At 40.2% G+C, this 58,482-nt stretch overlaps 2 protein-coding genes and 1 long non-coding RNA gene across 6 annotated transcripts; 1 reads left to right on the top strand and 2 right to left on the bottom strand.

The window, feature by feature from the left end:
• Positions 1-4,389: 4,389 nt before the first annotated feature.
• LOC133732495 (serine carboxypeptidase-like 51) lies at positions 4,390-9,585 on the bottom strand. The gene is made up of 13 exons (XM_062160058.1): positions 9,185-9,585; positions 8,980-9,074; positions 8,735-8,842; positions 8,415-8,655; positions 8,274-8,317; positions 8,085-8,152; positions 7,882-7,987; positions 7,486-7,703; positions 7,328-7,397; positions 6,600-6,650; positions 6,340-6,392; positions 6,133-6,265; positions 4,390-4,842 (listed from the first exon to the last, which is right to left on the bottom strand). Exons 1-13 carry the CDS (start codon positions 9,297-9,299, stop codon positions 4,744-4,746), a joined length of 1,401 nt encoding a protein of 466 aa, XP_062016042.1. The 5' UTR covers positions 9,300-9,585; the 3' UTR covers positions 4,390-4,743.
• Positions 9,586-29,142: 19,557 nt separating this feature from the next.
• LOC133734093 (uncharacterized) lies at positions 29,143-31,373 on the bottom strand. 3 transcript variants are annotated; one of them, XR_009858057.1, is made up of 4 exons: positions 30,931-31,373; positions 30,753-30,835; positions 30,535-30,669; positions 29,143-29,381 (listed from the first exon to the last, which is right to left on the bottom strand). It is a non-coding gene; the product is annotated as an uncharacterized LOC133734093 (long non-coding RNA). The 3 variants fall into 3 exon arrangements; XR_009858056.1 differs by lacking the exon at positions 29,143-29,381 and adding an exon at positions 29,391-29,738 and having other exon boundaries at positions 30,931-31,372; XR_009858055.1 differs by lacking the exon at positions 29,143-29,381 and having other exon boundaries at positions 29,751-30,669; positions 30,931-31,367.
• Positions 31,374-43,220: 11,847 nt separating this feature from the next.
• LOC133732437 (protein RGF1 INDUCIBLE TRANSCRIPTION FACTOR 1) lies at positions 43,221-45,490 on the top strand. Of its 2 annotated transcripts, none has more exons than XM_062159986.1 (4): positions 43,221-43,598; positions 43,812-43,994; positions 44,086-44,304; positions 44,915-45,490. In XM_062159986.1, exons 1-4 carry the CDS (start codon positions 43,596-43,598, stop codon positions 45,170-45,172), a joined length of 663 nt encoding a protein of 220 aa, XP_062015970.1. In that variant the 5' UTR covers positions 43,221-43,595; the 3' UTR covers positions 45,173-45,490. The 2 variants fall into 2 exon arrangements, with proteins under 2 accessions (XP_062015970.1, XP_062015969.1); XM_062159985.1 differs by having other exon boundaries at positions 43,773-43,994.
• The last annotated feature ends 12,992 nt before the right edge of the window (positions 45,491-58,482 follow it).

Below are 58,482 nucleotides of genomic sequence, written 5' to 3'. Positions count from 1 at the left end.
AAAAATCGGAGTTCATATGAAGAAATTATGGCCATCAGAAAATATTTTCATTTTTGTATGAAGGCCAAAACTTCAGAAAAATTACAAAAGAGCTCAAGTTTCCAAAATTGGAAACCCGAGCTCTCTCTCTCTCTCTCTTTCTCTCTCGATCCAGAAATTGCCCTTTACCTTCATCCTGCGCTATCTCCGCCGTTCAGCCACCATTGGCCGAGCCATCGGTCCCAATCGCTTCGTCTCTCCTCCCAAATCCAAGTCAATAGTAGTCTTGTTGCATAGTTCGAGCTGTAGAAGACGCAGCAAGGCGGAAAAGCCTGTGGCGGCTCTACGTCAGGGCCTCGTCGGAACATATGATTTCGGCCACCTTAGGCGACGATTCTTGAGGGCTTTTGAAGCCCAGGAGACATAGATGCTTCCTTCCAAGCGGCTTGCAACTATTTGAAGTGTGGAGGTCGAATCAAGGATTTAAAATTCTAGGGTTTCACCGATTTCTTGAGCTTTCGAGGTAAATCCTAGCCAATTGGCTTACAATCTGACTTCAGTGTAGTTGTGAAAATTGTTGTACATGTTGTGAGGAAGATTTTGGCATAGGTATCATGACCCAATTTGGGGGTTGCCAGCGGCACGTGGAGCCCACCCTCAACCACTGCTGGCGGCGTGTCAGGACGGAATTTTGGGTTTTGTTTTCATGGTTGTCACGTGCTTGTCGATACGAGCTTGTCAATATATCATAAGGTCATGTTGTGATAAACTGAAGGATGCTAGATTTACGTAATTTCAGTTTCCTCGGTTTGCGATCCGTGAGGATCCGACCGTTGGATCATCTTATAATTTTAAGAAATTGATCCTAGAAATGTTCTGAAGACCTTGGGAGGTCTCGGAGGGAGTTTTATCTCGATTGACGAAATCTTTGATTTTGGGTTCAATTACTCAGTTCAAACTGTAACCGCTTTCGTTTAATCGTGTACTGAGTTGAGACCTTATTGTAAATAGGTGATTGACAGAGTATGTTTCTATACTTTATCTCGGCTGTAAAAGAAGATGCAGCGGGATTTACAGGTGAGTAAATCTCACGGGGTTCATTTATGAAAGGAATTACTTTATTATTTGAAATTATTTATTAAAATATGAAATCGTTTCGGAAGTAACTATTTGTTTTAAATTATATGAACTTGATCATCAATGGTTCATAGGTAAGTAAAATGAAGTTTTATTATAAAAATGATTTTTCACGGGTTTTGTATTTGTGAACTATAGTTGGTGTTAATGGCATCCCTGAGTGGATGACTACGTGTGTGTGTGTGTGTTTTTATATTTATGTGGAATATATATATATATATACAGATTTTATCCAGAGTGGAGTTCCGCTTTGAAATTAAAGTGTGAACTTCGAGGTTTAGGTCGCATATCCACATCTCGACCGTTCAGTTTTTAGGTACTAGTGTATAGATCATCTCTGCAAATTTTCAGCCAAATTGATGATCGTTAAGGCATTGATTACTGCCTTAAAGCTAGTACGGTTCAGGTTGACAGATTCAGTCCATCGATTGGTTTAAGCGAGTTAGATACCTTAACGATCATCAATTTGGCTGAAAATTTGCAGAGATGATCTATGCACTAGTACCTAAAAACTGAACGGTCGAGATGTGGATATGCGACTGAAAAGCGACCAAAAACTCGAAGTTCACACTTTAATTTCAAAGCGGACCTCCGCTCTGGATAGGATCTATATATATATATATATATATATATATATATATATATATATATATATATTGGTGGATTTGTGGCGATACAAGCAATATATGTGAGTGGATTCATTTATTGTTTTGGGGTATAACTTTCAAGAAATGTACAGTATAGTGGGGGAAACGATATTTTCTATTGTTTTGAAACGTGTTTGAAGATTTGGGAGTCACAGGGTGTGATTTCTCATTTGAGTTTTGGGTAACATTTTCAGGTTCGGTGCAACCATTTTGAATGTTTTAATCTGACGACCGGTGGTCTGAGGACTTGGGAGTCACAGGTTGTGATTTCTTCTTTTGAGATTTGGGTAATATTTTGGGTTCAGTTTATTGTTTTGATCTAAGGGTCAGGTTGGCCTAAGAATCCGGGGTTGCAGGTTGTGACCTCAGGCAATATATCGGATACCATAACCTTTGGCCGGGTGACGGGTTACGATTCAGTTAGAGCTGTAGTCTGTCTGCCATTGTATGTCATGAGGGGTAACACGTAAGTTACTTGCGACTCATGAGTACACGTTTTTAAAAGAGAGTTTCAAGTGGTTTCTTTCTTTTATTGTCCGAGGAGGGACTTGATTTTCATATTATGGTGTGAGTCGAAATAATATGATTTTATCACTTAGTGATGTATGTTACCTTTAAGAGGTAAGGATGTCTAGTTTTGAAAACGAGTCATTTTGTAAGATCGTTTATTTGGAGTTGAAGGGTGATTTCTTGGCTTTTGCGTGAGTTGTTTGATTTCTTCTTTATTTTCCCTTTTTTCATTTCTATTGATTGATTTTAATGTAATTTCCTGAACTAAACTATATGCAGAGATTACTATGATTTCTTTCGTTTGATTTTAATGTAATCTCCTGAACTAAACTATATGCAAAGATTACTATGACTTCTATTGTTTGATTTTAATGTAGGGTTTTTGTCCATTTACCCCATTTCTAGGGATTTTTTTCCCACTTACCCCATTAAGTTTTTTGTAATTCCCTCTTACCCAAAACACTCTAAGGAGATCTTCCCTAATACTCCATTAAGGTTTTTTTTTTTTTTTTTATAAATTTTTTTAATACCATTTTACCTTCACCCCTTTATTACTGAGAGAGAAGAGAGAGAGAGAGAGAGAGAGAGAGAGAGAGAGAGAGAGAGAGAGAGAGAGAGAGAGAGAGAGAGAGAGAGAGAGAGAGAGAGAGAGAGAGAGAGAGAGAGAGAGAGAAACGATAGGAGACTTCGCCGAAGCCGGTCATCGGCAGCCAGATTCTGGTCACCGGCCGCCGCCCACCGGATTTTTCTGAAAACCTTGCCGGAAATCCTCAAAGAAGTCGTCGGAGATTTCATAGGTCGCTGGAAAGGTTTATTGCCCCAATAGACATCTATTGCCCCCTAATAGACGTCTATTGCCCTCCAATAAAACTTTCGGTAGCCGGAATGGGAACTAATCTTCCTAAAATTAGACAAATAAAACTTTGATTAAAGAAAAAAACGAAGAGATTATATCAATTTAAAAACGTCTATTGCCCCCCAATAGACATTCAAATTTTTTTTTTCTTTCCTTCTGTCCTGTTACTTAAAAAAAAAAAAAAAAAAGATTTGGGCACCCAATTCAAGTCCTCTTCTCCCTTCTTTTAGTAAATGCCCAACAGTGAAACAAACCCTTCTCACAGGCTACACGTCATCTTCCTCGCAGTACCACCACCTGGAAAGCTACACAGCTACATACTGCTATTCGTTCCTATGTGGATTCTGGACGTAGCTTTTAATTCCTCGGGCTCCATCTTTTACCATGCTCATCATCTCTAGCTGGCTATGTACTTCGTTATCGATACGCTCGGATCTCTAAGACTCTCATCTCTTTTGTGCTTATTTACGTTTGCAGACCCAGGACTGAAAGTGTCTTCAGCAGCGTCTTGGTCCTCGTGAAGAGGCTCTCCCCTGTGGCAGCATCCCGGCGCCGAGACGGTTGCTCTGATGGCGGATCTGTGAGTGAGAGAGAGAGAGAGTTTCAGTCCGGCCTTGACCCGACCGGAATTTCGGTTACCAGTGAAGACAAGAAGGAGGACCACCGGCGTCTGGTTCTTCTCCTCAGCGGCGATCTACTTCTGATCTGAGTTTCCCGGTACGACGACGGAACGGAGCCTGAACTTTAGCCGGTTTCTAAGAATTTTTGGTGACCGGCAACAACAATCATCGTCGGGCACCGAGGCTCTGGGCTGGGAGCGTGAGGGAGGGAGGGAGGGAGAGAGAGAGAGAGAGAGAGAGAGAGAGGAGCATGGCATCGATGTCTTTTTCCAATTAGGCTGAGGGCAAAAATGTCAATTTAGTTTAAATCGGGTAAAGGGGAATAAAAATCTGTTGCTGGGGTAAGTGAGATAATTTTGTCTAATTTTGGTGCTTTGGGTGAAGGATCCTTTAATGTAATCTCCTTAACTAAACTATATGCAGGAATTACTATGGTTTTAATTTGGATTGTGTGCTTTTTGGTCATAATCTTCTGAACTAATTTTCTATGCAGGAATTACTGGTTCCGCCACTGAACTAATTTCTGAATCCGCCACTGTTATATACTTTTACGCTGTTATATGTACCCTACAATTTTCTTCACTTATTATTATTAGCCAAAAACAATGTTTAACTCATGTCAATGAAATAGAACACTACAGTCTCATAAAACCAAACAACTGATCGATGTTATTAGGAAAAAAGATCAAGCAAATTAATAATCATATACCAATATATTTGAAATTGATAACACCATACTCTCATCCCCAAAAACTAAAAATATGTCCTATCGCCTGCACTCTGCAGGTTAGCTTTACGTTTCCCCTTTTGTATCATTGCTCCTGTTGTGCGTGCGACACGTTGTTATTACTTTTGCTTGTTGACTCTGTACCTGTCCTCTGTACCTTCTTCTTCCTCTTTCTTTGTTTGTTTGCTTATTGCAGAACTGCTGCTACAGCACGTAGCCTCTGTTACGTTGTGTAATGTAGTGAAAAAAAAAATGCATGGTCTATCATCATGTGCTTCTAGCAGAAGCAGAAGCAGAAGCAGAAGCAGGTGACTGTGTAATATCAGCCACCATATTCAAAGCAATGCAGGGCTGATCCACAGGTACCTACATTTAAAAAAATATGAGAGCAGCCTTTGGTCAGTAAGACTCAGAATCTGTCTTCCAAAAACGAGTGGTCTGCTCATCACTTCTGACTTTTCTGATTGCCCTTTCCCTCTATGGCTCTCTCTGAGTATATATCGTACGAAACTGTCACTATTAAATAATGAACTATATGGTACTCAATAATTGTCACCGTCATGCTTTGCAAAGCAATACATTTACGTAGTTTTTTTTGGTCAATGCAAAAATCATATGGATTTATCCTATTTCACACGAACTTAAAATTCAAGAATAAAGTTAAAAATTCGGCAATGTGCTAATGTATTCGTAAAAAATAGTTACGTACAAAATAATGTGTGTATGCAAGACAGTTTCGTTAAAATTCTAATAAAGTAAAGTATAATTTTTTTTTTTATAAATGAAATAGTGTTAACATACAAAACAACGCGGATATATAGGATAGTCTCGTTAAAATCTTCACTAGGTAAAATCTAATTTTTTTTCTTTATGAATAAATGAAATACTAACATACAAAACAATGTGAGGATACAAGACAGTCTCGTTAAAATCTGACTAGGTAAAATCCTTTTTTTTTTTTTTTTTTCCTCAAATGAATGAAAAGATACTAAAAGAACCAACTTACATGAAAGAATTAAGTCAATTTACCATAATTATCTGCTTCAATTGAATCGGCCAACCATAGCATGAATTAGAATAATTAATATATGTTCATTGACCCCAAAAAGGGGAACACTAATATGTTTAGTACACATGGCCAACTCAAATGCTACACTCAAAATTTGCAAAAATTTGAACAAACAAAGGATCCTGAAGTAACATGATGATGAAGGTGACATCTTAACCATGGCCAATGCTTCATTATGCCAAATAATATTATATTGAAAAATTCTACTATGAACCATGATGCAGGTGGATCATAGACAAATTGGAAACCGTGCGTGACTGACATGGGTTGAATTTGAATTTGGTGCAGGTAAACCTCGGTCCACAGAAGACTTTTCGTATTATATTACCACTTTTGTTGATATATTTTTTATTCATCATCATAGGTCTATAACTATATTATCTTTTTACCTAAAAAGAAAAAATAAGTGACATTAGGTTTCATCATTTTCCCACATTTGGGCAAGTGTGAGTCTGACGTGGTTTTCATGGTCATAAAAGGTCAGATGTGACGAGAGATGATAATTGACAAGACATCTATAGTAAATTCAGATATAGAGGGGGTAAAAACATTTACTGTTATGAGTAGGTGAGTAAATTATAACTTACAAAGTGTCCTGCTCCAAGAATCCAATAGAAGTGAAGGTTTTTGTACGACCTGGTGAATCCTCTTGTACTTTTATCACTTCCACAGTAGAGAGGGGTTCTATTCTTGTTCAGAAATTGTTGGAGTCCATCCCACCTAAAAAGAAAAAAAATGAAAAAAAATTCGCAGTAATGAATATTTCTCGAAAATGGTGGACAGAGGGTTTTTACTTGAGCTTTTCAATCCATGCTTCTGTCCCCTTAGTTGCGCATATAAGATCAACCTACATTATTCACCGACCACATTATGTCATTAGCTAAAATCGAGTAGATGTTGTAAATATGGTTAGTGTTTAATCATTGTTAGGGTCGATTAGTGACTCATGAGCACTTATGTATAACGTGACGTTATTACCTAGCATGCACATTTTATTGGTTCGCTTTTAGATTTAATCATGAAACCCGAGTAAAGAAGATTTTAGGAGTCTTACTTGCCCATTGTATATTGTGACGTTGACCCCTTTGGCAAGGAGTTGATCAACCTGTTCAAGTCCAAAAGAGATAAATATGAGTGGAGTAATTATCAACCTGAAGACTTGCAAAAAGCCAAAAATAAAAGAAATAAATAAATAAAAAATTGACTCCAAAATAAGATTCTACTCTAAGACAAATGAGAAGTGCCGTAGAGTGGATGACAAGAAGAGGTAAACCTATATGATGAAGAAAAAACCATGCTGAAAGACAAATGTAGTAATAAGGACAGGTTTGATTGGGTTGTTACGTTGAAGAATACATATATAGAAGAAGAATCATTGATAGATCAAAAGGAACGTTCATTTCCAAACTTTGATTTCTCAATTGGATGATAAATACGATGAGAAGAAATTCAGAATCTTCTTGAATTTCAGTGCAATCAAATAAATAATAAAAAAGCTAGAGACTTGACCCACACAGAGTGGTGTAATTATTTTATTTCACATTTGAAGAGTTGTGTTTCATTTTACAAATTCATATTGGTGAGCAAGTCAGTATTTTTATATTTATGTATTATACTCTATTTTCTGTTATTAAATTAGATCCCAGACATGTGATCGCAAACTCCTAACTCACTTGGTGTTAGATTACCACCCTAAATCTTAGAGATGCAATAAAATTAGATGAAATTTTCTAGAATGCACAATAATTTTTGTTTGAGGTACCATATTAATCATATTATTACCTCATTAATTCTGGGTCTCATGAAGTCTCCGGTCATAGCTTCGAACACATTGCCGGACTGCATTCCCCAACTGCAGAAAAAAAAACTTTTAATGAGTAAATTTCAAATATGAAGTGAGATATTTTCTAGAGTGCAAATGGTAATACATATACACTCACGTCACATTGTTTGGGATAATCTTAAGCTTCCTTTTAATGACACCATTCAACAAAGTGTCAAGATCTCCATTACCACCTGGTGCTAATGAAGACTGCCTCAAGGAATTTAGATATCTTGTATATCTCTTAAGTGCAAAATTTTTTTGTGATAGTTCAGTGGTTGTCACAGACACCGACACTGGGTCCATTCCTGAATCCAATAGGAAATTATAGAAATCCTGGAAATTAAGATCACAATATATGAGTTATAATACTTGAAAATCAGTCATGAAAAAAAAATGATGAGCTACATGTAACCTGAAGGTTACAATATGCACGTGTTGAGAAAGAAAAATCATGTAACGTTTAGACCCATAAATCTCTCGATAAAAGATATTAAAAAAAAAAAATAATTACCACGTTGTTACTCCCGGCGCTAATGAGGTTCTCAAGGTGACTCCATGAATTGGTTGCATCTTCTAATTTCCCATCCTTAATCTGCTGCTTGATCAGCTGAGCCACACTGTTAACCAAAATGGGATTTATTAGAAATATCAAATCTGACCACTTCCCAAATCCATCATTTTCTAATACCAGACCAAATCAATTAATCAATGGACCTGTTTGATTTCTCCAAGCCATCATCATCAATCCTTGAAACGTCTTTGAGAAGAGGACCCCATGAAAGCTACATTGTGCACATATAAAAACCAAACTGTAAATATCACTTGGAAATCGAGTATAAATCTGTAAAAATCCAGTAAATTAATGAATTATTGGGTCAAACTAGTTGAATTTGGCAAAAGTACCACAAAATCTTCCGGGGAGATCCAACTGTCTCCCAATGCAACACCTAAAATACAGAAGGCAATGTCAAAAATCCGGTTTCATCATTTTAAGGATCTCGGTTTTCTCTAATTAGACCAAAAAAATAATTAGTTACTATTTACCTCCAAGTCTAAGCTTTAGTGTTCCTTCTTCAATGGCTTTTATAGCTGAAAGTCCAAGAGTCGCTGCAAATTTGCCTCCATAAGACTCTGCCACAATGAACAGAGGACTCTTCTGGAGGCTCTCATTTCTGTTGAATAGCTCTTTCAGTAATGTTGTCAAATCAGTGGCTGCCTCCACATCATTTTTCACAAACAGAGCGTTGTCCTCCACAAAACTGAATCCGGTTCCAACTGGGTTATCCTAAATTATGCCAAAAAACCAAAATTAATATATGAAAGATTCCAATGATCTCAAGAGTTGGTCTGTTTTGATGACTTACCACAAATAAAAGATCTGCCTTTTGCAACCACGTTGAATTCCTTGGCTTCAAATTGGTGTCCAATGGCCCAACCTCTTCAAAGTTCCCAATCCCAACTCCTGAAGCTCCCTATTTGTTTATGGAAACAGAATGAATTAGTGAAGAAAAAATGAAAAAAATTTCTGGGTTCTATTGAGTATGAATAACTTTCCTTTCTGGGTTTTCCACATTCACTCATTCCATATTATTATTGGTGAAGTACTTACAGGTCCACCTTGGAGCCAGAGAATAATTGGCCATGGCTTTGAGGGATCCTCAACTCTGTTAGGACTTCTATAAAGCCACCAGAACATGTGTGCTTCTGTGAAAAACAATCATAACAGAGCAAACAGTCATGAACACCAAATTCACTTGACATTTCTGAGGCAATACGAAAAGACACAGAAAGATGCGATAGAATGAATTGCTTACTGGGTCGGACTTCAACATAGCCCCAGTCCTCTGATCCATCTTGGGTTCTAGCAGCAGTTGCTGTTGGCACCAAAAGGAGAACAGAAACAAGAACAAGTATAGGGACCTTTTCCATTGGGAGATAAAGCAATAGGAGAAAGAGCTTTCAGGCTTTTACTAGTTGTGAAATCAAAATACAGTAAAAGGAGAATTATATATGCAGAGAAGAATTGTGGGATTGAAGGAAGAGTACTAGAGTAGAGTACTAGTTTGAATTTGTCTCTGTCTGTAACAGAAATAACGGAAGGAGGAAAACAATTAGTTGTAAAAGCTGACTCGTGTGTTGTTGATATCAAATCATTGTTACTTGGGAAATTCATAATTGATTTGATTTGAATGTGGAGAGCAGTGAAGTCAAATAAAAGTTTCATTTGAAAGTATTTTTTCATTATTTTTTCTTTTTCTCCATTTATATTCAATTGGATCATAAAGAGTGTTTCTATTGGGACCTCCAAATTTGCTCACTTGACCTCACTCTATTTTGAATTATTAAATGACATATATAACCTACTATAAAATGACTACTAAGGACAATAATTATACCAAAGAAATATTATATTAATTTTCTCTAGATTTTCCAATTCAATAACATTAGATTGTATTCTTTATTATTTTCCTTATCTATTTTCATTTTCCAATTTCACTACATACTCATTAAAGTATTCATATATATTTAAGGGTTCTTGACCAAAAGCACCAAAATGAGGCAAGTTATCCCACTTACCCCCCCTAGCAAGAGATTTTTATTTCCACTTACCCAATTTAAAGCGAAATGACAATTTTGCCCTTCGTATAATTAAGAAATTGCATCCATGCCACTCTACTCTCTCTCTCTCTCTCTCTCTCTCTCTCTCTCTCTCTCTCTCTCTCTCTCTCTCCCCCCACTCTCTCCACGCTGTTGGCCGACTCTCTCTCTCTCCCCGATCTGCAATCTCCACGCCTGAAGACGACGAAGAAACTCCGGTCGGAGCTACCTCTCTGGAGTCGAACTGCATCGAGAATACAGAACTCAAACGCCGGTCGAAGCTACCTCGCCGGAGTCCTCGACGCCGTCCGATTGATCGCCGATCCCGAGGGCCTTCTCCGCCTTTGGAAGCAGCCACGAACATCTCAGCCGGGGCTCACTCTCTCTTTCTCTCTGAGTTCGACGACGACGTCGGTGGCGTGCTCCAGGTTCCCTGCGACGTGATCTCTCTCTCCCCTCGTCTCCGACTTCAAACTTGGTGACAGATTTCAATCCAGAAAGGATTGGCGAAGGTGAGGACCATGGAGTTGGGGCCGGGGTCGTTGTTGGTGGCGCCGGAGACGAGTTCGCCGGTAGAAATGCGCCGGCGTTGTTGTTGCTTCTTGGGTGCCCTTTTTTTTTTTTTTTTTTTTTTTTTTTTTTTTTTTTTTAAAGTAATGGGGCTAAAGGAAAGGGGAAAAAAAATTTGAATGTCTATTGGGGGGCAATAGACGTCTATTGCCCTCCAATAGACGTTTTGAATTGATACAATCTCTTCATTTTTTTTCTTTAATCAAAGTTTTATTTGTCTAATTTTAGGAAGATTAATTCTCATTTCGGTAATTGAAACGTCTATTGGGGGGCACTAGACGTCTATTAGGGAGCAATAGACTATTGGGGCAATAGAGGTCCCTCTATTAGGGGGTAATAATAGAGGGGCAATAGATGTCTATTGGGGGCAAAAAAACTTTTCCGGTGAGATTTTCAGCAAATTCCGGTGGGCGGCGGCCGGTGACCGGAATCCGACGGCCGGTGACCGAGCTCCGGTGAAGTCTCCTATGGTTTCTCTCTCTTCCATTTTCTCTCTCTCTCTCTCTAAGTTTCAAAGGGGTGAGGGTAAAATGGTATTAAAAAAATTAAAAAAACAAAAAAAAAAATCTTAATGGGATATTAGGGAAGACCTCCTTAGAGTGTTTTGGGTAAGAGGGAATTAAAAAAACTGTAAGTGGGAAAAAAATCTCTAAAAATGGGGTAAATGGACAAAAACCCTATATATTTAATAAGAATTAAAACTATGAGTAAGATCATGTGACATAAAAATGTATGATATAAGTTTTTTTTTTTTTTTGAAAAATGAAAAGTTCATTGAATTAGCGATAGAAATCGCTCATGAGGGCATCCCAATAGGGAGCATACAAAGGCCATATCCGACATAACCCTAGAGCTAAGAAAGGACAAATCAGAAGGTGTACTACACCAACAAGTTGTCCTTGTACAATAAAACAAGGCTCTGAAACACTAACAAAGAAACTAGCAAAAACTGAAGGTAAATCCTCAGCCTTCTCAAGATAATTACCAACAATAGCATTGTCCCGACCTTGAGATTTGTAGACCATACCATCAGAATCTGCAATCAGGGTGTGCAAGAAATCGGCGAACCAATCAAAAATAAACTCGTCCCAGAATAAAACACACTGTTCGCCAAGGCACTCAATTGTGGTACTCACAGCATGATTGTACTGAGACTCTTTGTAAAATGTAGAAATAATCAATCTACCTGAAATTAAAAGCAGCACACCCAAAATAGAGATAATAGCAAACTTGAGCAAAATTACAATCAAGATATCTCCTGGGTCCCAAATCCAACCCCCTGGAGAACCCAAACCCAACAAAAAGAGCTGGATTTGGGTCCGAAAGCATCCCAAAAAACTGGTCAGATTAGATCTAGACACCCAACCACCGTTGGGCACCCAAGAAATACATCGCCCGACCTTCAGTGCCTCCAGCTTCGACAGCAACAGAGTTGTCTTGTCATTGCCAACCCAACGAGGCCAACACCCGATCAGCCACCAAACCAGTAGCCAATCGCCGCCTGACACCACCACAATCGACACCAACAGTAGCAGCCTCGCCCTAAAACCTCCATCAAAGATCAGCCTATTCCGACGAGAGAGATGACAGCCCCGAAGCCGTCCACGACGAGGTCGAGGCACGAATCGGAGGAGCCTATTCAACGACGCCAACCAAATTGAAATCCACCAATCCTCGTATCGAGGATGAAGGACAAGAGCAAAAACAAATCCACAGATGGAAATCACTGAATGAACACAAAAAGTGTTCCTAGGCGCGGTCGATTGGAAGGCCGCTGGGTTTGGCTGCTTGGAAGCGTCGTTGGAAAGGAGGGATGCGTCGTCACTGCCGGGAGGGAAACGAGCATCGTTAGTGTGTAGATGGATGCGTGAGAAGTTGCCGCCGGGATGGAGGCTAGGGTTTGGTCGCTCATGAAAGAGCCTTGTCATGTTTTGGTTCATATATTATTCTTTTTTATATGATATACGTATTGAACTCATATTGGTGAGAGAAAACAAAATAAATCATGTTTCTAAACAAAGCAAGGCCCTAATCCAATGGGGCAAAACTCCTCTAAAATATAGACCCTGAAAAAAAAAGAAAAGAAAAAACTTCTAGTGTTTAGAGTTAAAGAGTACCTCTTATTGTAATCTTTCCTTTACTTTTGAAAGAAGTAAAAAGAATAAATAAATTTGTACCGATGAATGATAAAAAGTTTGTAAGACATAAGATTTGATTATATGCCCCTCATATAATTGAATTTCTGAAGGTCGGACGACGCTTAGATAGCAAAATAAAGTTCAGTATGGTAGTCAATGCCAACTCCTTTACTAGGCGTCAGATCAACAGTAAAAAGGGCAAAAAAAGAAGTAGACAAAGGGGATATCCCAGTCATCTATAAATTGTGACAATCTCCTAAACCAAATGGAAGGAGATTGTCATAGTTTATGATGTTTGGTTCTGCTTCAAAGTAGCTTGCTTAGTGAAAGTTCATCTATAAGGTTTTTATATGTGTCTACATTTTCGCACCACAAATATCTATTTGGGCGGGGTGTAGTATTTAATTGTTCATTTATAGCGAAGGGTTTTTGCTTATGTGAGCTTGTTGATCTGAGAAATATTTACTATATGTAATAAGTTGGCAGTGAACAATAATATTATGGGAAGGATGTGGCTATTGCCACCCTACTAACTATTTTGTTCATCCTACATTCTCTTCTTACCCTACAATTTTTTTTTTAAATTTCATGTTTATTTTGTTCACCCATTTGCAGTACCCAAAATGCTCTTTTCCAATATAGGATTTAGCTCGAAATCTTTTTCTATTTGGCTTCCTCAGTGTCTCTCTCAGTTGTTTTTGGCTTTCTCCTCGTCTTTATCAGTCAATCTCATGAATCTTAGTCAAACCGAGTTCAATGATGAATGAAAAAATTAAGAATGAAGTTTAAGTACGTATTCTGTAGGGGTAATAAGAAAAATTAATTGTAATTTTTAATGGTCTTAGTCAATCAATCTCACCCGGTTTAACGATGAATGAAAAGATTAAAAATGAAGTTTAAGTACGTATTCTGTAGGGGTAATAAGAAAAATTAATTGTAATTTTAAGCACGTATTCTGCAAGGACAATAAGAAAAATGAATTGTACTTTTTAATCTAATATTGTCCTTTATTGTAATTTCATATTAAGATATTTTTTTTCAAAAAATAAATATTAAGATATTTGAGTATTTTAATGAATCAGAAACTTGTAGGGTGAATAAAATAGTTATTAGGGTGGCAATAGCCACACAATATTACATTCCTTTTTCTTGCATATGCCTTGTTACTATCGTTTTCAATTTACAAACAAAACAACAACAACAACAAAAAACCAAAAAATTAAGCAATTAATTGAAAAACTTTTTATTTTTAATATTTTTCTTCTTTTTTCAAGTCTATTAAGGAGTTGGTGTGATTAGCATTTTTGGTGAGGTTTGGTTTTAAGCCTTTACCCTTTTGCTTTAACTGTTAATGTGCATGGAATTTGCTGTGTGATGCATATGTTACACAATGTAAGCATGAGCAAAAGGGGACTCGAAAATGTTAGTACACATGCGTTTTGGTCATCACAAAGTTCCATTAAATTAACCACATTAGTATCGATGTTTCACAAGGTTTTGTCAAATTTTGTAGACTCTTATGCTTCTGTAATTTTGTGCATACTTTTCAAGGTAGACTATTTTATAAAGCAAAATCACAGATAATGACATTTTGCCAACATTGCTTGTAATGAGCTATTTTGGCATGACACGAACTATGACTTGCCATTTTGATTCCTTAAGGAAACCCCAAAAGTGCCAGCCGTCCCATGAGTACACGAAAGTGACCAAATTGCTTAGTTACGGCTGTTGTCGTAGCCAGTAAGGTTCTATAAGAGTATGTGAGAAAGAAGTTATGAGGAAGTATTCAATGCACCGACGTGCACTTGCATTAATAGAAATGGACGGTTAGATAATATTAAGTACATTTTAAGTGAGAAGTAATTCCCTAACAGAGAATCTGTGTGAGGAGAAATTCCCTCAAGGCGAATATGAGTAAGGAGTAATCCCCTCAAGGGGAATTTAGGAGAGGAGAAATCCCCTCAAGGCGAATCTGGGTGAGGAATAATCCTTTCGAGGGGAATCCGGATGAGGAGAAGTTGTAAAAGCTTATATATTGCTACTGCAACATGAAGTTGCGGCTGTGCGACAGAAATACAATAAATAATGTGATCAATGAAAACAACTATATTGATCTACTTCATGTTGCAAGTGAACTGCTTAATAATGGCATTGATCCACTTCATTGGATTATGCTTGCACACCTCGATGATGAAGTTGGCAACCCTCATCCACAAGTGGTAGAAACTGCAACTAATGATGAAATCAATGTAGAGAGGATTTTATCTGAAGAAGTTGTTAAAAACCCTGGAGATAATTCATATAGTGATGATACGTGGAGTGGTACAACAACTCCGGATAGTTCTGATGATGATGAAGATGGTGGAAGTGGAAAAGGTGGTGGAGGTGAATGATATGAATATGAACAATCTTCTATTGATGGAGGAGTAAACTAATTTACTTGTGAAAGTAATTCTGACCATGCCACCTAAGATGAAGACCATGGAGCTAGAATAGCTGATCATGGTGCTCAAGAGAAAATTGTTTATGGGAGAAGGACTAGAGGTGCAACTGATGGTCAAAGTACCCCATCTGATGCTGCTTCAGTTGCCTTAAGTTTTGATTATATCAATTTAGGCACAGAGCGCAGTGAGACCTCAAATGAATCCCATGAAGGCAACAATCAATTTAGCTATAACATTTATGAATATAAGTAATATGGAGAAATACATGACCAGTCATCCAGTTGGATTCATCTTTACTATCCCCTTATAAAGCAAACAATCGGCAGCTCTAAAGAGATCTATGACTATCATGTTCATCACTACAATTTGTACTATATGGGTCATATGTCATGATCTGATTATTATACTTTTGTAGACCAGCGAGCATCTTTTCAACCACCTACAGTCTCTTTTTTGATATATATAGATGAAGTTGACATTATATCTATTTATATGTAAATCCAATAAACTGAATATTTCAAAAAAAATTTCTTTCTCAAAATATGTTCGATATATTCCCCATATCTCTTTTCTTCAAAGTTCCAATAGATATGTATAAACCGATATTTTAATCCTTGCTTAAAATGATGGGAAAAAAAATCCCTTAAAGAGAAGGGCCTTATTATATAAGACGGGTGGGGCTCTAATGAGGATCATTTTTTTTTGTTGATAAAAAAAATGAGGACCATTAAAATGAGAACTTTATAAGGATTTTCTAATCAATGGTTTTGAGACCTACTTTTTTTTTTTTTTTTTATCACGTTTCAGCAAATCAATCGTTAGATGTTTAAATATTCATGAGTAGATCATTTCTGCAAATTTTCAACAAAATTAAAAATCTTTAAGGCATTCAGAATCGTGATTTATCATTTATGAACATGAAAAGTTCAGATTTGATAGATTTGGTTGTTCCATTGATTTGATTTAATTTGGTACCTTAATGATTAACATTTTGATTGAAATCTTTTAGAAGTGATCTACTTATGCATACCTAAGCATCTAAAGATTGATTTGCCAAAATGTAATCGAAAAATGAGTCTCACACATGTTGATTAGAAAATCTTAATGAAATCCTCATTATATAAGATCATCATTTCAAGGCAATTGTTCATTTATACAGATTCATACGTGGGTGTGAATTCATTTACAACAAAACATATTGCTGCTGTGACAAGTTATAAACATTGCAACAGCTAGTTTCCACTTAAAGGAAGATGGATTGTGAAAGGGAAACTTCCCTTATGCAACAACCACATAAATTTCGTTAGCTAGAGACCTAGAGTAGAAACACATGCAAGGACCTTTCAGACCATTACTTTAGGCAAATGGAACTATCATGGACATTCAACTATTCAAGTCGCTCTCTCAAAACGAATATGGAGGGAGAAGTAGTGTACAAAATTTTATTATCGTGACTTGGCAGGAACTTTTGCTCCCATTAGAGATTTGGAACATTTGAAGATTTTATCAATCAATAAATGGGGTAAACTGAGCTATTTTTAGCCAACTCAAATTCTTTACAAGTCTCATCTATCATTGCACAAGAAATATTCATTCTAGATATAGAAGGCTTATCTCAAAATATGCATCGAATAACACACCATAGAAGAAGATTCTAATCACGCTAATAATTGATAAATTCCCCAACAATATATGGATGGTTAATTAATAATTATGATTAATAATATATTTATTCAAAGACATATATATGGTCCTACCTGAACTAATTATGAGCTTAATTATTATGATATAGGAAAATGGTCTCTATCGTTAAGCTGGTGTACACCAGGGCCAGGGGACAGATAATATGAGCTTAACTAAACCATAATGACAAAGGGGGAGATTTGGCAGCAGATGTTGGTTAAGAATACATACATTTGAGTAGTCCAGAGACTGATTTTCAACATTTCATTCATACAATTCAAGACCATGAACCCACTCCCTTTTTTTATTTTTTTCCCTTCAACGAACCGTAATAAGTATAGGAAAGACCCAATAGTGGTCCAAATAATACAGATAGAAAAGAAAAGGAAACACGTCCAAACAAAACAACCGAAAGAAATACTCCATTGGCCCAAGCACACGTGGCCAGTGGCCACCCATGCAATCAGCAACTAATCAAGGAAGAGGACACTGTAACAGCGCCTTCACCGCCGCCGCCACCGATGTGGAAATTGCACCAAGTTATACAATCCGAGGACATTGAGAGATCTTGGGAGGCGCCAATGACTATTCTGATCAAAGAACACCCAATCATCTTTGGGCTATAAAAAATAGAACCTCACTCGAGGCTTTTTTATTAAAACCTCATATTTAAAGTCTACATAAAGTTTCTTATACACCTCTTTAAGAGTGTGTTTGGATGAGGGAAAAAATGATGAAATTTAATTAAAAATGAGGATTTTATAATTCCTAAAAGCTAATTTCCTCGTTTGGCATTATCAGATTGGAAATTTTAAATTTCTCTGTGAAAAAAAACGAAGGAATTCGTTATTTAAATTCCTCACTTCAATTTCCACCAAAATAGGTGTCATTTACGAATTCTTTTGCAGTATTCAATTTTTATTTCCAAAACAATACTTTTTTCTATTATATTTTTATTTGTTTTAAACTTTCTTAATTTTATTACACATTTCAAATCCTAAATAGATGCAACCAAATAATATAAATTGCAATTAACGGAATTTTAGATTGATGGAGTTAAAGATTCCATCATTTATAAATTCCTACGGATTTTATAATTTTCTCATCCAAACACACCGTAAATCTCAACTGATTCGTGTGAATCCCTACACGTAAATGCATGCATACATATAATAGCATTTTAATTTTTTGTATGATCGAGTGCATGTCATGATAACAAACATGTTACGATCTTCATACATTATACTACGTAGGGTCTCGTCTCCTTTTATTTTCTTAATTTGCATCAAAACTTTTACGAAATAGGAAAACAAAGTAAATAGCTCTAATATACAACTTTGGTCACTCAACTATAACTCAATCGACACTTTTGTCACTTTTTTTTTTTTTTTTTAAAACAAATCACTTTAGTCACTCAAGTTTAAATTTATTTTTCGACTCTCTTTATTTTTCACTTCAAGAGATGACGTGATGTAATAAAATGAACTAATATAACGTATATTTACTATATATTATTTTAAAGCGTGTATAAAACAACATGACTTCATTGACATATCACATATTGAACTATCTTCATTGGCTGCTCATCCTTGGGCAAACTTGGCTTATGGGCATGCAAGTGGCTTTATAGAAAACTAATGTAGCGTTTGGTAATATTTTCATGTAGATAAAAAATGAAAATGGGGTCAGAATGCATTTGGCGACCTATTTCTTAAAAATTGAAAAATAAAAGTAGAAAATGTTTTCAATTTTTATTTTGAGAAACTGAAAACTGTTTTAGGGAATCAAAAATTGGGAGAGAATGAGTTGTACTTTCATTAATAATAGGGGTCTCTTTATATAGAGGATTACAAGCAAAGAATCTGTGTCTTACAAGGTAACAAAATCATACAATGATTGAAATATCTCTGTAGATATTGGTAAGACTAACCCTATTACAACTCAGACAAGTAATCAGAGTTTGGGCTAGACACACAAACTAGGTGTCCTTAAACACTCCTCATTGTATCGTCCAAACGTGGTGCTTCTCTCGTTGCCTCATCAAAAACCTTCCTGAGTATCAAAAACTCGGTGGGACAAAAATAACCTTGTTCGAAGGAGAAAAAGAGTACAACACATCCTTCAAGTTTCGAGACCATACATGTAGATATCTCCCCCTAATGTCTGCATCTCCCCCTGATGACTACGATCGTGGGAGTTCGGATAATTTTCACAAACGATGCTACCAACATGTTTCTCAAAAGTGGATTTAGGCAATGACTTAATGGACAAGTTTACCATACTGTCCTCAGATCGAACCTAGTTCACTTTGATCTTGAGGAGAGTCTGTTGTTGTTGATGATGCTTGATGTTGTCGCCTTTGATGTAGCCTTACTTCATTTGTTCAAACCAAGCAGCATTATCCTCATAAATGCTCGGAGGCTCATCTGTGATAGACTTCAAACCATAATTGCTTCGAACATGCGTAATTATGGATCCAATCCACATACATTCACGAACTACTTCGTAAAGAGTAATAATCTCTGCATGGTTCTAAACTATAGCGACCAGGGTCTGCTTTATAGACCTCCAAGATATCCCGGTCTTACCCATGGTGAACACATAACCAGTTTGGGAGTGACCTTTGTGGGTTAGAAAGGTACCAAAAATCAGCAAAACCTTCCAAAACACAAATGTCATTTTAGGATGAGGATAGAGGACGCAAGCCAGTGTTAGCAGCGTTCCTGGTGTGTGATGGGTCCAAATCCATCATCTCTATGTAGGGATAGAACAAACCCATATCACCAGTCCAATGGCATCGCGTTGATACAGAACTATATCTAGCTAACAAGTTCACTGCAAATAAGATGTCCGGTCTTGTGCATTGAGCTAAGTACAATAATGATCCTATTATACTTAAGTAGGGCACTTCTACCTTTAGCACATCTTTGTCATCATCCTTCGAATGAAGAGGATCATTTTTAGGATTAAGACTATGGGTGATCATGGGCATGCTTGAAGGCTTGACCTTGTCAAAACGCTTAAGCATCCATCAACACGGTGCTCAAGTTCCAAACCGAGACAAAACCGTGTTCTCCCAAGATCCTTCATCTCAAACTCGGATTTCAAGTGTTCAGCGGTTTCCCTTAACTTTATATGGGCTTCCAATGAAGATCATATCACCAACATGAATTGCGATAGAATCCAGAACTTGTCTTAGAAACGCTAGGGCATTTACATATCCCTTCTCAATCAAGTAGTCACTTTAGTAAGCATTTCAACCTCATTGCAAATGCGCTCTGTAGTCTAGAGCCACTTGACTTAGGTAAATGAAGTTCACCAGTAACCTTCATGTATATTCCATATCTAGATCCCCATAGAGATATATGGTGATCACATTTGTAAGCTGCATGTTCAGTTATTCAGAAATTACCAAGTTGACAAGGTAGTGGAGTGCAATGACATCCATTACGAGAGAATATGTCTCCTCATAGTCGATTCCAGGGCGTTTTATGAGAAGCCTTGCTTCATAAGGTGAGATTACTATATCTTTTTCTCATCATGCTTTCTAACGAAGACCTATTAGTCAATAGGTTTTATGTTAGGAGATGTTGGCATCACTAGCTCAAAAAACCTTCCTCTTCGTAAGAGAATCTAACTTAACGTTGATCACATCTTTTCATTTAGGCCAATTTTCTATATGTTGGTATTCATTCATCAATGGAGCGTGGTTTGATATCATTAGACTCAACAAACTCATGCACAATGAAATGTGCAAATACATCATCAATCGTAATGGAGTTTCTATCTCACATCTCATGTGCACTAGTGTAATGTTCAGACATTGAGGCGTCCCCCCAACAATAACCATAATCTGGAACATTCTCATGAGATGGATTTTGAGTGTCGATGATCAAAGGATTGAGTTGTGCCAAAGTATCATTCGAACTCACGGGCCCCCCACTCATCCTAGCTGGGGCCATGGCCTGTGACGCCAGAGTACCATTCTCTATGGCATTGATGTCATACCTACCTACGTGTAGGGTGGCACTACGTCCTCTCATAGGGAAGTCCATCCTTGTAGGCATGTTTACAGCAAATATGTGTGATCTTGTCACTTTAGCGGGGATTGAGATGAGACATAGTAGGGACAGACCACGACAATTCCTGTCGTTCATGTTGAACATCCATGTTCTTATCTCTCCCTAACAATGAGAAGACTGTCTCCTCAAAGTGACAATTCGCAAGACATGCGGTAAAGAGATCACCTAGCCAGGGTATTAAGTGGCAGACGATTGTTAGAGTCTCATATCTAACGTATTTGCCTAGTCGTCTGTGAGGACCCATCATAGTGCGCTGTGGTGGTGCAATCGGTACATAAATAGCATACTGAAATGTGCATAAGTATGATATACTTGTACCCAGTCACTAGCTGTAACGCAGAGAGAGATTGAGTGGCGGTGGGTCGTAGACGAATTAGCATAGCTGCATGCGATATTGCATCACCCTAAGCAGATATAAGGAATTTGGTGCGCATTACCAATCCATTGTAGTCATTTCCTCGAGATCATTTAGGTTTGTCCATGGGAATATGATGTCCAACATCAGTCTCAGTGATATGCAATAATCATCAAAAGTCTTCGATGTAAACTCTCTAGCATTATCAAGTCGAATTGACTGAATGGGATGATCTGGGGAGTGAGCCCGTTGTCATATGATATGTGCTAGGAATGTAGTATAAGCAGCATGACAAGTGGACAATGACACAACACGTGACCAGTAAGTGGAAATGTTACGTGTCAACCAACATCATGAAATATTTAAACGTCCGCAAGTTGGTTGAATTAGTCCACAGAATCCCCTGAGATTTTATGTAAAAACAGAATGAATATTTCCGTATCATTTGCATAGGACGGTCTCGGTCCTAATTTCTCTAAGGAACAAGTTTTGCAGAACGAGTGAGGGGCCTTAGAAACAATCAATGAAGATTTTGGTTGGGCCTGAGCGTCTGTAAAGTTACTAGAAGCAAAGTGGTGATTGCAGCATCACCTGGGGAGCCATCACCATGATGGACGCCATCCATGGCTTCATGGATATGGACTATACTAGCCCTAGACTGGTGGTGGACGGCGGTGGGGCTAGAGACAGTGGTAGAGCTCACACTTAGTCCAGGAATCAACCTTTGATTCGTGCTTCGTTTCGCTCAAAAGAATGGATGTCTGTGTGAAGTTTTTAGTAGACAGATCATCATATCATGACTAGGATGACCTATCCTATCGTGATAAAGCCAATATGTGTCTAAAGCTAAGAGATCTTCTCTCATAACTTTATTGGATTTAATAGCTCGAATAGTGGTGACATAAAATTCAGTAGAGAGACACATAAGTTTCTCTAAGATGCACCTTTATTAGCAATTATTAGAGGTAATGCAAAAGAACTCTTTTCAGTTCTTTATATGTGTTTTCGCATGGAATCCGTTGGCTAGAATAGCTCAATAGGGTTTGATTTGCCCTAGAAGCGTAGAGAGTTTCTGTGACAGTAATCAAGATGTTATTTGGCAAGAGGAATTTGGGCAATTCCATGTCCTTGAACTAGTCTTGATGGCCCAGCCATCGTAGTCACAAAGTAATATGCTCAGAATTTTAATTGGAGTCATAATGAAAAGAACTCAAAATTTTATTTATAAGCCAAAGGTATATCATTGTTTCTTTGATAAAAAGAAAATCTAATCTGAATACTAACTAATGCAAAATAATGGTAGTCGTTTGACTTCTTTAAGTAACTCCAAAATAAATATGACCAGGTGAGTAGAGAGATGTCGGTGGAGCAAAGCTCACATAAGTACCACTTATCTCAAAACCTTCCTAGACATCATACTCACTTTGGATGAGCCTAGTTGAAGAAAAACTAAACCAATGGCATTTAGTACAAAATATATGACAATTGCCTATTACATCTCTTGGAAAATAAAGACTTTATTCAAAATCGGCAGTCTCTTGATCTTGGCCTGATTTGAAGTCTTGAACCCTTAGTTCGAGATCACCTTCTTGATCTTCTTGTTCCACATAGTGAGCTTCTCTTGCTTTACAATATTCTTTGTAGGCGGTGACCATACTCTCACGAGCTCTACAAATGTGTGCCCAGTGACCGGATGCTCCATATCGAGAACATACATCTCTGTGCTCAGACTCCCATGATTATGGCGCTTTGAAAGCATCATTAGGATGGCTCTTAGTGTTGATGGCGCCACCAACATGGCCAAAGGCGTTGCCTCCCTCTCTCTTTCCACGTTAACCTCTTCGGTTCTGTATCCCCCTATTTTGGTGGTTACCTTCACAAATAGAGCATTATATGGACCAGAACCTCCAGAAGTATCCATAGGATTAGGGTTTCGCTCTTGGCGCCCTCCCTTTGGAGCGCGACTATACGGGTCTCAAATCATAGTTCTTTACAAGGATGTTGTCATGCTTTTCAGCGACATTTATGGCTCCAATGAGCTTATGAAACCTTGTGATCCGTCCTGCAGTAACATCGATCCGATAGCTCTTAGCAACCATCAAAGAAGAGATGGGGAAGGTAGAGAGAATCCTCTCAATCAACATCGTATCTGTGATATCTTTTCCACAGAATTCCATTAAGGATTTGATGCAAAGTACTTCTGAGTTGTAATCAAGAACTGTCTTGAAATCACAGAAGCGGAGATTATGCCATCTCACTTCTAGGCCAGGAAGCAGGGAGTAACGGATGTTGCCAAAGCGTTCTTTGAGTGAAACCTACAGCCTAGCCTTCTAGGGTCTTCTTCATTCAGATACTCGTACTGGAGCGAATCATCCATATGTTGAGTCATTAGGATGACGGCTTTCTCCTTATTTGCCTCCAAGGCTGCTCTATTTTCTTCCAAAGCTTGAGCTTGCTCAATAGGTAGCACGTCCTGGCTAGGCTCAAGAATCATTTCCTTGAGATGCTGGCGGACATCACAAACCCACTTGTGATATCCAGAGCCAGTTGTTCCCAATGGAACAAAGTGCAGTTTGTTTAGGTTACTATCCTGAAAGAGAACAAGAAAAAGGGTTAGTTTTAGAGCAGAAAAAGCTACCACGAAAACAATAGAAATTTCTGAGCGTAGTCGCTCCCAAGAAATTAGGAATTTCTGAGCATAATCGCTCCCAAGAAATTCGATTCAAGAGGTATTGGATTAGATCGAAACAATTATGTGTATGTGGTCGATCATATATTCTTAACAAACTCTAAGTTTGGAGATCTCAACAAGGTCCAAGCTTGGAGATAGCACGAACCCCCATAGTTCAGCTTAGGTCTCCCCACAAAAGAAGAAGTGGAGGGTAGGAGAATGGAGGTTGAAAGTCCCCGAGAAAAGAAAAGAAAGTAAATTACTTGAAAGCGGGAACTTTTATAAAAATTTACCTCGAAATATGGTCACTGGAAAGTTGCCGGAAAAGTGGCTGGAAGTTGGCGGTGGCCGGTTGCTGGCTGGAACCTGATAATGAGGCTAACCTGCTGGGCGTGAGTGCGTGAGTGGGAAAGGTTGCTGGGAGGCCTACTGTGAGGGGCGTCGAGGGTGCTGCGAGGGCTGTGCGACGCTATACGGAGCTGCTGCGCAAGGGCGCTATCCTATCGAGGTGAAGCGAGGCTAGCGCTGGGCTGTGTGTACACCAGGGGGGTAGTAGGCAAGGCTAGCAGATGCTAGCGAGGCTAATTGAGGCTTGCAAGTGAGGCTCTAGGCGAGGCTAAGGCAGGGGCGTGTGCGGGACGAGGCTAGCAGGCGAGGGCTGTGGCAGAGCGAACCGAGGCTAATCGTTCGGTCCAGGGATTGGCAGAGCTTCCGGCGGCCAGTTTGGTGGCTTTCCAGTCGGTTCTTGTGGTTCTGCCGCCGGTTATGGAATCTTGGGATCAAGGCCTTTAAGGTTTGCGGTGGAGGCAGCTAGGGTTTAAAGGTTACGAATTTAGGGTTTCAGGGTTGGAGCTTCGTGCTGATAACGTGTTTTAGGAGATCAGAAATTAGGAGAGAATGAGTTGTACTTTCATTGATAATATGGGCCTCTTTATATAGAGGTTACAAACAAATAATTTGCGTCTTACCAGGTAACTAAATCATACAATGATTGAAATATCTCTGTAGATATCGGTAAGACTAACCCTATTACAACTCAGACAAGTAATCAGAGTTTGGGCCAGACACACAAACTGGGTGTCCTTAAACAAAAACAACACAATTTGACATTTTCACTTTTTTGTTCATCCAGTTTAGAAAATATGAAAAATATTATTTTGCACTAAACTATCCACCATTTTCAAATTTAGAAAATACAATCTAATTTTCTCATTTTTGTTTTAAAAAATCAGTTTTGAAAATTTATTTTTGAAAACATAACCGAACAGCTATATCGATATTTTTTCTCCTCTATATATCACGGAGCAACGCCACCTAACTCTATGCACCATCCCCACCCTCATTTAGCTTCCATCTGTCCAGTTCCAAATCCCCCATTCTAAGATCACCTAGATCTCTCCCTCAGTCTAATTGCTAGTGGATTTTCTTTGGGAGTGTATGACTGTTTGTGATGACAGTTGGTTCGATTTATTGAGTGACATGCAATCTAGATAGGTCTCTCACTCCAAGGATTATGAGCTTTTCTTGTGTTGTTGCACTCAAGATGGGTGGTTTTTTTGTGATTACTTGCATAATGATAACATACTGTTTGTACCTATTTTTGGTAAACCGGCCCGTAAATCAATTGGCCGATAGATAAGGAAAATATAGTGCTTTTCTTGTTGATACTCAATAAATTTCATATTTATGAGATTTTATTAGATATTAACTTTTGGAGAAGAAATTAGAAGGGAAGGAAATAACGGCAATAATTATTCTTTGATATAATTAATGTTGAGATGTTATTGAGTTTGAAGGCATTGAAGACAATATTGCAGAAATTAAAACAAATCAAATATAATGGCGCCGTAAGAAGGAAGTAGTAATAGTGCGGTTAAGGATTGAAGTAATATGGAGCATATCTTAATTTCGGTCATTAAGATCGAAATTCATTTAATTTAATTGTAATTTATTTCCTAAACCTTATGTATGTGACTGCATAAATACGACCCTCCTAGGTCATTGTAAAAGGTCCCCAACCAACAAAACTCAAGATCAATACATCAAATTCTCTACAATATCAATCTTTTCATTCTTTCTCTAGCCTACTTTAATTTTTATCGCTTTCTTTACCTTCCGCACTTTATCTTTCCTGCAATTTACTCTTCAGTCTCTTCAAATTTTATGCAATTTAATTAATTCGCATTTAGATTCTTATTCTTTCACTTTTCGCACTTTACTTTCTGCAACCTATATCAAAAATATCTTTTTAGAAGCAACATCGGTGAAGACGCCGAAAGTCCTTGCAACAAAGGCAAGAGAACCCAGCGGCCGAGACGGTTCCTTCCTCGGCCCACAGTCACTTGAAAGAAGTCAGATCAAGCGCAAATCTTATCAAAATCTCGCTTGGCCAATTGGCCGCGAGTTGGCACGCCTGCATATCAAGAAGGACAATTGGACCACAAGTCTCTCGGCCTCTAATTTTGGCCGAGACGATTTTGAGGCAAACATCTTTTGGCACGCCCGGTGGGATACTAATGTTTTAGGCGTATTCACAATGAGTTTCTCTGAGCCGAATTCAAACGGCTCAAGTTCAATATCTGGTGTCAATGGGAGGTACAGTTATGCTGCGTGCAAAAGTTTTGTTGATTTCAATAGCCACGCCGCATGGAATTTACAAACACCCAAAACGCAACCTCAATATTGTTGCATTTTTGACAAGGAGGTTGATTTTCCTCCAGATGGTGAGCCCAAATTTAATTTCGACATTGAGCCTATTTATGAGACATATGAAGATGACGGAATTCATAGCTTTGATCCACTCGGAGGGCTAATGCACCATCAAGAAGTTGATTATTTAAGTGAGGAGCTTGTACACTTTGACATGATTGTCGGAGATAAAACCGACCTAGAAAAATCAAAATCGGCCAAGTTTGAAATGAAAGCCGAAGTTGGTCATTTAAATACACTTGGTGAGCTTCAACGTTCAGCCTACTTAGTGGTTGAAGATCAAGAAGATATAAGTTATTCAAATTCAATGTTATAGTGCCTCCATTTACTTGAATCAAAGGCCACAAACAAAAGAAATTCCAAGTTTGCAGTAAAACATCGTTGGCCTCCTCCAAATTGGCTACGATAATTTTTACGTTCTGTTTTCTTGCCTTCGTTTCCAAAAAAAAAAAATAATACAAGCGATTTTTTACGGCCAAAAGAAAGTAAAGTGGCCGAGAGCTTTTATAAAAAGGAGAAGTTGGTGATGCATGGTTGTAAAAACAGTAAGCATGCTGCTGCAAAACTAGAGCCGATATTTAAAGGTGAATGGTGACCTTGATGCACTATACCACAAAGTTAATCAGACAACTGTCGAACGACTGTTGTCTGAATGAAAAACCTGCTGTTGTCTAGTAGCCTGATGTCTGATTGACCTCATTCAGACAACTGTCGATAAACAGTTGTCTGTTGCTCAGTCACACAACACGTATAAGCAAAAATTTGTTGTCTGAATTTACCCAAAATCTAATGCGTGTTGACTTAGACAATTGCTTTTTATTTTGGTGTTGTGTGAAATTATTTTAGGACAACTATTTTATAAATGTTGTGTTGTGTCTGATGAATCTCCAACAACAAAAATACGTGAAAGCTGTTGTCTGAAATGAACCTCAGACTACAGATACTTTTTTCCCCTGTTGTCTGAAATGTATTTAAGATAACAGATTGCGAGATGTAACTGTTGTCTGAAAGCATATGAGATAACAATGTGCCGGAAGCATCTGTTGTGTTGAATGAACCTCAGACTACACATACTTTTTCCCCCTGTTGTCTGAAATGTATTTAAGATAACAGTTTGCGAGATGTAACTGTTGTCTGAATGCATTTGAGATAACAATGTGCCAGAAGCATCTGTTGTGTTGAATGAACCTCAGACATCAGTGATAGTGTGGTCATGTCGTTGCAAGGAATTACACACAATATCTCCTTTAGTAAAACTGTTGTCTGAATGTTCCTCAGACAATAGGTATTATGTGTGTAAATTTATGTGTTGTCTGATGATACTGTACTACCATAGTTAATAGCCTTATATATGTTGTTTGAATTGAATAAGCACTACTGATTCTGGAAATAGGCAAATATGAAACACAAATTAGTTCAAATGTCATTTACTAGCACATTATTGTCATACATTGCCAAAACACACCGAAACTACAAATAGGGTGTACCCAATTGTATGAAGTATTTCTTACATATCAATTCAAAGTACTAGCTCTATTCATGTCCAACCAAAACATAACCACAAACTTTGAACTGAAATAACAAAATAGGTCTCCAAGAAGTACCAACACAAATCTTACATATATGTTTTAACCACAAACTTTGCCAACTCAGTTCTGACCACCCAGTACAACTAGTTGCAGCAAATCAATGTCACAATGCATAGTGTATCAAAGATAAGTATGATGGTCCTCGGTGTCATTGCCTGCATTTGTAGTAAAGAAACTTGGTCATGGAAAAACTGAGTAATTGAGTAATAAACTGAGTAGCAGAAGATGCTAATAACTCAACATGCATGCTATCACTCAATTAGTTGGCACTAGCATACATGCCCGCGCGTTGCTGTGGGATTTGGATCATTTATGGCTCTTTTGTGATCTCTAGCAAAGATACCCGCGCTTTGCTGCGGGATGTGAATCGCGACTATGAAATGTACTTGAGTTTCACCAACTTTGTCTCTGAACTGAAAGCTTCCCTTTGCTCCATAGTGCCTTTTCCTACTGCCTAAACTTAAGAATTGCATAAGCAAATGCATGATTGAAGAAGAAGAAGAAGAAATTAGAACAGAATCAGAATCAGAATCATGCAAGAGAAAGTTAGAATGTAATGATCCAAGAACGTGATTTCACAAAACTCTCAACCTAGGAGAAGACAATTATTCCAAACAAACAAATATCAAACCATTAAACAGGACATTTATGCTAAAATTTACTAAGCTTCTGAACCACAGTTAAAAAAAGACCCAATGAAAGTCTTGGCCACTAGTACTTTTGTATGGATTCCAGCACTGGGTACCTATGAAAACCCAATCAATACACCCAATTATATCAAGAAACACAATCGAAACCCAATGAAAAAATGGAGAACTGAACTAAATCTGAAAGAGAAGAAGAACTTACAAGGAAAGATAGCTCATGTATTAAGCTCATATATATATATATATATATATATATATATATATATATATATATATATATATATATATATATATATATCCTATTAACACAAGAGAAACCATTTAATACGAAAGATTACGCAGGGACAAAATCCTCCAAAGCTCGTGCAAAAGTGCACACACATATCACCTACACTCTCAATCGCATGTTGCTCCATTGGATCGCTTGGTATTGGTAGACCTTGTCCCTCTCAGCTGAATTTCCCTCATTCTTTTGGCCATTGCTACTGCTTGAGATGAAGGTCTTCGCGTAGAAGGTGTCATTATCTGGAAGCACAAAACCATATACAATCAGCTCTTTTCATTTATAATATTTAAATGCTGCGATAGCCTACAAAACATAAAACCAAATACAATCGAAGTTCATAACATTTAAGTGATGCGATAAGTAAATGGGAATTCAACCATTATGCATTATAAGTATTCATCAAAAACAGATCAATACACGTCAAAAGTGCATCAAAATTAATATATATATATATATATATATATATATATATATATATATATGCAAATTGCACGGTCCTGCTAGCTGCTCAGTTGAATACGTCGAAAAGGTTTTGCCTCGCAATTCCTCGAGGCGACGAATGATCACTATAGTGGATAGGAAGCCTCCGGCTATTACTATGATCAAGAAAGGAAAGCAATTTACAATCAGTACACGCCTGAGTTAAGAACCACACTGAAGGAAAAGTAAAACGAAACGAACAAACTAAAGCATAAACCCAAAGCAAAACAGAAAGCCAAACATGGATAGAGAGTAACGATAGTACTACTAGTTGGACTAAAGAGCAGCAACTATCTGTTAATCATAAGTTTTGAGACCATTCCCATGATTTTCACAAAGCAAAATTCAATTCAAAATGTCCTAGCTCCTTCAGATAATGCTTACAGCTATCTTATTACTTTACAAATCAGCAAGAAAATTGAAAATAGCCACAAATTAATACCAGCAAACAAGACATACTCCTCATATTCTATCTCCAATGCCACAATTGTTGAGAGTTGGAAAGCCCATGCTTATTTATTGAAATTGCAATTCAGCTAATGATCACAAATTTTCAATAAATGCACCGCCTGATGGTATGAGATATAAACACATTTGATCTTTGAGTAATAATTGCTGGAGAAAAAATTAAGCTAACAATTTTTACACCAATAACAATCTACATTAAGCTGCCAAATTCTCCTCTCTATGTTCATGAAGTGTCAATCATCACCTACCTAACACAAAACTACATTATCTCATTATCTTTCAATTACTTGTATTCCAAATTGTACATTGAATGTACGGTCTCTTCAATTCTCATGCCGTTGAAAACTTAACATTTGCATACAAACACATAGCAAGGAAAAGGCAATCGAATTGCATATTCAAGTATAATTGTGAAGAAAATTAGATCAAAACCCCAGAAATAACCTCAAATTGGGGATTCGTTTCTGGAAGCGAGTTGGCCTGTAGAAGACGCAATTGGGTTGAGAGAGGAAGAAGGAAGAGTCTCTCCTCTGTGGATTAACAAGTGCAGGTGGTTAGCAGATTCAGCTCCGCCATCGTCTAATCAGAAATTTCAAACGAAATAGTCTTCACTCATCGCATAATCAGAAAATTGAAAGAAAAGGACGCGCAGAATTACTTACCATCTTAAAATCTGTGTGAATCGTCTTCTCTCTGCCCTTCAATCTTTGCCTGAGTGGGTCTGCTATATCGGAGGTTGAAGTCACTGAATAATCAATTTGAATTTAGCCACTGAATAATCAAAATCTAATATGAAAAGCATGATTCTTGCAACAACAAAAAGAGACGGAGTTTGATCACCTTTGAGCCCCCTCAAGTCAAAAAGCTCAGCAGCTCCAGAAAGACCCCAGAAGAGTTGGAATTAGAGAGAACCCATCAAAGTTTCAGAGCAACAGTGGCGCGACAAGGTGAAGAAGAATAAAAAAGGTCTTGAATTGGAAGGGAGAGAAATAGAAAGGTGAAGTCTTTAAGAACAAAGATGAGTTATGAAACCCAGAAGATTTAAACCAAGAAGAACGAGGGTGAGTCTCGATCGACGGAGACAGCCCACTGAGAGTGTATCGAGTGTGAGTGAGAGCAAGAGTGAGTGAGATAGAGGCTGAGAGGCTCGACGAGGGTGAAAGGGTGAACGGGATTGAGGGTGAGGGGTATTGATGGTGAGTGAGAGCGAGGCTGAGTGAGAACGAGGCTGAGAGCGATTTGGGTGGGAGAATGACCTAATTTTTAGCTAAGGGAGGGAACACCATTTTGGTGAGTGAGAGAGGCTGAGAGCGGTTTGGGTGGGAGAATGACCTAATTTTTAGCTAAGGGAGGGAACACCATTTTGGTGAGTGAGAGAGGCTGAGAGCGGTTTGGGTGGGAGAATGACCTAATTTTTTAGCTAAGGGAGGGAACAAGATTTTGGTTTTGAGTGGGAAAAAAGATTTTGGTTTTGAGTGGGAAAAAATAAATGTAAATTAATTGTTCGTTTGTTTTTTTCATTATTCAGACAACACATGTCCTTGTTAGTGTTGTCTGAAATCTCTCAAATTTAACAAATGATGATGTGTTGGATGAGTGGAGGTGAAACGACTGGTTTAAAAAATCTGTCGTCTGATTAACTCAGACAACAGCAAAAACTCATGTGTTGTGTGATGACTGTCGTGTGATTAACTTATTCTAGTAGTGATGGCTTATTAATTGTGGAATGGAGACGTGTAGCCAATAAAGGTATGAATCTCATTTTAATTTTCAATTGCAAAAGTGCTATCATGCAGCAAGCATTTGTAAATTTGAAAGTTTTGGAGCTAAACATTTATAAGCATACCACCAAGAGGAGAAAGAATTGTTTGTCGGCAGCCGTCTTGTGATTCGGCAGCCGTAAAAGGCCATGGTTCTCTATGATTATGGCTGGAAAATATTTTTGATGTTAAGCCAAGAGTAATTTTCTTCTCTTGCCCAAGAGTTCACTCGACAACGAGGCCGACATTATTCACTAGTTCCTTAACCACTCGGCTCAAGCCGAGGCTCAAGGAACTGGGGGGGCTATGTTTGTACCTATTTTTGGTAAACCGGCCCATAAATCAATTGGCCGATAGATAAGGAAAATATAGTGCTTTTCTTGTTGATACTCGATAAATTTCATATTTATGAGATTTTATTAGATATTAACTTTTGGAGAAGAAATGAGAAGGGAAGGAAATAACGGCAATAATTATTCTTTGATATAATTAATGCTGAGATGTTATTGAGTTTGAAGGCATTGAAGACAATATTGCAGAAATTAAAACAAATCAAATATAATGGCGCCGTAAGAAGGAAGTAGTAATAGTGCGGTTAAGGATTGAAGTAATATGGAGCATATCTTAATTTCGGTCATTAAGATCGAAATTCATTTAATTTAATTGTAATTTATTTCCTATACCTTATGTATGTGACTGCATAAATACGACCCTCCTAGGTCATTGTAAAAGGTCCCCGACCAACACAACTCAAGATCAATACATCAAATTCTCTACAATATCAATCTTTTCATTCTTTCTCTAGCCTACTTTAATTTTTATCGCTTTCTTTACCTTCCGCACTTTATCTTTCCTGCAATTTACTCTTCAGTCTCTTCAAATTTTATGCAATTTAATTAATTCGCATTTACATTCTTGTTCTTTCACTTTTCGCACTTTACTTTCTGCAACCTATATCAAAAATATCTTTTTAGAAGCAACATCGGTGAAGACGCCGAAAGTCCTTGCAACAAAGGCAAGAGAACCCAGCGGCCGAGACGGTTCCTTCCTCGGCCCACAGTCACTTGAAAGAAGTCAGATCAAGCGCAAATCTTATCAAAACCTCGCTTGGCCAATTGGCCGCGAGTTGGCACGCCTGCGTATCAAGAAGGACAATTGGACCACAAGTCTCTCGGCCTCTAATTTTGGCCGAGACGATTTTGAGGCAAACACATACAAAGAGAAGGAGAAGTCCTCCATTGAGCAATTGCACGAGGAATCATCTTTCGACAACTGGGAAGATAGAGAAACCAAACCAAGAAAATTAAACCAAACCCTAGCTAGAGAAAACAAAAGCTCTTCCAGGAAGGAAAGAATGTGCAGTTGTGACAATATCAACACCAAGGTATACGAATCAAAATCGATCCATATGTGCTGAAGCCACTTATTTTGTGAATGCCTTTGATATATACAAGTTACGGATTTTATTGTGGATATAAGTCATGCTCGCTTATGAGATATTTTTTGAGAAATTATAATGAAAAATTGAATCTTATGGCTGAAAATAAATATGCATAATTTTGAGTTGTTAAAATTCCAATATTTCAATGTAACACATGTGAATAATATTCACTTGACCTCAAAGTCACTTAAAAACAATGGCGGAGCTAGCCCAAAACTTTTGGGAGGCCAGGGCTAATGATACATTTTCTCTTAATTTTGAATAATTATAATGTGTAATTTAATTATTGTTGTAGAGAAACTGAAATTGAGAGGAATTTGCTGTGTATTCTCATTGATAATAGGGGCCTCTTTATATAGAGGATTACAATACATAGAATCTCAATCGTACAAGGAAAGTAATCGTACATTGAATAGGAATCTAGATCCTTCTAATTTAACCCTATTACCACTAGGTCAAGTAACTTAGAGTTTGGGCCAAACACAAATAGAGATATCCTTAAACACTCCCCCTTGTGTTGTCCATACGCGGTGCTTCTCTCGTTGCCTCGTTAAAAACCTTGCCGAGTAACAAAAACCCAGTGGGACAAAACCTCGGTCGAAGGGGAAAAAGAGCACAACACACCCTTCACGTTTCGAGACCATACATGTAGACATCTCCCCCTGATGTCTGCATCTCCCCCTGATGACCACGGTCATGGGAGTTCGGATAACTTCCGTAAACGATGCTACCAACATGTTTCTCGAAAGTGGATTTTAGGCAATGACTTAGTGAGCAAGTCTGCCACACTGTCCTCAGATCGAACCTAGTTCATTTTGATCTTGAGGAGAGTCTGTTATTGCTGATTAAGCTTGGTGTTGTCGCTTTGATGTAGCCTTGCTTCATTTGTTCAAAACAAGCTGCATTATCCTAAATGCTCGTAGGTTCATCTATGGTAGACTTCAAACCACAATTGTTCGAACATGCGTAATTATGGATCCAATCCATATACATTCACGAATCACTTCATGAAGAGCAATGATCTCTGCATTGTTCGAAGATATAGCGACTAGGGTCTATTTCTGTAGACCTCCAAGATATCACGGTCTTTACCCATGGTGAACACTTAACCAGTTTAAGAAGACCTTTGTGTGGGTCAGAGAGATACCCAGCATCAGCAAAACCTTCCAAAACGCTAACTTCGTTTTGGGATGGGGAGAGGGGACGCAGGCCAGTGTCGGCGGCGTTCTTGGTGTGTGATGGGTCCGAATCCATCATCTCTCTGTAGGGATAGAACAAGCCCATATCAATCATACATCTCAAGTATTGAAAGATATCTTTTACACCAATCCAATGGCGTCGCGTTGGCGCACAGCTATACCTAGCTAACAAGTTCACAACATATGAGATGTCCGGTCTTGTGCATTGAGCTAAGTACAATAATGCGCCTATTATACTCAAGTAAGGCACTTCTGCCTCTAGCACATCTTCGTCATCATCCTTTTGACGAAGAGAATCCTTTTCAGGATCAAGACTACGAATGATCATGGGGGTGCTTGAAGGCTTGACCTTGTCAAAATGCCTAATCATCTATCAACACGATGCTCAAGTTCCAAACCGAGACATAATCGTGTTCTCCCAAAATCCTTCATCTCAAACTCTGATTTCTAGTGTTCAGCGGTTTCCCTTAACTCTTTTAAGGGCTTCTAATGAAGATCATGTCCAACATGAACCGCGATAGAATCCGAAACTTGTTATGGAAACGCGTGGGCATATCCCTTCCCAATCAAGTAGTCATCTTAGTGAGCGTTTCAACCTCTTTGTAAACGCGCTCCGTGGTCTAGAGCCACTTGACTTGGGTAAATGAAGTTCACCATAAACCTTCATGTATATTCCGTATCTAGATCCCCATAGAGATACGTAGTGACCACATTTGTAAGCTGCATGTTCAGTTATTCGGAAACTACCAAACTGACAAGGTAGTGGAGTGTAGTGACATCCATTACGAGAGAGTATGTCTCATCGTAGTCGATTCCAGGGCGATTTGTGAGAAGTCTTGCGCCATAAGGTGAGATTGCCATCTCTTTTTCTCATCACGCTTTCTGACGAAGACCCATTAGTCAATAGGTTTTATGTTATGAGGTGTTGGCATCACTGGCTCAAAAACCTTCCTCTTCGTTAGGGAATCTATCTTAACCTGGATCGCATCTTTCCATTTAGGCCAAATCTCTCTACGTTGGCATTCATTCATCAACGGAGCGTGGTTCGATATCATCGGACTCAACAAACTCATGCGCAACGAAATGCGCAACTACATCATCAATTATGATGGAGTTTCTATCCCACGTCTCATGTACACTAGTGTAAGTTTCATAGAGCTCTATATTCTCAGGAATAGGTTCTAACGTTGAGGCGTCCCCCAACTATAACCATAACCCGGAAGATTCTCATGAGACGGATTTTGAGTGTCGATGATCAAAGGATTGGAATGTGCCAAAGTATCCTTCGAACCCACGGGCCTCCCATGCATTCTAGCTGGGGCCATGGCCTGTAACGCCAGAGTGCCACTCTCTCTATGGCGTTGGCGCCATGCCTACCTTTGTGTAGTGTGGCGCTACGTCCTCTCGTAGGGACGTCCATCCTTGCAGACATGTTTGCAGCATATTTGTGTGATCTCGTCACTTTAGTAGGGATCGAGATGAGACATAGTGGGGACAAGCCACGACAATTCCTGTCGTTCCTGCTGAACATCTGTGTTCTTATCTCCCCTTAACGACGGGAAGACTGTCTCATCAAAGTGACATTCGCAAATCTAGCGGGAAGGAGATCGCCATGCAAGGGCATTAAGTGGCGGACGATTGTTGGAGTCTCAAATCCAACTGAGTTGCTCATTCGTCTATAAGGACCCATTATAGAGCGCTGTGGCGGCGCAATTAGCACATAAATGGCACACTCAAATATGCGTAAGTACGATATTTGTACCCAGTCACAAGCTGTAATGCAGAGGTAGATTGAGTGGCAGTGGGTCGTAGACGAATTAGCATAGCTGCATGCGATATTGCATCACCCCAAGCGGATATAAGGAGGTTGGTGCGCATTACCAATGTCCGGACTACCATCGTAGTCGTTTCCGCGAGACCATTTGGGTGTGCTCATGGGAATATGATGTCCAACATCAGTCCCAAATGCAATAACAATCGAAAGTCTTCGATGTAAACTCACTAGCATAGTCAAATCTAATTGACTGAATAGGATGATTCGGGGAGTGAGCCCATTGTCATATGATGTGTGCTAGGAGTGTTTCATAAGCAGCATTACAAGTGGACAATGGCACAACACGTGACCAGCGTGTTTGCATATCAACCAACATCATGAGATATTTAAACGTCCGCAAGTTGGTGGAATCAGTCCACAGAATCCCTACGGATTCTATGTAAGAACATAATGAGTATTATCATATCCTTTGCATAGGACGGTCTCAGTCCTAATTTTCCTAAGGAAGTGGGTTTGTAAAATGAGCGAGAGGCCTTAGAAGCAACCACGGAGAGTTTTGGTTGGGCCTGAGCGTTTGAAACGCATATTGAAGCAAAGTTTGTGACTACATCACCCATCATGGGGATTGACATCCATGGCGACATGGCCATGGGTAGCGCCATATATGGCGTTGTCACAAGGGACTTGGGCGGCCATATGGCGCCCCAAGACAGCTGTAGCGCCAGATGCTGCAATTATTGCGGTCTTGCTAAGTCCAGGAACCAATTTTTGATTCTTGCTTCATTTCGCTCGAGAGAAAAGACGTCCATGTGAAGTCTTTCGTAGACGGATCATCATATCATGACTAGGATGATCTATCCTGTCGTGACAAAGCCAATATGTGTCTTAATCCAAGAGATCTTCTCTCATCACTTTTATTGGATTAATAGCTCGAATAGTGACATAGAGTCCACTAGAGCGACACATAAACTTCTCTAAGATGCGCCTTCGTTCGTAATCATTAGAGGCATTGCAAAGGAACTCATTTCTGTTCTCTACATGCGTTTTCGCATGGAATCCGTTGGCTATCCATAGGTGCGAGTTGCCCTAGGAGCGTAGAGAGTTTCTGTGACATTAATCAAGGTGCCATTTGGCAAAGAGAACTTGGGCTATTCCACATCCTTGAATTAATACTGATGGCCTAGCCATCATAGTCACAAAGTAACATGCTCATGAATCAAAATGGAGTCATAATGAAAAGAACTCAAAATTTTATTCATAAGCCAACGGGGTACATCATTGTCTCTTAACCATTAGGAGAATCTAATCCAAATGCTTAGCTAATGCAAAACAATGGTAGTCGTCTAACTTCTTTCAGTAATTCCAACGCAAATGTGACCAGGTGAGTAGGGAGATGTCGGTGGAGCAAAACTCGCTTAATTACCACTTATCTCAAAATCTTCCTAGACATCACATTTACATTGAGTACGCCTACTTTGAAGAAAGACTAAACCATAGGCATCTACTACAAAAATAATATGGCAATTGCCTACATCTCTTGGAAAATAAAGACTTAAACAGAATTGGCGATCTATTGATCCCAGCCAGATTCGTAGTCTTCAACCCTTTACTCTAGATCATCTTCTTGATCTTCTTGTTCCACATAGTGAGCTTCTCTTGCTTCACAATATGCTTTGTAGGCGGTGACAATTTCTTCACGAGCTCTACAAATGTGTGCCCAATGATCAGACACTCCACATCGAGAACATACATCTCTTTGCTCAAACTCCATTGATTGAGGCGCTTTGAAAGTGTCATTTAGATAGCCCCTAGTGTTGGTGGCGCCACCAACATGGCCAGAGGCGTTGCCTCCCTCTCTCTTTCCACGTTGACCTCTTCGGTTCCGTGTTGGCCTATATTGGCGGTTACCTTCCCAAGTAGAGCGATTATATGGACCAGAACGTCCAGAAGTATCCCTACGGTTAGGGTTTCGCTCTTGGCCCCTTCTCTTAGGGGCGCGACTATAATTGGATTCCGGAATATGCTCTATTTCCACGGATCTCGAATTATAGTTCTTCACAAGGATGTTGTCATGCTTTTCAGCGACATTCATAGTTCCAATAAGCTCATGAAACCTTGTGATCCGTCCTGCAGTAATATCGATTCGATAGTTCTTAGCAACCATCAATGCAGAAACGGGGAAGGTAGAGAGAGTCTTCTCAATCAACATCGCATTTGTGATCTCTTTACCACAGGATTCCATTAAGGATTTAATGCGAAGTGCTTCCGAGTTATAGTCAAGAACTGACTTGAAATCACAGAAGCGGAGGCTATGCCATCTTACTTCTAGGTCAGGAAGCAGGGAGTCACGGACGTTGCCAAATCTTTCTTCGAGTGAGACCCACAGCCTTCTGGGGTCTTCTTCATTCATACACTCGTACTGGAGCGAATCATCCATATGACGAGTCATTAGGATGATGGCTTTCCCCTTATTTGCCTCTAAGGCTACTCTATTTGCTTCCAAAGCTTGAGCTTGCTCAACAGTCAGCACGTCCTGGCTAGGCTCGAGAATCGTATCCAGGATTCCATCGGCCTTGAGATGCTGGCGGACATCACGAACCCACCTGTGATATTCAGAGCCAGTTGTTCCCAATGGAGCAAAGTCCAATTTGTTCAGGTTACTCAACCTGAAAGAGAACAAGAAATTATGGTTAGTTTCGGAGCGTGAAAGGCTATCACGAAAACATATAAAATTTCTGAGCGTAGTTGCTTCCAAGAAATTAGGAATTTCCGAGCATAGTCGCTTCCAAGAAATTAGATTCCAAGAGTGGTTGGATTAGATTGAAACAATGATGTGTGTGGTCGATCGTTTTCTTCTCAACAAACTTTAAGTTTGGAGGACTCTACAAGCTCCAAGCTTGGAGTGAGCATGAACCCCCACAGTTCGGCTTTTGGTCTCCCCTATGAAGAAGAAAGGGGGGTAGAAGAAGGGAGGTTGCAAGTCCCTGAGAAAAAGAAGAGAAAAACAAAAAAAAAACTTCAAAAACGGGAACTAAACGAACCTTTAAAACATACCTAAAAAAAAGTAAAATTTTGCCGGAAAAGTCGCCGGAAAAGTGCGTGAAAAGTCGCCGGAAAGAGGCCTCCGGAAGACTGGTGGCCAGCGGTGGTCGGACCTGCTGCAGGGGTGCTGCAGGGGTGCTGCAGGGCTGCTGCGGGGCCTGCAGGGCTAGTGCGGGGTCTGTCGGCAGATGCCGGCAGGGGCCTGCGAGGTGCTTGCAGGGGCTGTCGCTGGTGCTGCCGAGGGCCTGCGCTGGTGCTGCCGAGAGCCTGCGCTGGTGCTGCCAAGAGCCTGTCGACAGATGCGCGCGGGGGCTGCCGAGGCTCTGTCGAGGACCTGCCGAGGGTTTGCGCGCAGGTGCTGCCGAGGATGCTGGGCGAGGCGGTTCAGGGATCTTCTGAAATTCCGGTGGCCGGTTCAGTCGGTTTCCGGCCGGTTCTGGAGATGAAATTTCTGGTGAAGTATTTCAGAGATGTGATGTCGGTGTTGGCCAACTATGACGATGGAAGATGACCTGGAAGTGTACGAACCGGGCAGAGATTGTTTTTCTTTTCTGGAGGCCGGTTCGGAGATTTTCCGGCCGGTTCCGGTGACGCCGCTGGCGGTTCTGGGTTTCTGAGATCGAGAGCTTCAAGTTAGGAAGCAGGGGCCGAAAGAGTTTCAAGGTTTTGTATTCGGATTTAGGGTTTTGGTTATTTATTTCAGGGTTAGAGCTTCGTGCTGATAACGTGTTGTAGAGAAACTGAAATTGAGAGGAATTTGCTGTGTATTCTCATTGATAATAGGGGCCTCTTTATATAGAGGATTACAATACATAGAATCTCAATCGTACAAGGAAAGTAATCGTACATTGAATAGGAATCTAGATCCTTCTAATTTAACCCTATTACCACTAGGTCAAGTAACCTAGAGTTTGGGCCAAACACAAATAGAGATATCCTTAAACAATTATGACAACTAAACCAATCATTGTTTTTGTTTTATTTTTTGTTTGGGGGGGGGGGGGGGGCAAGGCCAAGGCCACCTCATACCTGAACTTGGCTCTGCCACTGCTTCAAAACACCTCTCTCTTAAGTGTACACTCTAGGCGAATAACAAAAACTTAAAAATTCGCTTGTTTATGGACAACATCAACTTGTTAAATAAGATCGACAAGGTTTTGTAGCTATTAAGGTCGTTTCCTATCTAGCTATCTCTCTAAGCATTTAAAATTTGTCTAGCTAAATGGTGCACTTGCTATCACATATTCTCATATATTTACTACTCTAGGCCCTGAAACGCTTTGGAAGACTAGCAAACTGTCGTGATACAAAGTCTTCTATTGTTGAATAATATGTCTAACAAGCTTGCTTACGTTCATATAATTTGTATAGAAGGATATATCAGCGATGAGTTCTTGGAAGTGATTGCCCATTTTTTCTGGAATAGTTTGTGGGCACTTGATGCCTCAATAGATTGTCACCGAAAAACTAATATTAATTAAACAAAATTCATCTATATTTTATAACTCATTTATATATGAATGTAAAAAATCAACCAATCGGAAGATGAATTAGTGTCTAGAAAACAAAATGCTTTCGAATTACCCATTTTATATATTATTCTTCCTTTTGTTGGAAGATGTTCCAAATTCAATTTACTTTTTTGAATCAAGGAAATAACTTTATAGATAGAAATTCAATAGAGTTTGGTTACAATCATATCGTAACACATACCCTTCCGTTACTATCTACAAACAAAACAAGAAAATGTGGTAGTACCCAAGGTGGTACATAGAGATAGGTCAACTCATTTGACGTTTCATGCTCCGCCATTACAGCATAGCTTGAATCCTCCTAAACCCTAAACTTATGCCAAACATGCTCAGATTCTGTTTGAGTAAACCTCCAGGATCCCAAATACGGTACCCTAGAGAGTTAGAGCCCATCAATTGGGCCCATGAAAGAGCCCGAGTCCAGCATAGATCCCATAGTTGAGTCCACTTCCAAGCCCCTCTCCAATTAGGTCCCAAAACTGTGTTATGTTTGAGCATCCAAATTGGTTTGGGTCTCAACACGGACTTGGGCCCCAAAACTGATTTGGACACCCAACAACAAAAGGATACCCAATCTACAATATCACCGGCGGTGTCTATCCCGTCCACACGCCTCTCCGTCGTCACCCCACTGCCGCACGATCGTGGGCCGCCTCAACGCTCCACCCGGTCATCTGCCTCACAACCTCAGGCAGCAAATTCATAGCAAGACTTGCCTGCCATTTCATTGCCGATGTCTTCAATCGCATCACTGCCCCTGCACGACGTTGTACACCGCCTGTCGCTACCTTGCTCGCAGTCGACGCATGATGCCGCATTGCCTTAGTCATCAAGCCAGACCATACAAATCCGGCCAGATCTCCATGACCGGACCTGGGAGACTTCAAGCAAATTCAATTTACTTAGAATTTAGTAGGAAACAGAATATTATTTTAGGAATAATATTATGTTTATTAGCTTATTTAGAGAATCAGGTCTGTCTTCAAGAATTAGTCCACACATTTGTCAAAAAAATAAAAAATAAATAAAAGAATTAGTTCACACGCCCAAAAAAGGCAGCTGGTTCAAAAAGGGTAAGAAAGCTAGTCTTTCCCAGACTTCAATGGATGGCAGATTGCAAGCAAATTTTACAGAGAAATGATAAATAAGTCAAATATATATTGGATTCATGTTAAGAAGGATTAGGGTTTCCAACCCTGTATACAAATAATTGTTAAGGACCTTGAGAATATTGGTGGCGCTTCCAATTCAATTCTTTTTGATCTCTCAATTCAAATTCCCAAACAAGTTCTGGACAATGGGTCGCTGCCGTTTCAAGTGGCTATCGTTCCGATACAGCCCTTACCTACATGTAATAAACTGTTATTATTATTATTATTATTATTTTTTCACAATGTTATTCTTTGTTAAATTGATGTTTTTTTTTAAATAAAACTTTCATTGAAACTTAACGAGAACACTCGTTTAGAATGGCATCCCTTAGAAATTCGGGAGCAGTTACAAACCACAGCTGACTATCATTGTGGCTTAAAGAGCGACTAGCTAATGTATGCGCTATCTTATTAGCATCTCTAGGAGCATAATGAACTATGTAATGCACATGTCTTCTCAGCACCTCTTTTACCTCTTCAAGAATGAAACCTAGAGTTGAATAATCCAACTCTTGTTAAATTGATGTTGTTGTTGATCTTATTTGACAATTCAAAAAATATTTTCTCAAGGTAATCTGTTTTACTCTCACATTCGCATACTAGAGAACACAATCTTGCATTATTATCACCTCTGCTTATGTAGGAGAACAGAATCGATCATTTAGAATTTGGAGAATTAAAGAAGTTTATGATTTTTGCAATCCATTTTTCATCATTTCTATGTGCATTTGCACTTTCATTTTGTATTTTTTAATTTCATACATATGCTAATTCTAGTTATTGCACAACATTTTCACTCATCACTATGTGAGTGTGTAGAAGATAGGAGTGAAAATCACTCTGACAAAAAAAAAAAAAAAACCCTAAGAATTTTGTTTCATAAAAATGACACATTCTCAAAGAATTCTTAACATGCACGTAACAAACATTTATTTACAAATATTATTTTCATGTACGTATCTATGAAAAGTTATTTATCAAAAGTTCTTCTTAGAAAAAAAAAAAAAATGAGTCTTATTTCCTTAGATGTAATGATTAAGATAATCCCTCTTTTAATTACAAACTAGAATGGAGCCATTTGGCTATAATAAAAAGAAATTTCTATAACAAGAGAAATTCTTTATTCTTCAACATCACAAATATAATAAACATGATATGGCACTTAGATTGAAGAATTGCACATGGAATACATTTAGACATTTACACACTTATACTAGTATCAGTATGAATGTCGTAATTTCCACTTCATTTTCCATTGGAACAAAAAAAAGAGAAGGCTTCTCCGCCCAAAAACGCGACCTTTTCAGATGCCAACTCTGTGCCTCGCCAAAGAGACGCAACGCAACACCAAGAATCGAATCAAAAGTGATTTGATTGATTTTTCTTCCATAACCTCGCCAAACACATACACACCTTTTCTTCCCCCCTCCTGATCCAACGCTCCAGAAAAACCACACCATCTGAGCCGTCGGTTTGCAGCACCATTCGCCCTCCTCTTGTCACTTTGTGTGTGAAGTATGGTGGTCATGAGATTCATGACTCCGCCAAATCATTAAACAAGAGAAAGCTAATGCGTTTATCACACACACACCACATTTAACTACAGATGGTATGTTCTGTAATTTGTCGTTTTTTTTCTTCTTTCTCTTGCATAGAAATCATTCTTCTGTTTTGGTTGCTGATAATTCTTATGTTACTCTTTCAACTTCTTTAATTCAAACTCTCTCTCTCTCTCTCTCTCTCTGAAACGTTATTGGAAATGCTGGCTGTGGAAACCATCTAGAATTTCTTTGTGACTTTTCTGGGGTCGAATTTGAAACAGGAGGAGGAGATGTTGGTGCCTTCATGGCTCGAGTCATTGTTATCCACAGCCTTCTTCTCCATCTGCCCAGCACACAGAGATGCCCCGAGAAGCGAATGCAACATGTACTGCCTGGATTGCCACAACGGGGCGTTTTGCTTTTACTGCAGATCATCAAGGCACAAAGATCACCAAGTAATTCAGGTGGGTGGATGTAATGTAATTCATTGTCATTGAAAATAGACTTTTCTGTTTCATTTTCTCATTTGGGTCTGTAATTTTATTGGCAATGCAGATCAGACGGTCGTCGTATCACGATGTTGTTAGGGTGAATGAAATTCAGAAGGTTTTGGATATCACTGGAGTTCAGACGTATGTGATAAACAGTGCGAGAGTGCTGTTCTTGAATGAGAGGCCTCAGCCCAAAACTGCTGTCAAAGGGAGCTCACATATCTGTGAAATCTGTGGGAGGAGTCTCTTGGACCCTTTTCGGTTTTGTTCATTGGGATGCAAGGTTAGCTAGCTCTAACAATTAGTTCTCTCTTCTCCCGTTCTAAGTTTTTCTTTTTGGTCGAATGTTAGTTCCACCACTTTGTAATTGTTGCCTGTCATTCATATATGGAAGTCATGGAGACCAAGAAAATGTGCATCAAAATACTAATGTAACTGGCCGTTCCATATTTTGGTTAATGAGTATAATGTTTCCAAGGTCAGATTCGTCTGAGTTCTCATTTTGGCAATTCATCAGGCCAAACATCTATTTTAAGAAAAATCCACATAATCGATAGTTTCATGTATCGTGAGTCTTGAAACATTAGCGGTAGCTCTTGTGTACAATGTTGTATAATGGAACTGTTTTTCAACAAAGATGGGGGTGTGCATCAAATCTCAATGCATTTGGTATATATTGTCATAATTTGGGTAATGGGAATAATATGTTTCTCAATTTGGTGATTTAGAGAATGTGTTCTAAGACAAATCCATACTAATCTAAGAGTTTGACAATATAACATTTGAATATGATAACCAGTCTAGAGTACAATGTCATTCGACAATGACTAACTAAATTTTTCTTGAAATGTCTTAATGTGCAATCTATTAAAGTTTCTTGCATTGAACATTAGCTTGTAGGACTAAAGAAGAATGGGGATGCGAGCTTTATCTTCAAGACTGGTGAAGAGAATGAGGAGGGAAGAAGGGAAGGGATAGCAATAAGGTTGCCATCAAAAGAAGGAGATCATCAAGAGCAATTTCCTAGTGAAGCAACAATGCAACATCCACAAGAAGAACAAGACATGTACCAAAGCACTCCTCCTCCACCCCAATATTCAAGATCAAGAAGAAGAAAGGGCATTCCTCATAGGGCACCTTTAGGGCCCTAAAGTACAAGTACTAGTAGTCTAGTACTAAACAACTAATCATGATGATCCCTATATCTATCTATCTCCCTAGAATTTGGTCTCAGCCAGCTCATTTCTCTCAACACCCATGTGGATTTTATGTGTTCTAAACATGGGGAAGAAGCTGTCTTTATGGGGGTTCTAAAGGGGATTTTTAAGTTGGGAATTTTTAATTGGTTTGGGGCGCAATAATGCTGCATTAATATTTGAAACATGCAAGGTGTAAATGGCATCCAGATACACATGAACGATTTTATATATTTTCTATTAAAGAAACCACAGCTCAGTTTATTTGTTTTAGGCCTCTGATTGCCTAATTTAGGGAAGTTGATTAATGAAAATGTGAAATCATATATTTTTTTTTATAAGAAATACATGTAATATTGTATATGATTATATATCTGGATTGCACTCCCTGGAATAATAATTGTATATGATTTTTTTTTTTCAATCTAGTATATAACTATATATAAACTGTAGAGTGCTTAGTTGGTAACCTAAAGTAAGATTCTGCCAACCCTAAGCTGCTTTAAAATTAAATTGTAGTTGTCCCAAACACTTGGACCATCTAAAATTAATTATACCAAAAAACAGCTTCTATGCATGCAAGGCCTAGAATGCATGATTTTTAATTGCATGCAAGCTATTGCATTGCTTTACCATGATTCTTGTTCCCGCACTACACATTTTCACTTACACTTATTATATATGTCGGAGAGATTCTTAGGTAGGCCAGGCGTGCCACGTGGCGATACGTTCAGTCAATCAGTGCTTATGCAGGGGGGTGTTGTAAGTATTTCATTTTAATTAAACATGGGTAGTTTCGGAATACAATTAAAAAATAGAGAAGTGTGATTAGCTGGGCGTACCACGTGGCTTGTACATTTGTCATCTTTGTGTTGCTAACGTAGTAATACTAATTGAGAGGCTACCTTGATTATATCAACTCTCTAGCTAATAGGCATCACACAAGTGATGATAGCGATTCTCATTTTAGGTTAAACTTTGACAACTTTGTGAATCACTTACTTCTTTAAGCCAATGAAGTTGTATATATATTGTCTTCTAAAAAAAAAAAAAAAAGTTGTATATGACTATATGTTTTAGGGAATCAATATGGTATAGAAATTGCTGTGCTTTCATTGATAATAGGGACCTCTTTATATTGAGGATTACAAGCATAGAGATAGAGTCGTACATGGAAACGTAATCGTACAATGATTGGATATCTACGAATATCTCCGAGAATATCTCTAACATAAACCCTATTGCAACTAGAGCAAGTAACCTAGAGTTTGGGCTAGACACATATTCTGGATTTACTTGAACACTCCCCCTTGTGTCACTTAAGCGCGGTGCTCCTCTCGTTGCCTCATAAAAACCTTGCCGAGTAACAAAATCCTTGTGGGACAAAAATAACCTTAGTCGAAGGGGAAAAAGAACACAACACACCCTTCACGTTTCGAGATCAACATGTAGACATCTCCCCCTGATGTCTGCGTCTCCCCCTGATGACTACGATCATGAGAGTTCGGATAACTTTCGCAAACCAATACTTGAAACATGTTTCTCGAACGTAGATTTAGGCAGTGACATAGTAAACAAGTCTGCCACATTGTCCTAAGATCGAACCTGGTTCACTCTGATCTTAAGAAACTTCTATTGTTGCTGATTGTAGAAGAATTTGGGCGATATATGCTTGGTATTGTCGCCTTTGATGTAGCCTTGCTTCATTTGTTCAATGCAAAGCAGCATTATCCTCATAAATGCTGGTAGGCTTATCTGTGGTAGACTTCAAACGACAAATGCTTCGAACAAGCGTAACTATGGATCTAAGCCATATACATTCACGAATTGCTCCGTGAAGAGCAATAATCTCTGCATGATTCGAAGAAGTAGTGACTAGAGTCTGTTTTGTAGACCTCCAAGATATTGCGGTCTTACCCATGGTGAATACATAACCAGTTTGGGAACGACCTTTGTGTGGGTCAGAGAGGTACCCGGCATCAGCAAAACCTTCCAAAACACTTATGTTGTTTTGGGATGGGGAGAGGGAACGCAGACCACTGTTAGTGGCATTCTTGACATATGATGGGTCCGAATCCATCATCTCTCTGTAGGGATAGAATAAGCTCATATCAATCGTACTACTTAGGTATCAAAAGATATCCTTAACACTAGTCCAATGGCTTCGTGTTGACGCAGAGCTATATCTAGCTAACAAGTTCACAGCAAAAGAGATGTTCGGTCTTGTGCTTTGTGCTAAGTACAATAATGCGCCTATTGCACTTAGGTAGGGCACTTCTGCCTCTAGCACATCTTTGTCGTCATTTTTTGAACAGAATAGATCATTCTTTGTTAGTGTTGAAACGCCTAAGCATCTTTTAGGTATAAGCTGATTGATGAATCAGGATAACATATTCACGGTGCTCAAGTTCCAAACCGAGGCAAAACTGTGTTCGCCCAAGGTCTTTCATCTCAAACTCAGATTTCAAGTGTTCAGCGGTTTACCTTAACTCTTTAAGGGTGCCAATTATGTTCATGTCATCAACATAAACCGCTACTATTGCAAATCCGGAACTTATTCTTTTTATGAACACACATGGGCACAGTTCATTATTAACATATCCATTCCCAATCAAGTAGTCACTTAGACGGTTATACCACATTCGTCAAGATTGCTTCAATCCATATAGTGAGCATTTCAACCTTATTGCAAATGCGCTCCGTGGTTTAGAGCCACTTGACTTGGGAAATTGAAGTCCATCTGGGACCTTCATGTAAATTTCTACATCTAGATCCCCATATAGATACGCAGTAACCACATCTATGAGCTGCATGTTTAGTTTTTCAAAAACTACCAAACTGACAAGGTAGCGGAACGTAATAACGTCCATTACGGGAGAATATATCTCATCGTAGTTGATTCCAGGGCGTTGTGAGAAGCCTTGCGCCACAAGGCGAGCTTTGTATCTTACAATCTCGTTTCTCTCATTATGATTTCTAACGAATACCCATTTATGACCAACTGGTTTGGTGTTGGGCGGTATAGGCATTACTGGCCTGAATACCTTTCGTTTCGTTAGAGAATCAAGTTATACTTGGATCGCATCTTTCCACTTTGGCCAATCAGCTCTACGTTGGCATTCATCAAGGGAGCGTTGTTTGATGTCATCGGTCTTAATAATCTCACGCACTACAGAATATGTGAATACATCATCTTTGATGGAGTTTTTTTTTCCCACGTCCCATGTACACTAGTGTAATTTACAGAGATCTCTACATTCTCAGGGATAGGTTCTGACATTGAGCCATCCCCCAATGATGTCTCTTGGACATAACCATAATCCGGAATAAAAGGTTGACTTTTTATTCGTTGGGTTTGTCTAAAAACTTCATTCATGAAAGTCATAGATCGCGTTGATACAAGTTCGTGGACATGTGGAACGTCGAAATCGGACTTTGTATGAAAAAGTTATGCTCAGCGGAAAACTTTCCAAATTTGGATATTTTCTATAAATACCAGTTTTTCAGAAATTAAAATCAGAAAATCTGATTTTTTCCAAAGATATTTTCTCTCTAATTGCGTCGGACCCGACCCGAACTCGGCGTTTCGACCCGGACTTTTCTTCGCCATCCGGCGACTTCCGGTCCTGCCATCGGCCCAGACTTGGTCGCTGCTGCCTTGCCATCCTCCCTGTTGGTCTGGTTTCCGCCGATTCTCGCCGGAAACGACAGATCGAAGCTCGAGATCAAGGTGGCGCTTACCCGATCAGAAATTTCGATTCTGGCGGCTGGGCTTGAAACATATCACGTTGTGAAGCTCTTCTCCTCTAGATCACAACCTTATCAGCCTTGAAGCTCGATTGAAAGTGTGGTGGCCAAAATCAAGAGTTGAAGCTCAACGGTTGAGATTTTTTGAGCTTGTTTTAGCTTGATCTAGGCCGATTCAGCCTTAGCTCTAGGTAAGAAAGTTGTTCCTCTCATTGTTATTTCATTTTGACCGGTTGGATCAACCTGGTTTGAAGGTTGATCCGACGGCACATGGAGCTCACATGCTGCCGCCTATGGTGATGCGTGACGACGCGTCTGGCCATGGTTGGGGCAGGCTCTTTCACCAAATATCATCTACTCGTCGATACGAGCGTTTTGATATATGGTTTGTAGCATTTGGAGATCGTATGAGCATGTTAGGGTTTTTAGTAGTTTCGATTATCTCAGTTTTCGATCTGGAGGATCCAACTGTTGAATTGATTTGTTGTTTTGACATATCAATCCTAGAAGTATTCCGGAGACTTTGGGTGGTCTCAGATGAAGTTCTGCCTCGATTGGTGTTACTTTCAGGGTTTTAGTTCAAACGGGGGTTTCGAACTTTAATCGCTTTGTTTTCCGTATACTGAGTTGAGATCGTATGTGATTAGGTACTTGACAAAGTTGTCTTGGACAGATATTTTATGATTGTGTTATCTTTATTCTGTAAGAAGACGCAGCGGGATTCAAAAGTGAGTAATCTCACAATGTTCATTTACGAACGGAGTTACCTTAACGTTTTTTGGAGATATTTATTTAACTCCAAACTATAGTTGATATTAGTGACATTCCTGATCGAATGACTACGTGTGTGTGTGTATATATATATATAGTTCGGTTCTGAAGAGGACATCCGCACTTCGCTAAAGTGCGGACGTCGACGCAGCTGAGGCGTTCCAGGCGGCGCGCGGCTTGCAGGAGGGAGGCCGGAGGCATCCCGGACGGTTCTAGGACGCGTTCGAGGTCGGGGTTGTAGGTTCTGGGCAGCAACCCGACCTGCAACTGCAGGTTTTTTGCAGCGAGCTGCAACCCCGTCGCCGGCGACTCCACCGAGGGGGTGGCTGAGCTTTGGTCATGGATACTCTTCCTCTCTTCACCCACATGTCTTCTCTGATGTGAGTCGCAGCTGCTCTCATTTGTACTGGAAGCAGAGGGAAGGAAATAATCCATCCCAAACCTTCTAGTGGCTTACCATCTGGGATGGAGAAGGTCTTCCGAGAGAAAGCGACTCACAACCACATCTACCTCCAGGGGATGACAGAAGTCTGACAGTCTGTTCCCGGAGGTAGGCTGCGAAAGAAGAACAGTCGGCCTCGAGTGGCCTTCCTCCCTTCTTCCACCTGCTCCACGCGAGAAAATCTGAGGAGATGGATCCCTCAGAATCTGGTTCGGCCGCGTTAGGAGCGCCGCGTGTTCTTCGGCCTATTGGAAACCGGGGAATTCAATCCGGATTTCCAGAAACCAAAGACATGCGGATGGACCTGAGATTAGGCCACAAGACCTACCCAGGCATTGAGATTAAGCCATAAAACCTAAGGATTTGGGGTTGAGGCTGAGATCGTGAGGAGAAGATTTCAGAAACAAAAGGAAGAGAAGTAGGGTCTGCGAGGCTATTACTGGCAAGGCCATATTTGCTCGAGTGTTTATTCTCCAAAGTACAGGATTTTTTCAATGCATTCAATAAGAGTATCGTTGGAATTAAATGCAAAGATCTCGGAAATGAAGATAATTGAAAACGCGTGGGAAGCGGGGCAATTTTCAAGGAGGTAACCGCTTTGTTTCGAGATTATCTTTTCAAACAGTTTCAAAAGCAATAAAAGCAAGTTAAACGCTAAATTGCTTGGAAAATAATTTGAGCATATATTTGGGCCAAACAATGTGGGCTAAATATTTAAATTACTAATAATTATATTGTTCATACAAAAGTGGGCCTGATACTGGAAAACTAGAGGCCCAATAGTCTTCGGCCTGCATGGGTCAAGCGAAGAAAGAGTTCGTCTAGGCGAAAACTAGCATCCGCAGCGACTTGTGCGGCTTGTTGGGCAGCTACTCGAGCCTGAGCCAGTTTTTGAGACAGCATCTCGAAGGCAGCAAGGGGTTGTTCTAATTGAGGCTCCGCATGGGCGAGCCTGGCAGTGACATCAGTCAACCGAGCTTGAAGGGCCTGAATCTGGGACCTCAGATGGTTCCTCTCGAGTGTCAGATCCCTGATGAGGTCAGCTTGATCACCCAAGAAATCACGCGCAGTGTCCGTTTGATGAGTAAGGGACTGGTAGTGTGTCTCGGTCTGCCTGGCTTGAGCGCTCGCGACTGCCCTCTCATTGAGCCCTTGCGGGAGTTGCTGCAGCAACTGGTCAACCTCCTGAAATTGCTCTTCAGAGATATCACCCTTGCGGAGAAGCACTCTCAGATACTCCAAGACTTTCGCAGGCGCACCAGGGGTTAGAATATCAGGACCCAAAAGGCGACGAAGATCTTCTCGGGCATCGTCTACGACCCCAGGTGGGGTCACTTCGAGTACGCGAGCTAACCGTTCTAAAGTGGACTGAGTAGGTTGCTCAGCGATAGGGGCCTCAAGAGGCTCCGCGACAGGTATTGCTTCTGGCACTGGTTCAGGAAGTGCTCCTATTTCTTCGACTTCAATAATTTGGGGGGCATGAGGAGCAAGTTCATCACCAACCACGTTGGGAACAGGTTCAGCAGGAACTTCATCCGCCATTTCTCCGAGTACCGTTTCTACATTTGGACCCTAGAAAGAAACATTTTCAGAATGACCAGGTCGAGGAGGTCGTGGGTAAAGATAAAACTTTTTGTTAAAGGGAAGTACCTCTTCAGTTGGTAGCTCGCGGGAATCTGCTGTTGGTATTGGGGCAGTCTCGCCAGAGGTTGGACCCGAGTCAGGCACTGCTGCTTCCAGAAGGAGAAGTGGTTGCTCACGGGGAATGTGGAGGAGCGGTGACCTTTCTCCAAGCTCAAGCGAGCAGTCATCTAAGACTTGTGCCGGAACTACAACCAACTGCATGTTACTTGCAGCATTGATTGCAGAGGAAGATTCACCATTGGTTTCTTGGGTTGGCATGCCAGATGTACCCTCGCCGGTAGCAGAGGAGCCTTCCCCAACTTGCCTCGAAAGCCTGCGACGAACCTGAAGCAGAGAAAACGTTAGCATACATGGCAAACCAAAGTGTCAATGCTCACTTTAAAGAGGAATATTACCAGTCGATCAGCGACTGGTTCATCTGTTGCCCAAAGATCGGTCCGGAATTCAGCGCGACTACGTTTGCGTGCTAAAGCAGCAGCAATCTATCAAACAAAAACCAAATTAGAATTTGAGAAGGCTGCCAAATTATATGTGCTAAGAAGAAAATGCTTACAGTTTGAGGATCATCATCATCAGAGGAAGAGTCCCCTACTTCAGGCTCGATCATTTTTGCTTTCTGTTTAGTGGCCGGGCTAATGGCAGGAGGAACAGCCGCGGCGTGATTGCTCGAGGACGGTGCGCGTCCCTGCTATGAACTTTGAGTTAAGAGTTTGAAAGTGAGAATGATCAAGGAAACAACGAATATGCTAAGGCAAATTACCTCTGGAGGACGCTCGCGAATTACAATTCCGGCTTGAGCCAAGTGTGGGGCTCGCATGGGTCGCGGAGCTGGCTCAGGTAGTGGGGGTTTTTCTTCATTTTCATGGAAGCGAGCAAGTTCCTCAGTATCAGCATCATAAGGATATCTCAGTTCTTCGAAGATGGCTGCGAAGAGTTCATCATCTCTTTGCCTCCAGTAGTTAACAGAGACTTCCTTCCACCATTGATCATAATCTTCAGCGGTCCCATCCACGGGGACGATATTATCCGCCCAGGCAGGGAGATCGACTAGTGAAAGCATGCTTTGGGAGGGCGGAGGTCCAGTTAAGGGACCAATTCTGCGCCAAGAGGTGTTGTAATTCCAGGCATCGTAGAGGGGGAATGGCACCAATTGGATATCACCAAACTGGCGAGCAAAATGGTTGGGAGCATAAAGCTCATAGGTGAGCTCGTCAACAGCAAGCCTAATGTCTAAACAAGAGATCGCGCGGCGAAAGGCCAAGGCGCGCGATCGCTATAATTAGGTGCCCCAGGAAGGAATCCATTTTCAAGAGAAGCGGGGAATTTCCTATTAAGTACTAGATCGCAGTAGGGCATTTCGTGCAAGAGGTACAGGTATGAGAAACATTCAGAATATGGTGGAGATATGTACCTCGCATTGCGACAAAACCATTGACCGAGAAGGGCATCTGTGGGTGGTAGCAGAGGAATGTCGTCGCGACGGAAGAATGGGAAGTAGGTTTGAATCCAGAAGTCAAGAATCCAAAAGGGGCCAGAAATGCTAGTCTCAAAAGGATGCATTGTGGCCTGGTATAAAGTGCGGCAGAGGGCACCCAGCACTGGTTGTCCTAACCCCACGCGGCGACCGTTGTAGAAGGTCGTTGCTAGAAGAGTCCAAGCGCCAGTGGGCTTACAGGCAGAAGTACAAAAAATGAACTTACAGAGCCAATACTCCAGAAAAGCAATACCACCAGTCGCATTGCGCTCTTTGCGATAATAAGTCAGCCACTGCGGATAGGAGCCGCTATGGGCGCTGCGACCGGTTTGGACCATGGTTGCTGTGAAGGTATCAGAATCGAATTGGCCATGCAGGTAGGGCTCGCCATCGATGGGCAGTCCAGTAATGGTAAGGATATCCAACAATGTTATGCTCATTTGGCCAAATCGAAAATCAAAAGTATTGGTAGCAGTATGCCAGAAGCAAAGGAAGGCAGCGAGTGGTGAACGATTCCCACCGCGAGGAAGGCGAAAGCATAAATCGATAGTGTGGGTAATACCTGCCATGTTCCAGCGAGCCAAATCTCGTGCTCTTACTTCACGATACCAAGAAAGCTCATCTGGGCTGATTGAAGATGGCCAGTGCCCTATTTTTGCTCGGTGATTTTGCGCACCCCAACTGTTGAAATCTGCAGGGGTCCTCCGGAGGACTTGAATGGGTCGACGAATGGGCAGGCTATAGAGGACGATGGTATCATCGGGAATGGAGTCTCGCGGCGCCGGACCCAATCCGGCATGATGATTTGGAAGCCTGAGAAGCAGAGGTCTCTGGACGGAGGTGTGGGCGCGACACGGGCACCGATGTTGACGCCCCAGCTACGAGCGATGCTGTCAGTGAGTTCTTCTTCCTGATCGATGATCATTTTCTTTGGGGGAGCCATTTCTGGATTTCTGCGAAGTGGGTATAGAGCGAGAGTTTTTCTGGGTTTAGGAGACTGGAAGGGTTTCTGATGTGACAGGTCTAAGAGTGGCTGCGGTATTTAAATAAATGATTTTGTGAGGGAAACGATGCGACGAAAAGACGTTTTTCCAAGTGAATAGACGCAACCTTCATTAATTACGTTGTTTCAGTCATCAGACGTGTCGTTTTAAGTCCCCTTCAATCAGTTACATTTTCTTGGGCCTGATATCGGGGCCTGGGGGGCAATGTTTGAGCCCAAAAGTAATTTTGGCAAGATCCTTTGGTGGATTTAGCATAGCGGGCCGATACATGCGGCCCAAAAATAAGCCTACTCGGGTTTGGGTTACAGCTTCACCCATTCCGTGATCCATGAGGAAAACGAAACCTTATTGGAGTCGAGTAGCGGGGATTGAATAGGAAACTTCAATCGATATCCCTTCTATGACAAGGAACAGTCGAAACCCTAGGTATGTATACCAGGTTTCAAGGACGAGTAGAGGACCTCTCTCAAATCAATCAATCCCAGCGATTACAAAGCCTCCCCGGAGCAAACCTTCAACCCCGTTGAAACCCGGTGACCGCCCGCCAGTCCTAGTCTCTCCAAGAGCCGACTGTCAGTATCACCAAATCAACCCGGCGACCGTACTTCCAGTCCCAGTCTCCCCAGGAGCCAACTGCTAGCGCAACCGCCACAGTTACTACCAGCGAAGCAAGGGTAACGCCCTCGCAACCCAGCGAAGCTAATGTCACGCTTTAGCACAACCCGTGCTTTCTCCAAACTTCCTAGTGATTGCTCTGCTTAGTCTACAATACTAAGTATCTATTCGGTGACGTGAAGAGATCACACCCCAAGTCCTTATCCGTAAGGCAGAAAGTCTAGAGAAGAACCTTGTGGCGAGGTTGGTACTCTCCTCGTCCACAAACGCTTGAAGAAGAAGTCAGGTCAAGGGACTACCCCGACGACTGCACCCCACGGTGCTGGCACGCCTGCTCACACGCTCAAAAGAGACAGTTTGCAAGCCAACTGGTTTTGGAGCCAAACAATGTCAAAGAGTTTTAATTATCAACTCTAGTTTCTTTCCACTATAAATCTTTACACTCCAATGGCCGATGGGTATGTGAAAGTGGAGCGGTTACCAAAAGTGTGGAGGGTGGTAAAATAGTTGTTACCATTTTTTATTTATTTTTTATTTTTTATTTTTTATTTATCAAAGAAGAACTTCATTAATAATGAACTGCTTATAACGAGTTTTAGGCGACATGTCTTACATAGAAATGCCCACTAGACTTCACACTGGAACTCTATAATGACTGACTCCAAACTTGCACTACAACTGTATGGCAAAGACAAAAAGCGCAGGAGCAATGAATCCTTGACATCTCACCTCTCGTCTAGCCAGTAAGAACTCTAAACTAGACGACTCACTTGTGCATTTCAACACTAACTCACCAACCAAAATCCTCCTGACCAGCTTTGATCGACCAAGTCGACACTCGTTGTGACCTAATTAACTCGACCAAAAGGATTGCCGAACATTCGGACCTGGGACTAAAGAAAACCCAACACCATCACCACCCTATTGTCAACACCGTTAATCCTCAACTTCTCCAAATCGCCATCTCCTCCGACCCGAACCCAGACAGGAACGACCCACTAGAAGGTCAAGGATGATTGTCTACGCAACAGCCAGACATTTTCGCCACCACTGTTGACCCAACTCCAGAACAGGAACGACCTTCAAGACGGCAAGAGAGAAGACTATCTCTGCCACACCCTTTGTAGTGTCTTATTACCAACAACACACCAACTGCCAAGCAAACAAAAAACTAAAAGCTTTAAAACATATGACAACACCTAATGGACCTAGAGAATTGTCCCATGCCCAATTACCACCAGGCCCAGGCCGAGCCCACAATCAGACTAAGGCCCAGACCGTTGCCGCCGTCAACCAAGCATCGCCGGCCAATCCCCAACAGAACAACATCCCCCACCACCGTAGCGTCACCCATCTGGTCGCGACTCCTCCTAACCACCACCAGCCCCGCCAGACAGTCTCCATTGTCCCACCATCGTCCCCATATCCCATCATCCAATTTGCATCTGGATTGCGAGCACAACCACCGATTGAACAAAGGTAACGAGGAGCCCAACCTCGCCGACACTGTGCCATCACCATGCACCGACCATCTCATCCAGATCTGGCCACCCTGTACCACCCCGCCTCCAACCCAGCCTCATCGTTGAATCATTCCAACAAAAGCTGAAGCCGCGATCCAGATTAGATCCGTCAAAACCATCCACCAAACAAGACACCACCACTCCCTGCTAACTGAAAGCACGCTCGCACGTTGAAGAGGGACGACGAGAGAGGAAACAACCTGTCCGACGACAATGCCGCAAGGACGTGCCGCCGGACGAGCTCAAGAAACGATCGAGAGAAACTCCTAGGCGTGTGCGGTGCGTTCTAGGTCTAAACTCTTATTGTTTTTTGTATTTATTTTTTGTTTTGGATGTTGACATTATTATATCCATTTCGTCATCGGTAGGTGTGGAATAGTATTGGACTGTGTCAGATCATGGTGGTTGCCAGGGCTTTACCAATTTGGGTCCAGTCGGATTCAAATTGTTATAGATTGTGGTAGTGCGGTCTTGGTCGAGTTCGGATCGTTGGCGATGGTCGTGGTTATGAAAATGAGTGGTGGAGCAGGATTGGTAGTACACGACAGTTATTGGGTTCCCCGAATTTGGATGCCCAATTTTCTGGTTGTTGAAAATTATGGTCCTCTCTTCTCCCTCTTCTCCATTTTTTTTTTATTGGTTTCAGGGTAGGACTATCAATTCCGACATGACCTGATAACACGACTCGAAACCCGCACGAAATAAAGTGAGTTGAACCCGCACAATTAAAAAGCGGGTCAGCCATGGGTCAACCCACCATGATCCATTTAATAAATGGGTCGGCCACGGGTCAACCCGCCAACACAAAGTGAACCTGTATAACCCGATTATGCTATACTTCTTCTTGACATTTTAGACGTTGGGAGTATTTGATCATAGGATTAGACAATTTGAAATATTTTGCTTTATAATTATTGGATTTAATTATTTATGAATACATATAATTATTTATATTCTTCGTCTTGTAGAGTTTTTAGTCAATTTAATCAATTTATGCATTTTTTTTTAGTTAAATGGGTCGCATTGTTAACCCTTAAATTGGTCATTTTGTCTAACACGACACAACATATTTGTTAAATGGGTTAAGCGGGTTGGAAATGGGTAACCCGTTTAATAAATAGGTTGGGTTTGAGTTTAAATTTTGACACAATTATTAAATGGATTGGGTTTTGGTTTGTATCTTGTGACAAGGAAAATACCTTGACCCGACACGACCCATTGACAGCCCTATTTCAGGATTTGAAATTTGAGAGAGAATTTTGGGCTATTTCTCGCTTCTCGATAGCAAGTCCATTTGGCCAAGATTGTTGTAATTATTATTTTCTGGTGAATTGGTGAATGTGACAATCTCTGATTAGCCTCAAGTGCACTATGCATACTACAATTGATTGCTTAGGCAAGAAATTATTTAAAAAAAAAAAACACATTATGTGCCTTCGTCAAAGTAACTGACGAAGAGGGAATCAAGGAATTGCAATCACAGCTCAATCAGCATTTAATATCATTATTGTCGTTGATGTTTCCGTTGTAATTCTATCCTCTATAAAGGGACTATGAAATGAAATGAGTAGACCAATTCTAATTTACTTTTACAAGTTATCAGCATGAGTCTAGCTTCGAAGAAAAAAAAACCCAAACCCTAGAAAATTTTTTTTTCTACCGTCCTAAAAAAAAAAAATCTTCTTCCTTGCCCAACGACCACCCGTGCCTGCAGATCCTAGCGCCCCCGCGCCAGCAACGACGCTGCTGCATAGGCCTCCAGTCCTGCCCTGCCCGCCTGCAGCAACCTAGTGCGCGCACGCCCAGCCTCCGCACCGCCTTCTCGCTCTCCAGCTTGTCTTCCTCCACCGTGCCCACACACAGCAGCCCACCTGCGCAGATTTACGGCCGCACCACAATGCCTTGATCTACCAGAAGGTGGAGGAAGAAGAAGAAAGAAAGAAAAGAACAAAAAAAGAACAAGGCCCACTGCTGAAAAGAGAAAGGAAGCGGCCCAGTTTTCTCAAGTCCAAAAACATCGCTACGCATGCCTGCATCAACACACG

The sequence above is a fragment of the Rosa rugosa genome, chromosome 2, assembly GCF_958449725.1.
Source record: "Rosa rugosa chromosome 2, drRosRugo1.1, whole genome shotgun sequence".
NCBI lineage: Eukaryota > Viridiplantae > Streptophyta > Magnoliopsida > Rosales > Rosaceae > Rosa > Rosa rugosa.
The sequence above is the reverse complement of the archived record's forward strand: the minus strand, read 5'-3'. Positions and strand labels throughout refer to the sequence as shown.

What these genes read in the sequence shown, in the direction of transcription:
- LOC133732495 (XM_062160058.1), bottom strand. Translation starts at nt 9,299, where the DNA reads ATGGAAAAGGTCCCTATACTTGTTCTTGTTTCTGTTCTCCTTTTGGTG. An exon ending in CTATGTTGAAGTCCGACCCA is followed by an intron (nt 9,075 to 9,184) that starts GTAAGCAATTCA and finishes TGTTTTTCACAG; the next exon opens with AAGCACACATGTTCTGGTGG. An exon ending in TTCTTGGAGCAGGACACTTT is followed by an intron (nt 4,843 to 6,132) that starts GTAAGTTATAAT and finishes TTTTAAATGTAG; the next exon opens with GTACCTGTGGATCAGCCCTG.
- LOC133732437 (XM_062159985.1), top strand. An exon ending in AAGATCACCAAGTAATTCAG is followed by an intron (nt 43,995 to 44,085) that starts GTGGGTGGATGT and finishes TTGGCAATGCAG; the next exon opens with ATCAGACGGTCGTCGTATCA. An exon ending in TTTGTTCATTGGGATGCAAG is followed by an intron (nt 44,305 to 44,914) that starts GTTAGCTAGCTC and finishes ATTGAACATTAG; the next exon opens with CTTGTAGGACTAAAGAAGAA.